Consider the following 72,089-nt stretch of genomic DNA (forward strand, 5'->3'; position numbering starts at 1 on the left):
GGAAGCAGAAGAGTATATAAGGTGCAGCAGGATATATAGGGGCAGCAGGGTATATAAGGGACAGCAGGGTATATAGGAGGCAGCAGGTTATATAAGGGGCAGCAGGTTATGTAACGGGCAGCAGGATATATAGGGGGCAGCAGTATATATAGGGGGCGGCAGGGTACATAAGGGCAGCAGGGTATATAGGGGCAGCAGGAAATATAGGGGCAGCAGGGTATATACGGGCAGCAGGGTATATAAGGGGCAGCAAGGTATACAAAGAGACATTAACACATGCAGACACACACACACACAGACACATACTGTATACCCACTACACACATACACATGCACACACACACACATACATAGAGACACATACTGTATACACTGTATACACAGACAGAGAGAGACACACACACTGTAACATATACACATACAAACACAGACACATACTGTATACATACATACATACACACACACACACACACACACACACACACACACACACACACACAGACACTTACCATCTCTCCATGCTGACAAGATCACAGGCTTCCTGCAGGACGGGCTGTGGGCGGAGCTTCCTCCTCTGCTCCTCGTCTCTTATTTACTCCGTGTGTGTAACTAAGAACAGAGCACAGAGTAGAGGCAGAGCCCAGTGGCGCCCCCTACATGCTTGGAGGAGGCAGCGCCCTGTGCTCCTCGCAAAGCTCGCACACCCCTAAGGCCGGTCCTACCTATTACCAGGCGTAACCGTAACAACCAGTTGTCAATTTATTCATTAATTTCCAGGAGGAATAACAGAGAAACAGCAGAACACAGAGTTCTAACAAAACACGCTCCAGAATTTTTATTGCATGGGGAATACAATATTTGCTTAAATGGGTATTCCAGATAGAGCAAGTTATCACTTATCCACTGGATAGATAATAACTGTTAGATCGGTGGGAGTCTGACTGCTGAACGGAGGTCCCGTGTCATCCACTTCTCCCATGTCCACCACCCTGCATTTTTCGTCACTGCCAAAGACTTTAATTGAAGCGTCAGGACACGTGCTCAACCACTGCCAATTCCTTCTGGCCACAGGCTTTCAGCTGGGGGGAACGTGGGACGCTACCACAGACCTTTCTTTTCTACATTTGTGGTTCTGTTACATGCAAACTGCATGCAGGTGTTGTCCTTGGTTGAATTTGAACAAAGGACCCCAGTGCTAACCACTGAGCCACCATTCTGATATCTAATACATAGCAATAGACTAACATAGTACAAATGAGGATACATATTTGTATATTTTATATCCAACTCTATACGGTAGTGCTGATACCTATACAGGCTTGTTTATGCCCGCCAATCATCACCACAATTCCCTAATTTCCGAGCAATCTTAGCAATAATTGGCCAATGTGAATGCAGGAAAAGATCAATGATAAACAATAAAACTACCGTTTATCGTTGATCTTGATTGATCGTGCACGATCTGTATATGTAAATGTCACTTGTAGCGCCATTTACAATAGGCATTGCTGCCTAGCGCATAGTTGTTGTGAGAGCTATCCCTAAACAGCAATGACAACCATAGCAACCAATCAAATTCCAGCTCTCATTTGCCTAAGACCCTTTGAAGAATGAGAGCCGCCACTTGGTTGGTTGCTATGGGCAACTGCTCCATTTTTCCCTTGCACTAGTTATGAGGTAGTTATCAATGTTGTGCAGTAGATAACAAGTAAATCCAGTCAGTTGGGACTCTGGTTATGTGTAAGGGTGTTGCTAGTATTCTATGATAATATAATATATATGGTTTTTTTGTTTATTACATTATATTGTCCTGGATACCAAACAGGACATTGTGTACAGACCTCGTTCCTGGAAAAGCTCCTATTTCCAGGACAGAGCTCTTCACATGGAATCACACTTTTCCTGTTTCATGCAGAATGCAGAAGCTTTCCTGGCACAAGATATGGTTAATCCCATATCAGGTCAGCAATCCCAATCCCAACCCCCACCCATGCTCGTACACTTTTATTTCAGCTTAGTGACAGAAGAAACGACTCTACAAACTACGACCCTCTTCACATAGCATTTATAAACTATATTTATCATCAGGAAAGCTCCCGAAGCACACGCTAAACGTGTCCATAGGGCTCCATTAGCCACTGGTCACAGGTATACGTTAAACGTATATGTCGGGATGCGCCAATGACATAACAGTCCATATATTGACAGCTATGTCACTGGAGCTTCCCCAGGGCCGCAGTTCACGGGCAGAGTGATTCTCGATGCTTCCTCTTCCCAGGGACAGCGGCTCTGGGGAAACTCATGAACTCACTGTCCATGTATGGACAGTGACTTCAGGAGCTACCCCACAGCCGGAGTCCCGTGGCAACGTATCCTACTGTATGCCATATATGGGATACGTTGCAGCCTTACATCGGGGCTATATGTCAGTAGTTCTCCTGACATATATTTGACGGAAGGCCAAAACACGATGTGAAGAGAGCCTAAGGGTATGTTCACACGCAGTGTTTTCAGACGTAATTCGGGCGTTTTACGCCTCGAATTACGCCTGAAAAAACGCCCCTAATACGCCTACAATCACCTGCCCATTGCTTTCAATGGGAATTACGATGTTCTGTTCCCACGAGCTTTTATTTTACGCGTCGCTGTCAAAATACGGCGCGTAAAATGGCGGCTAGTCAAAAGAACTGAAGGACACTTCTTGGGACGTTTTTGGAGGCGTTTTTCATTGACTCCATTGAAAAACAGGTCCAAAAACGGCCGTAAAAAATGCAGCGAAAAACGCGAGTTGTTCAAAAAACGTCTGAAAATCAGGAGCTGTTTTCGCCTGAAAACAGATCCATATTTTCAGACGTTTCTGATCACTGCGTGTGAACATGAAGTTTACAGACACATTGTTTTGCAACCTGTGACTCTCAGGACATGCTAGGAGTTGTAGTTTCAGAACAGCTGGACAGCCACAGTTTGCAGAGCACTGCTATAGCACTAAGGACGAGATGCACAAGAACGTATTACAACTCTATGCTCCATTGTTGCATGGAGCTGTAAGACATCGGTGCTTTTATTCTATTTTTATGCACTCTGATAAAATTTTATATCGCCATGCTCCATCAGATGCAGTATGGATGCCAAATTTCCCCATAGAAGTCAATGGATACAGAAAATTTTATCTCTGTGTACAGATCCGTGTAAATACCAACCAAGGTTGCAACCCTAATGCCCCATGCACACGAACGTGTTTTTGCGTCCACAATTCCCCCGAAAATCCACTGGAGAATTGCGGACCCATTAATTTCTATGGGCCCATACACACTATCCGTGTTTTCTCGGGTCCCTGCATGTCCGCAAATCCGTGCCGCACAAACTCAGGACATGTCTTATTACAGCCCGCAAATTCGATGCGGACATGCCCATAGAAGTCAATGGGCCCGTGGAAAATGCGGGTACACCTCTGTGTGTCAATCGCAGTTTGCGGATTTGCGGAAGTGTTGCTAGGCGACGACCGGGAATGAGTTCTGTCGTCATCCTGTTTTACCTAGGCTTTTTTTTTTTATCCGCATTTTGCGGATTACATACGGATGAACTGCGGAGGACATTTCACGGAACACGGTCCTGGAATTTGCGGACCAGAAAAACACTACGGTCGTGTGCATGAGGCCTTATTTTTACGGACTGTCCAGGAATTTACGGAGGGTTGGTAACCCTGATACCTACATATGGGTACAGTAGGTGTAAACTGCCAGCGAGGACTAATTTTGAAGCAAAAAATACATTGGAAATCATGCGGTACCCATATGGGACAGCATACAGATGTAGAGAAATCATATGGTACCTATATGGAACAGAATACAGAAACATACAGTCAAAAAAATTCTGTACCATACAGAACTTCACAAGTGAAGACAGCGCATCCGTGCCAATTGATTCCAATTTCTCATATGGTCGTGTGTGTGCCGTCTTGGTCTATCCTGTTAACTATGTATCAGCTGCTCCAGGGACTTGTTTGCTCATTTCAGGGCTGTTTGTCAGTTCCGGCTCGTCCCTGCACATACAGCACAGTATGTACATTCATACCCATCTTATTAGGGTATGTTCACACGACCTATTTTCAGACGTAAACGAGGCGTATTATGCCTCGTTTTACGTCTGAAAATAGGGCTACAATACGTCGGCAAACATCTGCCCATTCATTTGAATGGGTTTGCCGACGTACTGTGCAGACGACCTGTTATTTACGCGTCGTCGTTTGACAGCTGTCAAACGACGACGCGTAAATATACAGCCTCGTCAAAAGAAGTGCAGGACACTTCTTTGGACGTTTTTGGAGCTGTTTTCTCATAGACTCCAATGAAAACAGCTCAAAAAACGCAGCGAAAACGCCGCGAAAAATGCGAGTTGGTAAAAAAAACGTCTGAAAAGCAGGGTCTGTTTTCCCTTGAAAACAGCTCTGGATTTTCAGACGTTTTTGTTGACTACGTGTGAACATACCCTAACTGCGCTCAGGACACAATCTCCTGGGGTCGAATCCCCGCTCCCTTTAAGGTAAAAGTTTACATTCAAGTATAACATTGGTTCCAGAGGAAACCCATATAAGGAAGACCCCCTCCGTGCGCCTGGGGTTTCCTCTTCTGACATTTTGGTAATTTAGACACATTTCATGGAACTCGTTATATTTCTCTCTCGCTAGCACATCGATGTGACTCACCCAGCGGTAATTATAGAGCAAGATCTAAGCTTTAGTAAACAGTAGCTTGGGGGATGTAGAATAAGATATATTTGTCTATGTCAACAGTTTACATTGTGCAATTGTTTGGATCATTTCACGATTTTCCAAGTATGGACAAAGTAAAATCTGCATCTAAAGACATTGCTTCTCTATCAACAGCAAATGAGTCTCTAACTTCTCCATATCCACTCTTGAGTTACAGATGTAGCAGAGCTGAATTTGTCATTAGACTGTTTGGAGCATTCAGGAAAAAGGGCTACATTTGTGTAAAATATTATAGGATCTAATCTTACTAAAGCATATACTATGCTAGCCAAGTCTTTAAAAAAGAAAAAAAAATGATTTTAGCAAAAATCCAACATTCTTGAAGTCTAAAATTTAGGTCGCAGAACAGTCTTGTGATTTTATTGCAACTCATGGGTGCTGTGTCTTATTCTGCAGAATGAGGTACAAGTTGCCTAACAACAAATTAACTTTCATCTAGGTAATCATCATTTGAGTATATCTGGTAGCAGGTCCTGAAATGGTCACAGAAAGTCCTATTGCTGTACAATAGACTGCCTCTCCTTTCTGCACAGACTCCTCTCAGTCAGGCAACAGGAAGAATGAGAAGATTGCAGAGAAGAAATCATAGTGCTTTGAGATGAAACTGCAACATAGGGAGGGAAAAGCGCAGGATCAAGTGTGATTGTAAATTCTGAGCTTTCTGTGCTCTGATAGTGAAGCTCGGGGAGAAAACAGACATCAGATTTAAAGGGATTTTCCAGAACTATAATATTAATAGCCATTCCTTAGGACAGGCCATCAATATTTGATCTTTTGGGGTATTACCCCCAGCTTATCAGCTAAATGAAAGGGAATCCCACACTGATCACATGTTGATGGCCTATCCTAAGGAAAGACTATTAATATTATAGTCCTGGAAAATCCCTTTAACTTTGTTTTACTGTCTTGATAGCGAATAACCAATTTTCCCCAGTAATATATGTAGAAACAGTCAATATTTCATCCGTGGTTATATACTGTGGGGTGCTAAAGGAGTTTAGTTATTCACACCCTGAAAAATGCCAGTGGTTTTTATTCTTTTTTTTAGCTTTTACCACGAACTTTAATCAGAAAAGTATCAGGAGGTATTCCAGGAAATGGAACTTTCCAACATGATGATTTTAAAGGCTATGTACACATTTATTTATTTTTTAAATAAAAATGTCAATCAGTGTGTTCTGTGCAACTTTGTAATTACATTTTATTAAATATTATTTTTACTTTTTGAGATACAGCTGCTTTGTATACTGTATAGATGCGCTGAGACCTGAATCCGTCAGGTCAGCGGCACTGACGGGTTTAGTGTCAGCGGGTCCTGCGTGTCTCTCACACACGCAGGATCCCCCAGTAATCCATCACATCTATGTTATGAATTTAGATGTGATCAGTAACAGCTCGATCATGCATGTCAGAGACACGCAGGACCCACTGACACCGAACCCGTCAGTCCTGCGGACCTGACTGATACAGGTTTTAGCGCACCATGCAGCTGCCCTGTATACAGTATACAAAGAAGCTGTATCTCAAAAAGTAAAAATCATTTTTAATAAAATGTAATTACAAAGTTGCACAAAACACACTGATAGAGATTTATATATGTACGAAAAACTATTTCAAAGGTGTACATAGACGTTAAGCAGGCAAAGCTAAGCAAACACTCCTACTAAGCTCTCCACACTCTTATATTTCAGTTCTCATCTCTCATGCTCTTTACTCTTGCAATGACAACTCTAATCCTCCCTTATTACATTCTCTCACTCTCCGTCTTCCGGACTTTTCCCGCGCTGGAACATTTTTGTCTAAATCACTGCCCTGGACTATTTAACTTAAATAAACCAACATTCCCATCATTCTTGCAGCTTTATTTATATTTCATTTGCCAACACTCGGGGTTGATCCTCTGGACGATATTAGCATCAAGTACCTATTGTGTCACTCCTCAAATTTCATGTAGATTGTAAGATCTTATGTTATCTCTGTTCTTTTGCTCTTTTGGTAATTTTTTTTTTTTAAAATTACTTGCCATGTTACTTGTTTGTTAATTCCCCAATTGTAAGCCGCTGTGGTATATATTATATGTTGGCGCCATATAAATTAAGATTAATATGAGGCTTTGTTCATATTTGCGTTGTAGCTTCCATTCATAACAGAAGCCACAATGCTCTACCGTATTTGTCATAGGATAGATACCATCCAGTGCCGGATGAACCCCGTTGAGTCCCATTGACCCCAAAAGAGCTTTTGACGCAGATGTGAACGGATCGGTCATATTTTGTATACCAGCGGTCCCCGATAGACCCCATGGAGCCTCTGGCACAGATTTGAACAGATCTTACTAAAACAATTTCCTGCCACTATTCAAGTTTGATCCTTACATGACCCTTCATATGTGTCCTCTTATTCATGCAATTAAAAGGGGCTGTCTAAACTGGACAACCCCTTTAAGTCCGTCTTGTATAACTGATGTTTCCTTAGAGACCACACCGCCAGAATTCTTAGAATTATAAAAATAAAAGCACTAAATCTAAACATCTTTTTGCTGATGTGTCCTTCTTACAGGGATTTTTGTTGACCCATCATCCTTCCTACTTGTTCCCGTCACATTTTCCATCCACGTTTATAATTATGTAATGTGATTAATAATTTAAGTGACATCGCTGATGCCAGCTGCTAAAAAACATATTAGCATTTTATCCCATGGATACTGGAGGAGATCCAAAGGTCTGTCCTTGTAATGACTGCAGCAGAGGACATTGCTTCTCAGGCCACCCCTGAACATGTACCATAGTGGGAGGAAAATGCCCCGTATGTCTTCTAATGATGCCCCGTATGTCTTCTAAGTGGAAATGAAGGACATGAAAATAAAGTAGAAATGTAAAGTTATATGATGGAGTGTTACAGTATGTGAGCTACAGGCAAAAACAATAAAAAGCTAGTATATATTGGTAATAAGGCATCATATTAAAGGGTAACTAAACTTTCAAAAAACTTCTGCCATGTCATAGTGACATGTCAGTTTTGATCGGTGGGGTCTGAGCACTGAAACCCCCACCAATCGCTAAAACGAAGCAGCAGAAGCGCTCGGGTGAGCTTTGAGCCGCTTGTTTTTGATCGGAAATTCGAGCAATTGGTGTACGGGCTCAATAGAAAGTCTATGTGCCGGTACACCAACTGCTCGGCTTTCCAAGAAAAGTCAATCAATAATGAAGTGGTGTATATATGTGGTGTGTATATGTATGTATCTCTGTAGCTCGTATGTATATATATATATATATATATATATATATATATATGTGTGGTGTATTTGCATATGTAGTATGTGCACCTGTGGTGTATATATGTAGCGTGTGTATGTATGTATATATGTGTCACGATATGTGGGTATGTGGACAACAGTGTATCAAGTCTATACAAAGTCCAAGCACAAGGGTACCTGCAATAGTCCAGACAGTAGCGGAGGTTTAGGCACAGTTGGTACTTTGATGACAGGTGATGCAAAACGTGGCAGGAGGTCCCAGGCGTGGCAGATGACACCATAAGTGGTGTAAGACAGCAAGCATAGCAGACAGCACAACACAACTCCAACACTAGAGAGGGAACAGGAACAAATAACTAATAAAGGTAGCAGGGCACGGGAACACTGGGAACAGGATACGACTAAGGGACCATTAGCAAAACTAACATAGGAATAGAAACAACGCTCAGGCAAGGAGTGAAAGGGCAGAGCCCTTTTTATAGTCCATAGTGATTAGGTCTAATTAACAATATTTTACATGTGCGCACGCTGGCCCGGTTACGGGACACTGCAGAGCAGAGCGGAAGTGAGTGCTGGCGTATCCCAGGAAGAAGATGCCGGCCAGCACTCGCAAATCCATGGCCACGGCCGTCGGGGGGTGAGTAGGAACGATGGTCCGCGGCCGTTCCAGTATCCCCCCTCTTACGTCCCCTCTTCTTGGGACCAGAGCGAGAGAGGCATTTCTTATTGAGGGTAGGGGCATTGAGGTTCTCTTCTGGCTCCCAGGACCTCTCCTCTGGACCAATCCCCTTCAAATCCACTAAATAAAAAGTCCTCCCTCCTACTCTCTTGTAGTCCAGGATCCCCTTTACTTCGAACACATTGGAAGAACTGCTGGGGGCAACTGCAGGACTAGGAGCCTTACTGTAGCAGTTCAGAACCACAGGCTTCAGGAGGGACACATGAAAAGAGATGGGGATTTTGAGAGTAGGAGGCAGCCGAAGCCTATAGGCGACCGAGTTAATTTATTGCAGGATCTAAAAAGGTCTGAGGAACCTACAAGCAAATTTGTACAAAGGCACCTTCAGACGGATATTTCTTGAGGACAGCCAGACTTTGGTACCCGAAAGAAACTGAGTTGGCTCTCTTCTTCTTGTATCCGCTTTTCGCTTCATGCGATCAAATGCCAGCAGAATAGAGGACCGGTCTGCTGCCAGATTTGTAGAAAGTCCTCAAATGCAGAGTCAGCTGTGGGTACCTGAGATGTAGCCGAAATAGGAAGAGGGATTGTGACCGTAGACAATGTAGAACGGTGTGGAAGTAGTGGACTCACTTGTGTGCTTGTTATATGAGAATTCGGCCCATGGAAGAAGCTGTAACCAGTCATCATGCTGCATGGAAATGAAGTGACAAAGATAATTCTCCATGATCTGGTTAATCCTCTCGATTTGACCATTGGACTGGGGGCGGTAGGCTGAGGAAAAGTCCAATCTCATATCCAGGGGTTTACAGAGGGCTTTCCAGAATCTTGAGGTGAACTGAACCCCACGATCAGACAAGATATGGAGGGGCAAGCCATGCAAGCGGATGATGTGCTGGATGATGAGATTTGCCAGTCAAGGAGCAGAAGGTAGGCCAGTCAGTAGGATAAAGTGTGCCATCTTCAAGAACCGGTCCACCCCCACCCAGACAGTATTGCATCCTGCTGAGAGAGGAAGATCAGTGACAAAGTCCATTGGAATATGCTGCCAGGGAGCGTTGGGCACAGGCAGAGGTTGGAGTAGACCGGCAGGCTTGGAGTGAGCAACCTTGTTAGATGCACAGACAGTACAGGAAGAGTAAAAGTCCACAATATCTTTGGGCAGCGTGGGCCACCAGAAATGACGAGCAATCAGATCTCGATTTTTTACTTCCCCCTTCCCTTCCCTTGGTTGAACTTGATGGACATGTGTCTTTTTTCAACCGTACAAACTATGTAACTATGTAACTATGTAACTATGAGTCTTACGAACACCCGCGTGCCCCACCAGTTTGAGGCTGTGTCCCCAGCGAAGAATTATTTTCCTGTCTGCCAACCGTACAAGAGTCCTCCCCGGAGGGATGTCTCGAACTTGCAGAGGATTAGCAGAAACAATGCAGGATGGGTCAATGATAATATTGAGGGGTCTCCACAGTTTCCTGTTTCAAACGACCTGGACAGGGCATTGACCCTCACATTTTTGTCAGCGGGACAGCAGTAGAGCACAAACTTGAAATGCGGGAGAGAAAAGTCTAGAATAATAGCCATACACTGCTGTCTTTCCTTTGAGGCTGGGTTCACACGACCATGTTACGTCCGTAATGTACGGAACGTATTTCGGCCGGAACACCCGGACCGAACACAGTGCAGGGAGCCAGGCTCCAAGCATCATAGTGATGTACGATGCTAGGAGTCCCTGCCTCGCTGCAGGACAACTGTCCCGTACTGTAATCATGATTACAGTACGGGACAGTAGTTCCACGCAGAGGCAGGGACTCCTAGCATCGTACATCACTATGATGCTAGGAGCCCGGCTCCCTGCACTGTGTTCGGTCCGGGTCTTCCGGCCGAAATACGTTCCGTACATTACGGAAGTAACATGGTCGTGTGAACCCAGCCTAAAGCTTCTCTGGAACAGAAGTGCACCTGCACCAACAGAGGAAGCATCCACCTCCAATGAGATGAGAACTGTCGAGACACGTCAGGATAGTGGAGGCTCGAGGCTGAAATGAAGGCATTCTTGAGGCTATTAAACGCTGATTCTGCTTCTGGAGTCCACACTTTGGCGTTCATACCTTTCTTGGTAAGGGTAGAGATGGGCGCCATCAGTGATGACAAAATTTGGATAAACTGCTGGTAGAAGTTAGCGAATCCTAGAAAACGCGGTATGGACCGCAGACCCTGAGGACGTGGCCATTCTAGGACGGACTTGACTTTCTCAGGATTCATCTTGAGGCCCTGGTCCGAGATAAGGTAGCCCAGGAAGGGTAGGGAATTTTTTTTAAAAACACACTTCTCCAACTTGGCATACAGGTGATTCTCTCTTAGTCGCAACAGAACCTAACAGACATGCCTCCAATGTGTTGTCAGATCTGGGGAGAAGATCAAAATGTCATCGAGATAGACAAACACACAAACATAGAGGAGATCTTGGAAGATATCATTCACAAATTCTTGGAAGACTGCGGGAGCGTTACACAGGCTAGAGGGCATCACCAGGTATTCATAGTGCCCGTCTCGAGTGTTAAATGCCGTCTTCCACTCTTCACCTTGACGGATTTGGATCAATTTATAGGCCCCACGCAAGTCTAGTTTAGAGAAGATCCTGGCTTCTCGTATATGATCAAATAATTCAGAGATCAGTGGCAAAGGGTATTTATTTTTGACCGTGATCTGGTTGAGGCCACAGTAGTCAATGCAGGGTCGAAGACATCAGTATTTTTACGAAGAAGAAACCGGCTCCGGCCAGGGATGAGGATTTTTGAATGAAGCCCCTCTCCAGATCCTCCTTGATATAGGCCGACATGGACTGGGTCTCTGGCAAGCGCAGGGGATATACCCGTCCACCGGGAGGTGAAGCATTAGGAACTAGTTCAATCGGACAGTCGTACGCCCGGTGTGGGGGAAGCATCTTAGCCTCCTTCTTGTTCAAGAGGTCTGCAAACTGTGCAGAATAAGTGGGTAATCCCGTTAACGACTGAGTCATAGGAGGCAGGACAGGATGGATCTGTAACAGGCAGCGGTAGAGACATTTGGAGCCCCATTGGAGAACTTCTCCGGAATTCCAATCCAGGACTGGGGCATGAAACCGGAGCCGAGGCAGACCCAGCAACACAGGATTGACGACTATGGGCAAGATGAGGAATACAATATGCTCAGTATGAAGAGCTCCAACTTGGAGCTTCAGTGGCAGCGGACCCAGAGTCCAGGTAAGCAGAGACCCGATTTGTCTTCTCACCGGACACTATGGTCACGGTTATGGACAATTTGGGAGAGAGTTTACTATTTAGTCCTTTTCCACCTAGGGTTGTTTCTCCAACCAATCCTAGGCACTGGAGTTTTTGGCTTTTGGGGACACAGACGCACAAAATGGCCTCCGAGGCCGCAATACAGAGTCCCGAAGTGTGTCTGCGTTGTTTCTCCTGGACAGACAACGTGAGACGATCTACTTGCATAGGCTCCTCTGGTGGAACAGCTGATGAGGGCAGCAGGGGTTGATGAAATTAAGGAGCCAGCCTAGGAAATCTTCTGACCCAGCGAACCTCTGGAGACCATTCCTGGATCCTCATGTCAATCCAGGTGGCTATAAGAATGAAGTGATCTAGGGTAGAAGGCAGATCTCGAGCGGCAAGCTCGTCTTTAATATCGGAGGATAGACCCTGCCAGAATGTAGCCACCAAGGCTTCGTTTTTCCAGGTCAGCTCTGGCACCAGGGTACGGAAATGAATGGCGTACTCGTCCACGGTGGTGTCTCCCTGGCGAAGGGTCAGCAGGGATGCACCTGCAGAAGAGACTCCCCCAGGTTCCTCAAATACTGTGCGGAAAGTCTGTAGGAAACACTGTAAGTCACGGGTCTCTGTTCTCTGACGTTCCCAGATGGGGTTCGCCCCTGCCATGGCCTTGCCAGTAAAAAGAGAGACTGTGAAGGCGATCCTTGCATCATCAGAAGGAAATGCTCTGCAGGTTCTCACATCTCCGTCGTAGCGAGGAGGTAGTGGCAGAGAGAATCGGGAATCGGTACTGCCAGGAGGTGTAGTAGGAGGAACAGGTGCCGTGAAGGATGCAGCTTGCGTATCCAGCCGATGTGCAATAGCGTTCACTGCCTGGAAGAGTTGGTCCTGTCGTGACCGAAGGTCTCGCATATCCTCCTGCATGACTTGTGATGTCTGTCGTCAAGGGCTTGGGTTGACCAGCGGAGTCACAATCTGTAGGTATGTGGATCCACTAGGCTGCACCGCCGTAGTGGAGTAGCAGGTGGCCAAACAACAGCGTACCAAGTCTATACAAAGTCCAAGGGGGGGTGAGTAGGAACGATGATCCGCAGCCGTGGACTTTACAATATGTAGTGTGTGTGTGTGTGTGTGTGTGTGTGTGTGTGTGTGTGTGTGTGTGTGTGTGTGTGTGTGTGTGTGTGTGTGTGTGTGTGTGTGTGTGTGTGTGTGTGTGTGTGTGTGTGTGTGTGTGCAGCATATATGTGGTGTGTATAATGTGTGTATGTTTATATTTGTGGTGTATTTATATAATAAATGACAAAAGTATTGGGACACCAAAACATTTAAAAGCTACAGGAGTTTTTATGACATCCCATTCTAAATCCATAGCCATTAATATGGGGTTGGTCCCCCCTTTGCATCTAAAACAGCTTTGACATAAAATTCCTGTTCTATAACCAATATTTCTGATCTGTGTAAAACAATGACTGCACATGACACTGAATAATGTGTAAATAACATCACAAGTCTTTCCCACGCCAGTAATAACAATATAACATGTTACACTATCCCGACGAAAATGACTATTTATTCAGTGGAAGACATGAAGCATGAATATTCAGTCTGGTTTCTCGAAGCTGACCCCGGGCATTGTTAATCTTGCTGAATGTGCCAATCGGCTTCATGAGCATTGTTCACTTGTGCGATTTCCATTACTCAATTAGGGTCCATCTAATGAGTGCCGCCTGTCTATGGTCTATTGCAGTCTCATAAACGCATTATTATTGCCGCATTATGCAGCTTGCTTATTGTTCTATGCCTTCCTTTAACCATCTAATCTCTCACTCCTCTCAGGATCTGTAGATTTTGCTCAGATGCTAAGGAGAGAGGTTCGAGACTAGATCCTGCCATGATTTCTTAATGGAAATGTTGGGTAAATTAGGCCACAGTCCTGGTCTACTCAGAGATGATGAACCTTTACCTGACACAGAATTAGAGATGTAGCTATAGGTGATGCAGAGATAGCAGTAACACCCGGGCCTTAATGTCAGAGGGGCCCAAGGGACCCTCTGCCACCTAAGAAAAACACCAATATTTTCTGCTGCCCTTTTTTGCAGTGGAAAAAACGTAGCGTCCAGATATTACCTGAATATGAATGACATTTGTTGTTTTTTTTTTTTTAAAAGGTTTTATTTTGTAAGTTTATAACAGAACAAAAAAAAAAGAGAACATTTACAGGTCAGATCCACACACTCCGAATAAGCTATGTATCGGGAAAAAAAGGACAATAGAGAGTTACGGTGGCATATCAACGAGGAAAGAAGCATTTTTCAGGAATCTCAAGGGTACAACCTAATATCCGATGGGAGATACTGGAACAGTCAAGCGTGTTCTCAAAGGCTTTTTGATTTTTTTTGGTGGACACCCTTTTTATGACACCCTTAAAGGAAGAGTGTCGCGGAAAATACATTTTTTATATCAATTTGCTTTTAGTGTTTTATTAGAAAATGTTTTATTTATTTGTGTGTTTGTGTTTTACTTTTTTTATTTTTGCACTTTTTCTTGTCTATGGGGGCTGGCATTTTTTTTTTCATCTCTGTATGTGTCGATTAACGACACATACAGACATGGAATACGGCACATACAGCCCCATAGAGAATGCGAACGGGAGCCGTTCCATTCACTATAGCGTATGCCGTCTGTGTGGGAACGGCACATGCGCCGCTCCCACACAGTCCAAATGGAAGGTCTTCGGCCGAGCGACGTCCGGCGCCATTTTCTTGTGGACCGGAAGCCACGGCCGGACAGTAAGATGACTACTTCCGGACTGTGTTCTGAAGCAAGCACGAGGAGCGGAGGGAGCAGACGGAGCGGCGGCGGCAGGAGCAGGTAAGTTATTTCTGTGTATGTACATGTTTTAGTGTGTGATTACTACTGTATGTAAACCTACTACACTGTGTGTTAGCTCAAAAAATGGCGACACAGTGTAGGAGGGTTGACCGTTCAATCCCCTCCTTTCTCCTGGCACTAGCCAGGATAAGGGAGGGGGGATTCTGTGAGCTCACTAGAGCGAGTGTGTTTTCTCAAATTTTGCAGCATAAAGCAATGTGGTTGCTTTACCACATGCCAATGCTGCAATTTTGGGAATTGCTCCATCTAGTGACCAGCACTGGGAAATGTTATAAATTAGAATCTAATTTATAATATTTCCTGACTCGTGAAAAAATGACAACAATGTTTAATCATTTATACACTAACTGTTTAACTAAAAAAAAAAAAAAATTTTTTCTAGCGACACATAATGCTGTATTTATAACAGTGTCGGACTGGGAGCTTGAGCCCACCACAGGAATGATTCTGAGGGCCCACCATCATTGTACACACAGGACCTATCATCAATAAGGTATAAATCGATTATTTATGCATCATCTCATAAAGAAACAGACTAGTGGCCAGTGATGGGCTCCAAAGTCAGCCCCAAATGTGGTAGTCTTCTGCATGACCTTTGGTGCTCTGTTGTATTAAGGGCCCATTATTGTGTCAGAGTCTGGGTCCACCGGAGGATCTTCTGGTACTTTGGTGGGCCATTCCGACCTTGACCACATTTGTAATGTATTCTCCTGGACCTTTGGGGCCTATTATTGTGTCAAAACCCAGGCCACCGAAGGGTCTTCTTTTTCTCTGGTTGTCAATCCAATTCTAATTTATAGTGTCAATTTGAGCCTGTGCAATATATGTAAGGATATCCTTCATAAAACAAGCTAAAGTTACCTGTATATTTGTATATTCTGCTAGTACATGTATATTTGTATATTCCGTAATTCTTTGTGAGTCACTTCCACCATGCAAAGTAGTCTCTCTCTCTCTCTGTTATTTGCTTCCTGGATGTACAGCAATGCCTAGATATCCATCTAAATATCCAAAAACTTAGCGTAATGCTTTTGGCTCCCAGGTTAAAAGCTATATATTGGCCCACCGGCTAACAAGTGACAACATTTTCCACCATATGTGATAACATCTCGTGGTATAGTATCTACACACAAATATACAGATCTAGAATTTCTTTGTATAGGGAGATCTCACTGTATAGTATCATTTTATTTCTTATCCTCTTGAATATGCAGTGTTGAGTGCAGTTTTGGTCTCCACACTGTAAAAAGAGTATAAGAGCTTTTTCCGGTGGGCCGCTAGATTAATAGGTGGGATGTGTGGCTCTGGATTAAGCAGCTTGGTCTGAGAAAGATTGGACTTGAAGGAAATGTATCAAGCTAAATAACTGCACTTAGTTGCAATGGGCAACAAAGACACTTTTTCTAGGATCCATTTTTAATCTGAGGCTCATTTTGACAACTACACCAAAAATATTCCTTTTCCTGAATATCTGTTTAATTAAAGCCCTCCTCCAGTCAGGATTGTATGTCTGGTTTAGAAAACTCATTTTCAAATACCCTATAATGGCATTCTGAGATAATAGAGAGGCATCTCGCATTCAGGAACTTCATAAATTAGCCAGAGCACAAAGTGGCTACAAAGACCATCTCTTAAGGCCCTTTTACACCTGCCGATAAGCGGCCGATGCAGCGAGCGCCGATCAACAAGACATCATTGATCGGCGCTCATTTGCTCCAGTCACATGAAGCTATGGATGTGGATGAGCGGTCGTTGCTGATCGCTCGTCACCATACATCATCATGTAGGCAGCGCGTCTCCCTGTTTACACAGGGAGATACGCGAACGATAATATTTCACTTTTTTTAAAACGATACGACCAGCAGACGATCGAGCGTCTGTTCATTTATCTGCTAATTGTTCCCCTGTTTACACAGGGCAATTATCGGCAATGAATGTTCTATGGACGCTCATCTGTCCTGTGTAAAACCCCCTTTAATTTATGGAGGACCCAGGAGATCTGTGCATTACATGGACAGCCCATTGATTTCAATGGGCACCATGTAATGCTTCATTTCTCCTGTGGTGGCACTGCAGGGGAATTGAACACTTGCTGCCAGGCTTCCTCACGGATTAAAGATGATCGTTGTGGTCTAAGCCTGCGATCTACTTGTTTTCAGGGGACCTTTCTAATAAATAGGGACAACCGTAGTCAGAGTAACCTTAATGAAGCCTTTATTACATAAAGGGGAAAAAAAAATGTAATAAATACCGCATAAACATTTACAAATCAAACATACAAAGTGACAGACATTGAAAAAAAAAAAAAAGTTAACGCTGTCCAGTTTTAAGACCGATTCAACTTATCTTGGCTGTTATAATATTTAAATACAGAGAAAGCACTTGCTAGCTATTTTGTTGTAATACTGCCTAAAGCACGTAGTTGCGTTATTGAAAGCGTAATGTAGTGTTTAATATTGGAACCTTGCGGAGAAGGACGGGAGTGGGATCCATCTTTGGACATTCCAGTAGAGGCCTAACCTCTGGTAAAATGTCTGGAATTCAAGGTTTCTTCGTGCTGATGTACAGATGTGACACAGTGCTTGTCTACACATGAAACAAGAGTGTTTAATGGTCATAACACAGGTTTGTGCTTCAAATAATGAAGCCATTAATGGAGAAAATGCTTGCATTCAACAAGCAACAGTCGGCAAGATATGTAGTAGCTGAAATTTTTTTTTAGGAGACCAGACCTCCCAGAAAAAGCTTTGAAGGCTAAATTCCAACACGGCCGTTTCAATATTTTCATCTGCATCCCAAACGACTGAAGGGACTTGAGTTTAACCCTTTCCTTTAGCAGAACGCTCAAACATTATGGCTGGTAAGAATCTAATAAAAGCTCCTGGAATATTTGCAATAGTATATATATATATATATATATATATATATATATATATATATATATATATATATATATATTTTCCTATGTAAACAACAAATAAAAAAAATTGACAATTTTTGCAAAAATGTTTACAAAAATCAGACCCTAGTCAATGATGTCAGAAGTCAACTGCTAATACGTTAACTTCTAAAGATCGGAGCCTGCGATGCTTCAAGTCACCGGCCTACTAACTTATAAGTACATCTAGCACCTTCAAACTTCATTTTTACATAATTGAATTAACGCTGAAGGTTTAACGGGTTTCATTGCCTGGTTAACTCCCAGTTTAAATAACAGCTATTCATATCTTTTTTTTTTTTTTTTTTAGAAAAACAAAAAACTATGACTTTAAAAAGCTAGGTCATAAAAAGTACCATGAACTACCTAGGTCTACATAGCTGTGCAAGAAGATTATAGAGTTTGGGAAAAAGTCAGAAAGAAAAAAAAAAAAAAAAAAACTTTCCGAAACTTATTTTCTGTAGAACATCACAATCAATCCTTGTGGCATATGTCTACAGCTTCTCGTGTATAACTCTTATAAACCAGTTGATCAAAGGATCATTCTTTAAGAGTGCAAAGAGCGGCACTAAAGTCAACGGGAGTACTTAAAAAGAACTTTGAACTTTTTGGCTAAAGAATGTGAATAGATACAGGGAACTGAGATTGAGCGGCTTTGTTTTTTTAAGAGATGAAGATATATTTCCCCTTCATCCATCAACACATTTCAATTGCTTTATATTTTTTGGGTGTAACTTCTTTCAAATGAACGTTTTGCTGAAGTATCCAACTTTCTTCCTCCGTGCGGCCAACATGCTGCGTCCTTAAAGTACCAAATCGAATTTGAAGAAAATTCTTAACGGCTCTGGTTTACCAATAGTATCTAGTACTTTGGCAGTGACCTTCATCGAGTATTCAACCAAATCTTCATTTAACTCCATCACAAAGATCCCTCACATTATACTGCAACTCTTGGCTTTGTCCTTTCTCAAGTCTGTGGAAACTGCAGTCAGTTCCGGTCTGCTAGGCATGTGTGAAATTCTTTTTGTGGTTCTCTGTGTTTTATTCCGTTTGAGATTTTTGTTGGATTTATTTACACATGCCAGGGTTGCAACATGGAAAATGTCCCTTACGCTGTTCTCAGACTGTAGGGCTGAGCATTCTATATAAGTTGCGGCTCCGATTTGCTTGGCCATATTAGCACCCTGTGAAAACAAAAACAACAGGTGAGATAACAAGTCGAGCAAATATTTGCTAAGCCAATAAACGAGTAATAAAAACGTATCTCAGTCCATTGATAATGTTTGTAGACGATTTAACCTAGTTACTTCTAAAACTTTAAAGGGTTTGTCCACTTTGGAGAATCCTTACTCATTAGAAGTGATAAGAAGTAATAAGCTGATCAAAGTGTACCCCTATTGGGAACCCCAGCAATCAGCTGTAATCTGTGGAGAAACCTGGCAGCAAGTGATTAAATGTCCCTGCAGCTCCACCTCAGGGGAAATTAAGCATTACACAGTGCTCATTCAAATCAATGGGTTTCCTGTATAATGCAGGACAGAACTAGTCCTCCAGAGTGAGAAATCCTCTTTGCAGCCGCTCTCCACGACGGTCAAGAATTTGAGAATCCTGAACATATAACTCATTCAACTTTTATAGGGTATATTAAACTGGGTTTTCTAAACTGGACAACCACTTTAACAAAAAAAAAAATGTAAATATCAAGCTCCAACTTTTTGGATTGATTGGTTGAAAATACGGTTATGTAGGAACAGCAGGAGATTGTGACCATTTAGGAAAATTTCTCTACGATTGGGTCCCCCACGTCCAGGCGGTGCATAGGGGATTTCAGGATGGCCACATGTCTATATTCTAACCTACAGACAGTGGAAGAGGGGGCAAGTGGAATTAAAGAGGCTCTGTCACCAGATTTTGCAACCCCTATCTCCTATTGCAGCAGATCGGCGCTGCAATGTAGATTACAGTAACGTTTTTTTTTGTTTTTTTTAAAACGAGCATTTTTGGCCAAGTTATGACCATTTTTATATTTATGCAAATGAGGCTTTCTAAAGTACAACTGGGCGTGTTTAAAGTTAAAGTACAAGTGGGTGTGTATTGTGTATGTACATCTGGGTGTTTTTACTTCTTTTACTAGCTGGGCGTTGTGAATAGAAGTGTAGGATGCGGACGAATCAGCATCATCCACTTCTCTTCGTCAACACCCAGCTTCTGGCAGGGCACAGACACACAGCGTGTTCTCGAGAGATCACGCTGTGACGTCACTTTATGCCCCAGGTCCTGCATCGTGTCGGACGAGCGAGGACACATTGGCACCAGAGGCTACAGTTGATTCTGCAGCAGCATCGGCGTTTGCTGGTAAGTAGCTACATCGACTTACCTGCAAACGCTGATGCTGCTGCAGAATCAAATGTAGCCTCTGGTGCCGATGTGTCCTCGCTCGTCCGACACGATGCAGGACCTGGGGCAGGAAGTGAGTGACGTCACAGCGTGATCTCTCGAGAACACGCTGTGTGTCTGTGCCCTGCTAGAAGCTGGGTGTTGACGAAGAGAAGTGGATGATGCTGATTCGTCCGCATCATACACTCCCATTCACAGCGCCCAGCTAGTAAAAGAAGTAAAAACGCCCAGATGTTACACATAATACACGCCCACTTGTACTTTAACTTTAAACACGCCCAGTTGTACTTTAGAAAGCCTCATTTGCATAAATATAAAAATGGTCATAACTTGGCCAAAAATGCTCGTTTTAAAAAAAATAAATAAAAATGTTACTCTTATCTACATTGCAGCGCCGATCTGCTGCAATAGGAGATAAGGGTTGCAAAATATGGTGACAGAGCCTCTTTAAGTAACACAAGGCAATATAGGGTGGTATATACTTAGGTACTGTACAGTATTTTATTCTGGTAGTGTATGGTGGCGTTGGCGGCACTGTACGGAATGGTTATTTGGCCAATATGTGGCCCTGTATGGTGCTTTTAATAAGGCATTGTTGCAATGGTTATTTGTTCACCATTTGGTGCGTGGTGTGGTCGCCAACAGAAGGTACTGCACAGCGCACCATCCGACGTAAGACCGGTTCTGATCATGAACAAGTAAAAAGTATCAGAACACTGGTCGTCTATGTGGGGCAATTCTTCCCTATGGCCAGTTTCAGGCACTTCATTATAGACTACTCTCAACACCAGCTACAAGTGGAATCACTATTCATTCTAAAGTTATATGTTACTAGTGTGACATCAAAAGATTTGTCACTTGTGCATTATTTGTATTATATATGTTCATTTACTACAATATATTGCATAAAGTAATGTTCATATGAACTCTAATAAAAGGTTTTCTAAGTAAAATGACAATAAACACGCCTAGTCACCCTTAGTCATGGATGGTACTTATATAACTTGCCAGTTATATAACATCCACATGAGCAGAGGCCGCATTCCCGAGTCACATTCCAGATTTGTACATAGCTAAATTTGTGAATCCAGCCAGATGATAATTACACAGTAGAAGACCTTCATCAGGCTTGACTTATGTGAAGGCCTGATGGATTTAGAGAACATATTGTGATAAATCCTAACTACTATATACAGAAGGCAGAAAGCATGTAATTAGTTCAGATTGTATTATCTATAATTAGCTATCTCGTGGGAACAGCGAAACCAGGCTCCGTATAAAACAAAAATAAAAAAAATCATGTAAAGCCACAAGAAATAAAACATTAAAAAACATCAAATAATTAAAGAAAAAACAAAGTCATTAGACTTTGTATGAGATGTACCTGATCGTAAGATACAGGCGTTTGCCTGTGATTGGACAGTTCAACCAGTGTTGTGAGGTCTGTGCGCAGATCAGATTTGCATCCAACCAGCAGCATTTTGGTGTTGGGACAAAACTCCTGAATTTCACCTTTCCACTGCAAGAACAAGATGTATTGAAAATTAATATAACACATAGTAACATGACACCCCCCCCCCCCAAAAAAAATAATAATACAATAATAATAGAGGAAAGAAACAGAACAAAATAATAAAATACACACATATATATATATACACACACACACACACACACACACACACACACACATAAAAATATGGCTGTGCAGAAGCAGGCCTAACTAAACCATACAGAGTAGGGAAGTTCCCTTTAAAAGTGCAAGAATTGGGTAATAGGGAACATTTAGCAAAGTGTAGTTGTATAAAGTGCACTGTAAACAAGCTAAAACATACATCTCAGTCATGCATTCCAAGACACTGACAAGCTCAAGAACACATGACTAGAAGGAAGCGCAGAGTACATCAAGAACGCACTGTCAAAGTACAGATCAGACATCTATGGGACACCAAGACTGAGCGTTCATAATAAAATAAGACAAGGAGCCCATCGTACCCAGTCTCCCTCCAGTGCCGAGAGCTTTTGTTTATAATGGGAACTTCCTATTGCATATGGCAGGGGCTGTAGTCAGCGGAAAGCCTTTAAAAAAATCTTAGTAAACCCTTATTGTATTTAACATGTTTTTTTAAAGTGAACCCAAAAGTGCATTGGCAAGGATTTACTTTATTTTATCATTTCAGATTTTCGTTTTTAGGTTTTTCTTACACTGTATGTGAAGCATGAAAAAAGAGGCAATCCTCATTTTTCATGCCTGATGCTCAGTTATTTATGGGAATTTTTGTTTGGCTTCCCAGGTTAAGGCCCCATGCACACGAACGTAAAAACGCCCGTAATCACGGGCCCATAGACTTCTATTGGCCACGGGTACCTCCCCGTATGCTTACGGGAAGGTGCCCGTGCCGGTGAAAAATATAGAACATGTCCTATTTTAGGCCGTAATTACGTCACGGGCAGGCCCATAGAAGTCTATGGGGCTCCCGTAATTACGGGTGACTACGTGTGTGCACCCGTAATTATGGGAGCATTGCTAGGCGACGTCAGTGTATAGTCACTGTCCAGGGTGCTGAAAGAGTTAAACGATCGGCAGTAACTGTTTCAGCACCCTGGACAGTGGCTACCAATCACAATATAGATAAAGCTGTAAAAGAAGAAAAAAAAAAAAAAAAAAAAAAAAAAAGGACGTTCATACTTACCCAGAACTCGCTGCTTCTTCCTCCAGTCCGGACTCCTGGGATGCCATTACAGCCCATGTGACCACTACAGCCAATCACAGGACAATCACTGGCTGCAGCGGTCACATGGACTGCCGCGTCATCCAGGGAGGTCGGGCTGGATGTCAAGAGAGGGTCGTGTCACCAAGGCAACGGCCGGGTAAGTATGAATTTCTTTTACTTTTATTACGGAAAGGGCTGCCCCTTCTCTCTATCCTGCACTGATAGAGAGAAGGGCTACCGATTACTGCAGTGTAATTTTGCAGCGAAAACGTGCCCGTAAATACTGGTGCAATACGGGTCGAATACGCGTGACCAAGGACCCGTATTTACGCCAGTATTTACGGGTGGACAAAAATACGGTCGTGTGCATGGGGCCTAATCAATTAAAGGATAATATCTGGAGAGTGGAGGAGGATGGAATAAACTTCTTGGTGGGAAGGACCCAACTCTCAAGTGGTTCCTTTTTGTCTCCTCAGGCATGCGGATAGTAGAACAGATGGCGCTACGGACTGGTCTACTTGTCTTGTTTACTTCTTCCAAGTGGGTCTTTAGTTTAGCATTTCGGCTATTAGTGTTTAGAAGATTTATGTTATGAAGACTCAGAATTTGGCATGCTATTTTTTTTACTGAATGAAAATGGACAATTAACATGTCGAAAAATTATGAATTCCAAATGAGGGTTTTTTCGATTCTGCTGGCAGACAACATGCTCAGCAAAAAGCACCCTTACCTTCTTAAGAACGCTATCAAGTGTCTCCGGACGGCTGATGTCAAAACATATCAAGACTGCATCAGAATCTGGATACGAAAGTGGACGGACGTTGTCATAATAAGGGGAACCTACGAAAAGGAAAAATAGTGATGTTACTACAACAGGTTATTAAAAAAAGAAGAAGAAAGGCTCCATAATTATGCTTTCAATTTATTTTTACAAGTCGTCAAAATTGTCAAATTCCTTTAAAAAGAGGGCCAAACATTTAAAAAAAATAATAATAATTCAAGCAAAGAAAAGCAAAAATAATAATAATTCAAGCAAAGAAAAGCAAAAATAATAATAATAGATACGGTATATATAATGTTTTAAAATTCTTTTTTAGCTTACAATGTTGGTATCAAAGTTCAGGCCATGTTTGGGGCAAAATGAACCGGTGGTACATGTGAAAATTAAATGCCCCTTCCCCCCAAAAATCGACTGGACTAATAATACATTTTGTTGTTGAATTCTTACTCAAATATGTTTGAATAATTTCGAAAACTTGAGGAATTTTTTATAAATGTTAACATTTCCCAACAATTATACTGTGCCAACAAGATGGGTGGTTGTAAGTTTTCTGAGGGGCATGTAATAAAGCAGTGAATATGTACAAGCACACGTAAGCGCCTGTCCTTGAAATACTACTTTGTGTCGACAGACGGAAAACATGAAGCCGCTTCAGGAAAGCGTAGAGAAGACTCTGGTGATCTCACCCTGGAACATTCCACACATGTTTGCTCTGTTCTGTTTCAAATTACATTAAACAAGTGAGGGCAGAAGCCTTATTTTTGGAACTGTAACAATTATTTTAAAAACTGTTATACATGATGTTCCAGGCACTTCAGTATATAAGTTCTCCCCCCCCCCAAAATATTATTACACAATGTTTGGCGATTGTGGAATTTTATATATAAAAGGCTTGGACATCGTGGGCTCTCCTGCTGTTGTGAAATACCCGTCTTCGCACGCTCTATTAGCAATGATATGTCCTTCAATAATTAAATTTTTTCATGGCTCATTTATTTAGCTACAACTTTTGTAAAAGCCGTGCTATTGAAGGAGACGCTCTGGCCATGATATCATTCAAGCTGCCGAGACAACTCTTACTAAATGTAGACGCATAGTTCGAATTGTTGAGTAGACCAAACCGTGGAACAGTGGTCTCCAACTTGCTGGGAGTTATAGTTTGGTCACGGCTGCAGAGCCACAGGATAGGGAAGCTCTGGAGGAGCACAAACCAGAATATCTAAGTAGTCACAAATTATTTTCTTCCCAATTCAGGTAGAGCAACTCTACAATCAAAGACCTAACTTGTGCTGCATGGTAGAATAGTTTTAGTGGTTGGCACGGTTGATTTCTAGCACTGGGATCGGGACTTCCAATTCATCCAACAACTGTATGAAGTCTGTAGGTTTTCCCCAGGTTTGTGGAAGACTAAGGGGAGATTCACACGAGCGTTGCGTTTTTGCGCGCGCAAACAACGCGGCGTTTTGCGAGCGCAAAAACCATTTGACAGCTGCGTGTGTCATGCGTGTCTGATGCGCGGCTGCGTGATTTTCGCGCAGCCGGCATCATAGAGATGAGGCTTGTCGACGCCCGTCACTGTCCAAGGTGCTGAAAGAGCTAACTCTTTCAGCACCCTCGACAGTGAATGCCGAACACAACAGCGAAAAACCTGTAAAAAAAAAAAGATAAAGTTCCTACTTACCGAGAACTTCCCGGCCGTTGCCTTGGTGACGCGTCCTTGGTGACGCGTCCTTGGTGACGCGCCTCTCTTGACATCGGGCCCCACCTCCCTGGATGACGCGGCAGTCCAAGTGACCGCTGCAGCCTGTGATTGGCTGCAGCCTGTGCTTGGCCTGTGATTGGCTGGAGCGGTCACTTGAACTGAAGTGTCATCCCGGGAGGTCGGACTGCAGGAAGGAGACAGGAGTAATCGGTAAGTTAGAACTTCGTTTTTTTACAGGTTCATGTATTTTGGGATCGCAAGTCACTGTCCATGGTGCTGAAACGAGTTTGGCCGAACCCGGTGAAGTTTGCCTCGGTTGTCGGGGTTCGCTCCTCGCAAAGACACTCCGTTTGGATGCTTGGAAACAGAAAAGCACGTGGTGCTTTTCTGTTTTCATTCATCCTTTTCACTGCTGTTGCGCGAATCACGCTCGTCCCACGGAAGTGCTTCCGTGTGGTGCGCGTGATTTTCACGCACCCATTGACTTCAATGGGTGCGTGATGCGCGAAATACGCAGAGTTATTGAACCTGTCGCGCTTTTTGCGCAGCAGACAAACGCTGCGCAAAAAGCACGGACTGTCTGTACTGCCCCATAGACTTGTATTGGTCCATGCGTGCCGCGTGAAAACCACGCAGCCCGCACGGACCGAATACACGCTCGTGTGAATCCCCCCTAAACCTGTGGACTCTGGTTTCCTCTCACCCTCCTAAAACATACTAACCTCTTAAAAGGGGTTGTCCTATTAGGGCCTAAGGGCGAGTCTACTGCACAGAAATATTCTCTTCTTAACCAGAGTCACCCCAAAGATCAGCTCCCGCTCTGTTGGACTCTGTGTAATCATGATTCTCATGCAGTACCACATTATACCTGCAGTGGCCACTGCAGGAGCAATCAAAGCTGATAGTCAGGATTTTTTGCTGCCGAATCTACGGCGACCAGCTAATAGGTCCGCCTAAGGAAGTAGTTGTTCAGAGATGAGGAAATTAGCCCCAAAAATATTTCAAGCAAACTGTTCCTTTAAGACACATTGATCAATTTCTGCTCACATCTGGTCCCGCATTTGTTGATGGGACATATTTATGGACACTGGTAGATTTCTGAGAAAAATCGCCAGGGATAATGGAGTCTTCTGCAGCTCATTTAAAGAGATGAAGCGCGTCTATTCAATGTAATGGTTGTCATATGAACAAACCTGGAAAACTGCATTCATGGCTGCCAGATACGGACATGTGAGCAGCTTAGTAATGAAAAGGCAGCGAAATCTGAAACTATTTACTGGTAATCAAGTTAATCCCGGCTTTCACTTCAAAGGAATCAATGCAAGACGGCTGCTCACCTTGTAAGGATTGCGCAACAAGCTCATCATTAAAATATGAATGCCATGTCGGATTTTCTCAAACCTCGCCCATAGGCAGCAACTCCTCGCTCACATACCTGCCCTCTGAAATCACCGCAGTCACATTCTATACACCATATATGTCCATAGACGGTGGTGGCATAAACCAGTCCATTTGTCACGCTGATCACTGAGCATTCACTGAGCTCTTAAATAGCTATTATGACGGCGGTTGAGGGTTTGCAGGTTATATACATACTCCAGGGTTTTATAGGAAGGATATGAGACACCCACGCTGACCTATGGTGGTTCTCCGAGCATCATTAGAGAAGAATAGTGGGATTACTAGCTGCTCGTAAGTAGTAACAGTCTAGAGAGATTTCTTTTTATTACGCTTATAAAATGCCAGTTTTAGGTCACATCATTAAATGGCTTGTATTAATACATAATAACGCAGACGTGGCAACTTTCCTCATTTAAGATTGTCTGGGGCTTTTTTTGGGCCTTCAAAAACTTAAAATCTTCTAAATGAAGATTTAGAATGAGAAGAGTTTGAGAATATTATACACAATCATTGTCATGATAAACACAATCAAACAGGACCTAGGTTTGCACAACACTGCGTAAAATCTAGGCTACACAATGACACATGGAGCCCTTATATGATCATCACTGCCCGTTGCAACCGATCCAATCGCATTAATATTGATGTGCATATTGGTCATAGAAAAATTGAAGTTGACCATAATATCATGGACAGCACAACAGGTTGTTAGGGACAATGGGCTGTGTGGTAGTGGCAATCATACCACCTTTGGTAAGGGCAAGTATTTATTTATTACGGTTAATTGTATAGCGCCAACCTATTCCACAGCGCTGTACAAAGGCCCTCACTTACTGTCCCCTTTGGGGCTCACAATCTAAATTCCCTATCAGTATGTTTTTGGGGTGTGAGAGGAAACCCACATACAAACTCCATGCAGATGTTGTCCTCAGGAACCCCAGCACTGCAAGGCAATAGTGCTAACCACTGAGCCACCGTTGAGCATAGCCCTAAGTGGCCGTAATGCAGCATCTAAAAACAGCAAGGTCCATATGTTTGGCTGTGTCTGCTCTTGGAAGGTACGGATTCTCCTTGTGGGGATCAAGCTGGTAGGAAGAAGGGCAATGCTCCCTGGGGAAAAAAGTATGCAAAATAGCTCTTTTCCAGAAGGAAGAAAATGGTCTCTCTAGTGCCACCTATAGGCGATTACCCTGTAAATTATCGTCTAAATAAACCTTTATAGAGCCTTTTTTTACTCGGATTAAAGAGGCTCTGTCACCAGATTATAAGTGCCCTATCTCCTACATAATCTGATCGGCGCTGGAATGTAGATTACAATAGTGGTTTTTATTTTAAAAAATGATCATTTTTGACCAAGTTATGAGCAATTTTAGATTTATGCTAATTTGTTTCTTAATAGACAACTGGGCGTGTTTTTACTTTTGCCCAACTGGGCGTTGTACGGAGGAGTGTATGACGCTGATCAATCAGTGACCAATCAGTGTCCTACACTTCTCATTGTTCCAGCCCATTGTTGAAGTGTGATTGTGCAGTGTCGCTCCTTATCAGTACAGAGTAGGGTTCTGGTTGGCAGAATAAGAGGTCTTTGAAGGTACTGATTCTGGTACGGCAGCTCAGCCGGTTCACTTGAACAGGCCATACTGCAGTAACAGACACAGCCGCATGTGTATGGCCATCAACACAAAATCTCAGAAAACCCCTTTAAGCATGATGTCCGACTAACCTACCATCAAAAAAAGCGACAACCCAATGCAATGGTTAGATGTCCCATGACTGCTGATACTTTAGGACATTACATGACAGGTGTCACTGTGCAGCGCTAACCCAGCAGAGCCCTTTACAGTGACCATAGCTATGGATGATGCTCAGTTACATTGTGTATTATCACTCTTCTTAGTGACTGCAGATGGAAGGACAATTAATCCCATATAATAATTAAACCCTAATCAAAATATCCTGTATATCTATTCAAATTCAATGTAAATCTAGAGCAGAGTCTATGCTTCTCTAGAGACTTGAAACGCATTTTCACATCCCCTGTTCATAATCTGTAACAGCACGTACGATTAATGTGACTGGTGCTAGGACCCTGAAGGATCTTTCCATGCACCCTGTAGGTATGGCAAGGAAAGATTTGCAGCCCATCAATCATCCTGCCTGAGCGATTATCTTGTAAGGCCTGAATTTTATTAGGAAATAGGGCTGTTAAAGCCACTGGCAAGATGAAGGAAAGCACAAAAGACCATACAAATTATGCAATAAAAATAAAATTATTGACATCGTTCCTCTATATATGGTACAAAAAGTTTGTGAACCATTTAGAAAAGATAGGTCAAATTTAGGTAAGATTCAGGAAAAAAAATTCTAATAAAAAAATATAGACACCTTAATACAGAACACACAAAAAGAGTTCATACTTATTCAGGGGCATCAGACTACAGGATGACAATAAGGTGGAGGGGAGGTGGACCTTGCCCCTTTCCAGATTGAAAACCTTCACTACCTACGTACATTGGTTTTCACCAAACATCTAACTTGAATTCATGGGTCCCCATAGAGTAGACAAGAATGGGTCAAAACTTTGTTGACAAACGAAACTGTAGTAATGCAAACAGCAGCTCAACTACTTAAGTAGCAACCAGGGGGTGGGGGTCCCTCATTTAGGACATCCATCAATTAACTGGAGTGGAGAGAAGCCACAAAGAGCACCTGTCTCAGAAAGACAAAGCAAGTCTGCACATTACATTGATAGCCCATGGATTTAATAAAAAAAAAATAAAAAAAAATAAGGAAACCTGTAATACTTAATTTCCCCTGTAGAGGCGCTGCAGAGAAATTGAACACTTACTGACAAGCTTCTCTTGATTACAACTGATCGCTGGGGGTCTCTAGAGCAGTGACCACCTTATTTTTGGGGGAACCTCAACCTTCTAACAAATATGGATTGTCCAAAGCGGACATCCTTATTAATGTATATGGCATATGGCTCGTCCATAGAGGAAATAAATGTAAAGACGAAAATGTATATACATAGTACGACATAAGCTGCCTGTGCAGCATCGGTCAAAGAAGTCTCAATCCAGGGACAAAAAAAAAAAAAAAAAAAAACGATTAAAAAAAAATTAATAAAAAATTGTTATTTTTTTTAAAGAGCTCACTTAAAATTGAATGCAATAAATACGAAAATGTTTACCCCATAAAATACAGTGAAAGTTAAGATAAACAATAAAAATACTAAAAATTGTTCTACTGTTCGGACCCCAGCGATCAGCTGTAATCTGTTGGGAGACCTAGAAGTGTTCAATTTCCCTGCACCACCTCCACAGGAGAAATTAAGCATTACAGAGTGTCAATTTAAAATCAATGGGTTGACTGTGTAATGCAGGACAGGACAGGTCCTCCAGACGGAGAGATGAACTTTGCAACCACTCTCCACTCTGGCCAAGAGATGAGAATCCGGAACAGAAGACCCCCCACTCCTAATAGGGAATATGACAACAGGTTTTCTAAACTGCACAACGCCTTTGAGAGAAGGCACAAGACACGTTTGCATACTAGCACATCTCATTCTACTGGCAGATTTCCAGAGACAATAATAAATGTTCTTACAATAGTTTACAAATATAGTAGTAAAACACACAAAATATGACAAATATATCACTTATATAAGTTTACATGGCACAATTATCACAACCAGATACACTGCCAGGCGGCGGGGACCAACCAGCCATAGAAATGCCTGGCAGATAACAAAGGGTTTATTACAAATAATATCACCGGCTCGGAGGTGGTGACATGGAAAGCCACGTATTACATTTCAGGGTATAAGATGCTTAGAGCATGAGCAGAAGACTATATGATTGGATATTAAGTCATGGAGTCAGTGGCATCAAATAAGCAGATTTCGAACGTTCGATTATTAAAATTAGACTTGGCAAGAAAGACGTGTGTGTGTGTGTGGTCAGCATTAGCTCCTGTTCTAAACTCCTAGGTTACCTGAAGTAAGACCTGTCAGGTATGTAAATACCTGTATTCCCCATGAGAGAACAATGTAAGATCATGCGTTGTACCTTTCCTCTATTATTCCTCCTGGAAATGTATGAATAAATTGACAACTGGACATTTCCATTTCCCTTGTCAATAGAGTGTATTCCAATTTGGACAGTATAGGTAGTAGCATCTTTCACAGGAGAAATGGTAACACCCAGATGTCAACTTATTCATACATTTCCAGGAAGAATAACAGAGGAACGACAATGCAGTTCTAAGATAAGATGCCCCATCATTGTTATTTCATGTGGAATACAAGTATTTACTAAACAGACATATCAGGAGAGATCAAAAGGTGCTCTTTAAGACAATCATTTTTTTGTGGATGTTGTCTGGAGTGCTACTATACCAGCCGCTGCCAAACATAATGGCCCATTTACATTAGATAGTTTGGTCATACCTACAACCAATGATCATGATATGATGTTGGTTCATAACTCTGCCTTACAAAAAAAAAAAAAAAAAAAAAAAAAAGCAGGAATTTTTTTGCAATAAAATACTATTTTTTTTTACCATTGGAGGCAAACAAGACACCTCCATTGTGACAAAATGGGGGTCCCTGGCTGACAAAGGTCTATATTATAGGAGCACGGCATGTAACATTGTCAACCAATATTTCTAAAGGTTCGCAATCATTGGATTTACTTGGGTGAATTACGTTACAAGCGCTTAATATTGGGCACAATAACCAGTCTATATAAAATGGGTCTTGTACACGTGAATGAATGCTTTTTGTAAGGTTTATAAAAGCAAAAACACAAAACACTTTTGATGTCCTATTAGGGTATGTTCACACGGCAACGCCAATTACGTCTGAAATTACGGAGCTGTTTTCAGGCGAAAACAGCTCCTGAATTTCAGACGTTTTTACAAGTGCACGCGTTTTTCGCGGCGTCTTTTACGGACGTAATTGGAGCTGTTTTTCCATTGGAGTCAATGAAAAACGGCTCCAATTACATCCCAAGAAGTGACATGCACTTCTTTGAGGCGGCCGTCTTTTTACGCGCCGTCTTTTGACACCGACGCGTAAAAAAAAGCCCGTCTGCACAGAACACCGTAAGACCCGTTGAATTCAATGGGCAGATGTTTGCAGACGGTTTGGAACTGTTTTTTCGGGCGTAATTCGAGGCGTAAAACGCCTGAATTACGTCCGTAAATAGGGCGTGTGAACATACCCTTATACTCAGGATAGGCCAATAATAGCTGATCGGTAGAGATCCGACTTTCAGGACCCCCACCGATCAACTGTTTTGAAGGGGCCGCAGCGCTCACACGAGCGCTACTTCCCCTTCATTTCTTCTTGCTCACTGTGAGTCGTCGCCGCACACATAGCAGCGATTCACAGGTTTTGCAGCCTTTTCTCCCATTCACTGTAATACCGATGAATTGCCGCTAAATGCGTGTCGACGACTCACAGTGAGCAAGAAGAACTAAAGGGGAAGCATCGCTCGTACGAGCGCTGTAGCCCCTTCAAAACAGCCGATCGTCAGGGGTCCCGAAAGTCGGACCCTGACCCATCAGCTATTGATGGCCTATCCAGAGGATAAGCCATCACACATTAGTGGCTGGAAAACCCCTTTAACATGAGTTAGCACTAAAAGAAAACCAGTTTCTGGTGAAATGTTGACTTTTTCCCCACTTTTCAGCATCTCTAAAACAAAAAATGAAAATGAAATGCCCCCCCCCCCCCCCACAGCACCGTCACACTAGAGACAGCGACTTCAACGCAAGCAGTGCATTAATAAAGGCTGCTGTGTGGATGCGATAGTTGAAAGAATCGTGCAGCCGGGGTCCTGAGATCTCAGCATGGCGATCAAACTGCTACCACATGTAAACTGCACAGTGACAGCTTTTTGTGAACCACTTTTAAACTACCTAAATGTCTGCAGTTTATTCATAAGACTTTACAAATAATCCAAGTCCAATAATCCAATTCCAGTGGGCAACGTCTTGTCCTCATTTATAGGAAGAGCAGCTCCGGAGGACAAACTTCTGCTCTAACAAATGAAACACTGTGCAGAAGAGAGCAGGAACATTGATATGCCGATAGAAACTTTTCATTTTCGGCCAGAGAGGCGATTATCATTTAACTCTAAATCTATGCTGTAGATTGGGAGCTTATCAGAAAATCTAGATATATTAAGAAATGAAATCAGCACAGAATTTTGAACCTTAAAAAAAATTAAATTAAATTAAAAAAACAAAAAACAACACTATATGAAATGAAATAGTATTCACGGGTGGACATTTCCTTTAAGGATAGAAAAAAACAAAAAACAAAAAACACAACTAAAACTGGATAAACTTCTTTCGTAAAACAAAAATTCCCTTTGGCAAATATAAGGCATCAGACCCTCCTAAGCGGTTTGATATTTATATCGCAGGTTCTTGAATTCCCACGTTAAAAATCTATTATAAAAGGAAACTCTGAGAACCCTGGCAAACACTGCAGCTTTCTTAGAAAAGTCTAAACTTCTATACTCTGCATTCCTGCCGGTATAAATTCAGTGCATATGTTCCATAGAACTCATTGTTATTGGCTTACGTGGGAACGGCCTCTTGGATTCCAGCCATTGTGTAAGGGAATCTTTAGAAGTGGAATTTTTGGGTAATGTCCCCCGTTTGGTTAATATCACTAACAGGCAGGAGCGCAGGGCTTTGATGTAGAAGGGCAGATTCTCCCGATTACTGATGAGTGAGGCGGCTGTAGATAGTGACACAGAGAATCTAGAGTTTCCACAGAGCAATGACGATAAATAGATTTCCACTCACAGAATCTGACATTTGTCTTCTTTCCAGCCTTATTGAATATCCTCTCTAATCTTCAATGCTTGAGTGAGACGGCCCAGCAAGGAGAGTCAAAATATTTCCAATATGACAGAACTTCTACTTTTCCAGTCTTCTCTGCACTTGAAAATTCAAATTGTGCCAAAATCGTGTTGTACATTTAGGGAAAACTCCAACTCTGAAGGCATTCGAGCGCTCGCAACCCCCCCCCCCCGGTTGCGAGCGCTCGAATGCCTTCAGAGTTGGAGTTTTCCCTAAATGTACAACACGATTTTGGCGGGTCCTCATTGTAAAATTTGGAATTGGCCCAGCTACATTAGGCCAGGAAAGGCTTCGGATTATTTTGATTTCTGTTTGAGGGCAAGAAGACTAGTGGGGACCCCTAGGCAAAATATGTATGTGGTCCCCTCCCACATTTGGTTTAGGTGAAAATAAAAGCCGAACTTCCCTAAAACTTTCCAAATAATTATGCTTTATTTTAAGTAAGACAAAGGGTATGTTCACACGAGGTCATTAGGGACTCCTAGCATCGTACATAACTATGATGCTAGGAGCCCGGCTCCCTGCACTGTGTTCGGTCCGGTGCTTGCGGCCGAAATACGTCCGTCTATTACGGACGTAATGACCTCGTGTGAACATACCCTAATGCTGCGTATGCAACGGAAATTTACTGCCATGTATGTCAAACATATCCACCCCCATTCACCTGACGGTGTCCTTTTGCCCTCCATAAGGCTGGTATACATTGGTTTTCCTTTTTTTTTTTTTAATGGTCTGCTACGCGAATTCAATAAAAATGTTTTGTTTTTTTTGGTTTTTTTATATTGGCGTCTATGGGTGATGGATGCCACTGTATGCCTATATAGTGGCATTTGTTGGAGGTGTACTTAGGCTCCATGCGCACGAACGTGCTTTTGCGGTCGCAATTCTCCCGAAAATCCACGGCAGAATTGCGACCCCCATTCATTCCTATGGGGCCATGCACATGACCGTGGTTTCCACGGTCCGTGCATGGCCCAGGACCCCGGACCGCAGAAAGAACGGGCATGTCTTATTACGGCCGTGTTCTGTGGTCCAGGCTCATAGAAAATAATGGCCGCGGCCATGTGCACGGCCCACAGTTTGAGGGCGGCTCGCAGGTGACACTCCGCTGCCGGCCGACCCAAAAATCACGGCCGTTGACATGGCTACAGTCGTGTGCATGAGGCCTTAGGGAAATACTCCCGATGTATACCTCCAACCTACACTTCAAACAGTGTGAATAAACCCTAAAAACAGCACCTTTAAGTACAACAAATACAGTGCCTACATAATAATGCCAAACAGCAAACAAATAGCAGTGCCACATAGTACCCAAATAATACCACACACAGAACATTTACTTCATTTTGAGATTACCTGTGGGAAATAATTTTGAGTATACCGCATGAGGTGGTGGAGGACCCAGGGCAACTGCCCCTTTTTGCCCATGCTAAAATCTTGCCCGGGTCAGTATGGCTGCCATTACAAACCTCACGGAGGTTGTCATTTAGCTTTTTCCAGACTCTAATGAGCAGATGGACTGTCGAGTCCTCCCTGTGGGAGCTGGAATGGCAGCCATATTGATTGTCTCTCAAACAGATACATATTATTTTCAAAGGGAAACTGCAAAATGCAGAAGACGGTGCAGGATACATTAACATTCCGGGAGGAATTGCGTTCTAAAAGCGTAGACAAACGACAGATCGATATATGGTAATAACGCAGAGTTTTAATAAAGACCAGATTTTTTAGATCATCTTTCTCGGAAGAAGTTGTAAGATCCTTGCCCGGGCCACACAAACTGTAGGGCTTATTTAAGAGTCAGGAAGCGATTTGTCTGGAATGTCAGATAAACAATCCCGTAGAATATACATCCTATATTGTTGCTGAACATTAGCTAACCCCTTTCTTGACGGAGGCCCATAACATGTCCTAGCAGGGACAGGTTGCACAATCGAGACTTGGACGCTGTCCAGATATACTGGGAGCCGAACATTTTTGGCAGATCTTTTTAATCATTTTCATGCTTTGCTCGAAAGTTCCATCCCGAGTACAAAAGAGCTCGAGCACAACTGGGAGATAGCAAACATTTTTAATTAAAACGTAATATCCTTCCACATATAAATTGCATCAGATTCTTTACACAAAAATTGGAAAGTACAAAGCCTCGCTAACTCTCCGCAAAGAAATTGGAAGACGAATAATCAAATGTTTACTGAGCCTTTGAAGGCAAATGGTTTAAAAACAGTTTCTCAAACAACCGGGAGAACACACGTCTGGAATCCGCCATTTCACACGGATTCTGTATTCTTGGGTCTGGACGATGAGATTTGCAAACGTTTAACACAAATTCTGAGACTCTAATAAGCACCTGGCTGATACTTTCTATGGTAGTCCAGTGAGGACATAATGGAAAAGGCTTCTTTATATGATCCGGTTGCTACATGATCAGCCTAGGACATCCCTAGTCCATGGTTTGTGGAACTAAAAATGTGACAACCATTCCAGATAACATTTTGTGCCTACAGTAGTAGTTGTCACTTCCCTTCCCCCACACAACAGTGAAGATGAATGGAGCTCCTACCCAGCCCAGGAAAGGTTTGAACTTCATCATGACTCGGTATACAATTCATTTACATTGCTCATCAAACTGGTTACAATAAAGATTCACCTTCGAATATGTCATAAATGCATTACAAAACAGTTGCTGGAGGGGACGGAAGATCTGGTAAAAGTGACCTCATCTGACAAGTGAGAGCTAATCAGAAACCTAGAATATGATGATGACAGAAGTGGACTGACCGGTTCCTTGCCCCCGCGAGCTGGGATTAGTAGCATCATCAATGTACCAAGTATCAATAGTCATCAGTGCAAAGTAATCGGCACCATGACCGCTTCAGATGTAGACCAATTATTGGTTTCGTGCCATCTTTATAAAAAGGAACTATGACTTGTCGAACCTCCGAGCACAACCAAATGATGAGCATTTGTCTAGTTGTTCAGAAAGTAAAAGGCCTTATACAGACATTAGGGTGCCAATATTATTGCAATTAGAATATATGGTCCTTAAACGAAATACTAAAGATAGAATGTGTTCCATATAATAACCTGAATGCCCAAAAAGAATATTATAGGTATTTGGTGAGCACCGGAGCCCATTCTGGAACGTGTGGTTGGTCTTTGGCTAGATAACCTTGTGCGATCTACCATAGACTGACCCAGTTGATTCGATTCAATGGTCACATTGCTGGTTTTTCTTGGGCCTCAGCACCCCTACTTTTACAGTAAAATGGGACATGTACCTATTGGTCATTGCAACGGTATCTGGTAACAATATCAGAGAGATTAAGCATAATATGGCACAGATTACTGAGACATCTGCAGCAATGCTGAGCTAATGGCGTCATATTGGGCGTGCATAGTACAGCCGCTCTGATGCTTGATAAGAACCCAGGAAATTGCTTAGATTGTGATCAGACATGTTGGTAAATGGACTCGCTTCAGGTCTGTGTGATGTCAGTTGTGATAGCACTAATAGGCCGCAGGGGAGATGTCGATTATTCCCTGTGCGTTGCATTGAGGACTTTTGTCAAGTAAATCTATTAGGATCAAAATGGATGTAAGTCCCGTCCGATTGACCAATCTTGGTACATCTTAAAGGGCCCCTGCCAACAGAAGAGGTCCCTTTAGGTCACAACATATAATGGGTCCAATTGCACCTACTAAACATCTCTCCAAAGTGAGAAATGGAGTACAAGGAAAAAAAATAAAATTGGACCAGGTCTGGTAATGAGCAAAAGTAACAGGTTTCTTCTGAAAACCCACGTCGCCCATTAGGCAATGCCAAGTCTGGAAGCTTCCACTGAAGCAGGACCCTGCCAGTTATTAGGTTATTGGGGCAATAATGCGATTTTCCAGTGGACCTTAGGCAGTATAATTGTCTGATCAGTGGTAAGTTGGAATTTTTCATGGTAAAAAGTCCCCTTTAATATAATAAACATTATAGAAGGTACAAATAAAAGAAAAATTCTAGTGGAGGGAGATGGGGGGGTCATAGCAATAGAGGATATTTTCCCTCGCCCGACATGTCCGAATTAGTAAATACTTGTATTACCCATAAAACACCAATTCTAGAAAAAAAAAAATTCTTAGAACTTTGTATTGTGCCTCTGTTGTTCTTCCTGGAAATGTTTCTAATTAACAACTGTTTGTTACTATCCCTAAAGTGTCGAGACACAGCCTGACACGGACAGCGCTGATGGGACAGCTTCAGAGTTTGCAGGGACACGTCCCAGTAAAAGAGAAAAGCCAATACCCAATTGTTAATTTATATTTCCAGGAGGAATAACAGAGGAATGGCACAACACAGAGTTACGAAAAGTTGCTCCAGAATTGTTATTTTATGGGGAATACAAGTATTTACTAAACAGACATGTCAGGAGAGGGGACAGGTCCTCTTTAAAGACCTAATATGCAGTGGTTTACAATCTGTGGCTCGCTATTTGCTGTCAGGGCATGCTGGGAATGGCAGTTTTGCAACAGCTGGAGAGCCACAGGTTGGAGACCACTGACGTACCCTATGGTAAGAAGCAGTAGTTATCATTATATTTCTTTTTTATTATACACAGCTCCAGATATTACAGTTGTGCCAACTAAGTGCGGTAGCAGCTGCTGGACGTCAGATAATAATGCGCCTGGCACAGTCATGTAAACTTTCCAGCTCAGGCCTTGGCACTAGGATAGATGCTGCAGGTTACAACTACAGAAATGCTCTGAATTTACTGCGGTTTTCATGCATTTGCCAGGAACACGACTGCTGGACAAGGTGACTGCGGTTAGTCACGACCTAATCCGATTATGTAACAATTCTGATGCATTTTTTTAAAACATTTTTTTTTACAGAAAGGAAGTTATTCTGTGCCGCTAACAATACATACAAGAAAAGGATAGGTACTGAGCATTATAGCCAGAGAAGTGGTACCGTGCACAAGTCCACGCAACAAAGCTGAAAGAAGAAATACTGCGGAATAAGAAGGGGAGGATCATTTACTGTGAACTCAGGAAAGAACAAAAAATTACCAATAGACCACCATCGAAAAGTTGTGTTGTGTAATGAATGGTCACAATGGAAACCAAAGAACGACATTCAAGATTACATATATTTCCTTTTAGGAATGTATTCACACAGTACAGCTCCAAGGACAGGCTAATTTTACCCCCAAGGTCTCAGAGCAATAAAGGCTTAACATATATCATACAACGTAGGCCTTAGGGTATGTTCACACGGCCTATTTTCGGCTGTTTACGCCCGAAAAACCGGAAGCAGAACGCCTCCAAACACCTGCCCATTGGTTTCAATGGAAAAACAGCGTTCTGTTCCGACTAAGCGTTTTTCGCTGCGTTTTTTTGCGCGTAAAAAGACGGCCGCGAAAAAGAAGAAGTGCAGGACACTTCTTGGGATGTTTTTGGAGCCGTTTTCCATAGACTGTTGAAAAAAGCTCTAAAACCGGCCGTTAAAAAAACGCTGTGAAAATCGCGACTGGCACAAAAAAACGTCTGAAAATCAGGAGCGGTTTTCTCTTGAAAACAGCTCCGTATTTTGAGACGTTTTTGACTCTCCATGTGAACATACCCTTACGCACAGAATTTGGTGCACAAAATCCGCAGGTAAAACCACACCTTAAGCCCCATGCACACGTTTGTATTTTTTATCAGTAAATACAGACCCATTCAATTTTCCGTATTTACACTTTTCCGTAAAAACGATCCGTAAAACATAGAACATGTCCTATTCTTGTACGTAATTACAGCACAGACTCCCAAAGAAGTCCATGGGCGCTTCAGTAATTATGGACGGCTACAGAGTTGCACCCGTAGCCATCCGTAATTACGCCAGGTTTGCAGATGTTGTATATTATTTGTAGTTTTCTTCTTTTTGTGGATCCATAAATACGGATGCACTACGGACAGTATTTGCTGATGCCGTTCCGTATAGGCGGATGAGTTACGGATGACTATAAAATGACTACGGATCCGTATTTCCAGAGAGAATTTACGGATGGATGAAATCTAAAGTTGTATGCATGGGGCCGTGCCCGTAATCACGGACTGCGATTGCGGGCACGGCCAGCCGCCGATGGCCGCAGACAGATGCCTGCATTTTTGGCCCGTGCTCCCATACGAGGTATAGGAGCATGGACATGAAAAAGCAAAAGATAGCACGTACTATCTTTTTCGCTACACTTCTACGGCACAGACACCTTACCGTAAATAAACAGGAAGGTGTCCGTGGACAATAGAATTGAATGAATCCGCAATTGCGGACCATAATTGTGGCACGCAATTACGGATGATTTTTACGGTCGTGTCCATGGGGCCTTATAGTGCATTTTTTTATGAATATTTAGGTGCGGTTTGTATGTTTTGGTGCAGAAATAGGTATTTTTATGCTGCAGATTTTGGTGCGGTTTCTTTAAATCTAGTCAGATTCAATTCGCAAGCAGCAACGCAAGATAAATTGACATGCTGTGGATTTTAAAATACGCACCGCAAGTCAATTTACGTGCAGAAAAAAACGCAACGTGATGAGATTTCTTGAAATCTCATTTACTCTGCTGGTACTGTACGACGCTGTGGATTTGCCGCACACAAATACGCGTGGCAAATCTGCATCGAGTAAATTTGGCCTTGTGTTGTGCCCTAGATGGCCACCATGTTCTCCCACAGCTTGTCCTGGCCCCAATCCTCAACCAGGTCGGCACAATTCTGTGTGGTTAAAGATCTGGAACAGTATTAAACCCCACAAGCAGGGGCAGATTGACCATTTACACATTAGGGCGGTGCCCACCGGTCCATGGCTCCTTAGGGGTCCCAAAACCTTTTATTCCTGGGGGGGCTCAGATCACTTTCAATCCTTACACCACAAGTTATACGGAATGTTTTAAAGCACAGAGAGAAGATTATTTCTCTATCTCAATAATGATGTTCATCTACCAAGAAAGAAGACCTCCAAGACCCTAGGAGAACCTCTACACCAACAATAAATAGTTTATCTATAAACTTACCAGTCTACTATTTGAGAAAGCATTCCTAACAGACTAATACATTCATTATACATTATCCCTAGGAGGTTGTCACAGACCCACCCCTTAGCAGGCTAAGCCCCACCCCTAAAAAAAAAAAGCCATCAGAACACAGAAATTAGGGAAATAAATTGACTTTTATTCTGTTATCGTAATATATACACAACTAAGTCCAAATTTTTGGGTGGAGACAAATTTTAACAAGGAAACGATGCCAAGAAAGTTGCTTTAAATGTGGTTGAGTAAATTTTATACAGGGCGCTCCAAATTAAAAAAAGAAAAAAACTAATCCGGAAGATCTTAACTTCTATGTATGTGGCCTAATCAATGCCATACATGTATAATTGTTAACACAATCCTTGGCAGAAAGATAAATACACAGTAACCACAAGAGAAATCCGGCTCTAAAAGGCTACAATGGGTAAAAACTGGTTTGGGCGGTTGCTTGGCAGAAGGTGCAGCAGTTCCAAGGCAGACATGCTCCAGTGAAGACCTACAGTCACTATATTACAGAAGGACCGATGGTGGCGTATATTGATGATCTGCACCAGCCGAAGAAGATGCCAACACTGGCATAAGGACCTCTAGGGGAGGACTGACAGGAAACTTTTTGTTTCCCTGATTTTAGTTAGAATATTCATAATCCAGCAAATCTGATAATCCGGCAATATAATGTGGAATTTCACAAAACCAGATGCAGAAGACGGAGTATAGTGAACCAGTTAGAAAATTCCTGAATTTTTGATTTGGGCTTTGTTGCTAATGTTTTTTTGTTTTAGGCTGGGTTCACACGACCATGTTACGTCCGTAATGTACGGAACGTATTTTGGCCGGAAGACCCGGACCGAACACACTGCAGGGGGCCGGGCTCCTAGCATCATAGTGATGTACGACGCTAGGAGTCCCTGCCTCTGCGTGGAACTACTGTCCCGTACTGTAATCATGATTACAGTACGGGCCAGTTGTCCTGCAGCGAGGCAGGGACTCCTAGCATCGTACATCACTATGATGCTAGGAGCCCGGCCCCCTGCACTGTGTTTGGTCCGGGTCTTCCGGCCGAAATACGTTCCGTACATTACGGACGTAACATGGTCGTGTGAACCCAGCCTTATACGTTTCTAGATCTGTCCAATAATCCAGCATATTTTATAATAATACAGCACCTATTCGGTCCCATTGATGCCAGATTATAGGGATTTTACAGCATAATCTAATAGGAACACAGATAAAATATCAAGACAAGGAGGCGAGAGAAGCCACAAGTCAGAACATGAGGGATTTTCCCAATTCCACTTCCTCCCCATGGTCTTTTGCCTGGGATCAGCTTTCAAGAGCCTGGACGGAGACTCAGGAACTTCCCCACCCCCTCTATCCCCTGAGGTCAGTTTACAAGGGCTGCACAGGAAACCCTTATGTCCTTGATGCTGCAGACCCCCTCCCTTTTCCCTACAATGTGCCTAGCAGGTCATCAAAGGTCATCCCCCATTTGTCATCATCGTTCTTCTTGTAACCCATCTACTTTACGGCGCTGGAATGCTCAAACACTGTGGAAAGGTGATATCTATATTCTGGTCTGAGTGATGGTTAAATAAAAAACAAAAATATTCATATATGGGAAAATTCCTTTAAAATTCTGTGGGACAGATGCCGGATTATAAAGAATTGCGCATTAACAGATGGACAAATAAATTAATAGAAATTACTTTACAATGGAATTTCAATTTTATTTGTGAAAATAAAAGGTTTGTTATTTAAAGGGGTTTTCCGAGATCGTAAAAAAATCTTGCCAGGGTGGAGGAAAGGCTATAAAACAACACTCAAAAGAGCCATTACTCACCTGATAAACCTGGCGTTCCAACGCAGCCGCTCTGGTGCTGCCCGCCACTCTTTATCTACAGTCCTGCAGCGATGATGTGCCTGTATAACCACGTGATCGCTTCAGCCAATCACAGGATATGGCATGAGAGCACTGATTGGCGGGGCACAGCACTACGGCGCTACAACGCCGGGGGATTTATCAGGTTTTGTTTTATGGCATTTTTCTCTCTTGGCCAGATTTTTGCCAATGATGATTGAAAAGGGCCTAAACTACCAAATTCAAAGGGACCTTGGCAGCAAATCCTTCATCACGAGGGACCGATATATGGTGTTTGTCACAAGTTTAGCACCGGTTAAAATTAAAGCATACAGCCGGATGTGGGAATAACTAGTCAACCCTAAAATTGAATGGTAAACATCAGGTCACACTGTACCAGCATATCTCCAACCTCACAGTCAGCAGACCAGAGGCCTGAAATCTAAGGAATTTCAACTATTTCCATAGGAGCTGCTACATTCCTCCTACCTACAGCAGCTAGTATGGGACACACGACTGTATGGTATGGACTATAGGGTTTACGTGCAGAGCAATGGGGTAAGAAATATACAAAACCCAAAAAAGAGAAAAAGAAAAAAAAGGAGCTCATGTGTGTGGAGGCTTTACCACCGGTAACACGTAAATTCTGTCCAGGTTGTACAATATATCTAGTAGGTAAAACTAGGACGTCTACAGGCAGTACAACATTCAGCCACTAATGTAGACCACCCAGTAGACTATGGGCCATTTTGGACAACCTCTTCTCATATGGTGGGACTGCATGCCAGAAGCTGATCTAGCAAAAAAAAAAAAAAAACTATGCTTTGATCTTATGAGATTTGGGCCAAGTTTGGAAAATATCTATGTGATCAATCTGATCCTTCTCTTTCCTCATGAAAGAGGACAGGTTCTGGATGGTGGACACTGCCAGGCTTTCCTTCACCCATAGGACAAAGGTTCAGTCCCCTGCCCCCATCCCTGTATCTAAATATAATGACCTAGGCATAGTGGCTTGTTGGCACCCACCTGGCACCTGGAGCACATGCCCCGTAGCCCCTGCTTAGCTCATGCTCCAGTGTATATAGATGGTTGGATGCCTCACTGACCATCAGTATTAGACATCTGCCCGTCCGTGGCCACATTGAACAATATTGGCACACGTCTGTTGTCCCAATGACTCTACCATCTATCTGCCTTGACCAACATCGGTCGGATCGAGCAGATGTCGATTGGAAATGGACACCTTCTTAAACCAATACATGCCATCAACTCGTAAACAGCTGGTACAATCACGTAAATAGCAGCTTGTGTGGGCAATCTTACAGAAACTGAGAAAACGCACACATACACACACATATGGCACGTGTTAGGTTCTTGACAATATACGTTACAGTTTCTTGATACTATATTAGTGTTAATATTACAAGGAGCGCAGTCGTAGTAAGATTTTCCCTATCTATTCCAGTCTCCATTGTACTGTATCTTCCGGTTCCATTGCTAGGATAGGCTCAATTTATCTTCCTTAGAAGAAAGCGCTACGGAATGTATTTATGCTACCTAAAGGAGGACAATAAATCATTTGGCTGGATATCAAATAAAGATCATAAACGTAAACATAAAAGAGTAGCACAACAACAATATGAAAACCCAAAATCATGACAAAAAAGACCCCATTATTCTGCAGTGCTGGTCAATGGGACGTAAAATAAGGCTGCACTGATAACTTTATGATACCGCAGCAGACATGATGAATGGCTATGACAATGGTCATTAGTTTGATGTGTCCGGCAGCTGCCTAGATGGCATTTTAAGACGGTCTGATGAACCTGCTTAGACGCCTATATAATCAAATTACAGGCCCATTATAACTCAATGTCACCTTTAAAGATCGGCTACTCCGGACTGGGGAAACTTTCATCCTACAAACGCGTTACAGTAACGGTATCAGAGGAAAGACGATCTGTGTGAAATATTTGAGGTCGGGAGTCAGAGCGTACCACCTTCTCGTTACTCCCGGGCACGATCACAAAAACGAAACGGGCATTTTATATGTGATATATAACAGTCCAGCATATTACGGCGCCGAAGCACGCAAGTAATATTATACGTTATATCGTAACATATTGGCCGATAATGGTCACTGGAGGCCTCGGTTTCCTATATTGACACGGTAAGATTTTATACAATCGCCGAGCAGTGATTATACAGAATAGACCGAGGCAAATCAGCCCGGGTATATGGAATAGACATAGAGAAAGCACTGCACCAGTTGATTTGGAAAAATGCCCGCCTGGCACCAGAGAAACTGACAGCCGGATGAAGACAGAGCGGTGTGACTCTCAGAGGCAATTGTCCCCAGCGGAGTTGCGACTTTAATTATATGACCCTAGCGGGGGAGGCTATTCTGTCATCACCGGAGTCGAGGAGTACTGCAGGGAAAGGACGGGCAATCACGCCAGCTCCACATGAGATTCTACTCCTGCTTCTTGTAGGATGGGACCCCACGTTGGGCCTCGTGATCTGTATCCCCATTTTGAGGACAGTCTTATAGATGGCTAAGGAGCCTCCTCCTCCCTCAATAATCAAATCCTGAAATATATGTTCCTTTACAACACGGTGGGCATAAAGGATTCCCCCCGAACTGCACAGTTACATGAAACGAAGTCGTCCCCCCTCCGGTTCTATAGCAACCACCCAATGAACATCGCATAAAGCCGTACGTTGAACATTAAATGAAGGTTTTCTTACCGGATGTATCCCATAGACTCAGTTCTATCCTCTGGGTGTCAATTTCAAAACTGGCCGTGTAATTCTCAAATACGGTGGGAACGTAATTCTAAACGGAAAGACAAAAATGAGGTTATCTCTATGGTCATATATAGATGGCGGTAACGTTACGTAGCGTACACAAACTTAAAAACGGAACTACATAGAGGAAAACGATCGAAACCTTAACATTGCAGCCATATAAACCGCAACCGATTCCCTATATAAATGATACATAATAAATAGTTCGATAAAACAGAAAAAAAATAATTGCATAAACGGATGCAGAAAAGTGAAACTTGCAACTAAATGCGTCTTTCTAACCCACAGAGCTTGCAATCTTTATGCAATAATCGCGGTAACTAATATTCTCAGGTCCGGCAAGAGAATTGCAGTAATAATATACCCCTGAGAACAGATGGGTGTGAGAGATTAGTGCTTAGTGGGGGCTTGTTAACCCCTGAGTAGCTGGATAAGCCGTGCTATGCTGATGCAGGGACTTACCTCAGGGAAGGAGTCCTTTGCAAAGACATGCAATAAAGCGGTTTTCCCACACTGGCTGTCTCCCACTACCACAATTTTGCATTTAACATTTTGGTTGGGATCCATCATAGATTTGCTAGACAGTTTCTGGCTGCTTCTTCTCTCCTTCATTGATGTGAACTTATTCCTCTTTTGCAGATACAATAGAAGTTATGCAGATAGGGGCAGCTTGTTCCTAGCAATCCCCTCCAGCTGTTGTATCCTCCCAGAGCAGAGCTGTGTTACCACATCCAATAGAGAGGTGACTGAGCTTTGTTTCACTACTCCTGGCTGTTTTATGTGTCCAGCCTCCTGCACTATCCTTATGTCACAGATCCACCCTCTTCCATTGTAGGAAGCCTGCTGTATGAACACTGTGCTGCAGCCTCCCACTACTGCCTTGTATCCAGCGCGCCATCTAGTGGTCAGCAATGTAAGGACATGATGGGAGAGTTGTAAAGAGTCCTCTTGGACGTTCATTTTCTTGTAGCTATGGCTACTTTACAGCAATAGGCGAGTGAATAAACCAAAATGAGTAGAAACCAATGAAAGAGGGTCAAGCATAGAGAATACAGCTTAAAAAGAGATATTTTCTGGAACAATTTGATGTGTAGAGCAGTGGCGTAACTACCGCTATAGAAGCCGTAGTGGCTGCTACGGGGCCCGCAGCATGAGGGGGCCCGTGCCACCCACCGGCACGGACCCCCCCATGGCCGGAGGCTCCGCTAGCAGCCGCTATGGCTGCTACAGCGCGACGCCACTGAAGGGGTTGTTCCTACAAAACACATGCATCCCCTATCCACAGGAGAGGAGACACATGTGTGATCGCTGGGACGCTCAGCGATAAGGAGAACGGGGGACCGAAAGTCCCCCCGAAGTTCTCCAAGACAAACCTCGGACTTCCGGGGTCTGTGTCGGCAGCTCCATAGAAATGAATTGTGCACTTGTCGCGCTTGTGCGCATGCGTAACCAGCGCACCTTTCATTTTTATTGAACTGCGCAGACGCCGGAAGTCCGAGGTTTGTCATGGAGAACTTCGGGTGACTTTTGGTCCCCGTTCTCTTTATTGCTGCCAGCGAACACACATGTATCCCTGGGGGGGGGGGGTCTGTATGGCGTTATCTACAGGGGGGGGTTCACTATGGTGTACTCTACAAGGGGGTCTGTATGGCTTTATCTACAGGGGGGTCTGTATGGCTTTATCTACAGGGGGGTCTGTATGGCGTTATCTACAGGGGGGTTCACTATGGTGTAATCTACAGGGGGGGTCTGTACGGCGTTATCTACAGGGGGGTCCGTATTGCGTTGTCTACAGGGGGGTCCGTATTGCGTTATCTACAGGGGGGTCTGTATGGCGTTATCTACAGGGGGGTCCGTATGGCGTTATCTACAGGGGGGCTGTAAGCTGTTATCTACAGGGGAGCTGTACGGCATTATCTACAGGGGGATTTGGGGCTGTAAGAGATTATCTACAGGGGGGCTGTATGGCGTTATCTACAGGGGGGCTGTATGGCGTTATCTACAGGGGGGATTTGGGGCTATAAGACATTATCTACAGGGGGCCTGTAAGGCGTTATCTACAGGGGGCTGTGTATGGCGCTATCTACAGGGGGCTGTGTATGGTGCTATCTACAGGGGGCTGTGTATGGTGCTATCTATAGGGGGGCGCTGTGGTGGAATCTATAGGGAGGCACTATCTACAAGGGGGGGTTGTGTCTTACCCAGTGGAGGGGGGCCCCAGTCAAAAGTTTGCTATGGGGCCCAGTCTTTCCTAGTTACGCCCCTGGTGTAGAGTAATGGCTGATTATGGGATATAGCATGGGCAAAAAAGTCCTGAACCAGTTTCCTCCTCCCCCATCACACATGGCTTAGGCCTCATGCCCACTTCAGTTTTTTCCTTCAGCGTGCTATCCGTTTTTGTCACGGATAGCACCCTGACCCATTCATTTCAATGGACCCATGCACACTTCCGTTATTTTGACGGATCCGTTGTTCCATTCCATCAAAAGTAGAGCATGTCCTACTTTTGTCAGTGATTCCGTGACCATGGGACCCATAGAAGTCAATGGGTCCGTGAAAAAAACGGACGGCACACGGGGAGGCTTCCGTGTGCCGTCCGTTTTTGATGGATCCGTTGCCCTAGCAATGGCAGGGCGTGCCAAAGTTCACAGACTGGGACATGGGTAAGTTCAAATAAAGTTCAATACCATACGCTTTTTTAACGGAAAAACGGAAGCACAACGTCCGTTTGAAACGGAAACACGGAATGGACACGGAGTACACACGGAAACCACACGGATACCATAACGGACACACGGATCCGTGAGAAACGGCCGTGAAAACGGTGATGGAAGTGTGCATGAGGCCTTAAGGTCCTATTACACAGCCCAATATGAGCTGTGAAAATTAGTACCGATCAACCGGCGCCCATTTGCTCCTTTCACAAGGAGCTGATTGGTTATGTATGGGGACAAGTGGTTGTTACTACGATTGCTCGTCCCCATGCATTTCCATCTTGTCAGCAGCACATCTCCCTATTTACACATGCCGACAATGATAATATTTCTTGCTGCATGAACGATACGATCAGCCGATCAGAGTAATGATCGGGAATAAAGGTTCATATGAGCGCTCGTTTGCCCAATCATTGGCCCGTGTAAAAGGGCCCTAAAGGTTGTATTATACGGTCCGATACAGGGAGATGTGCTGACGACAACAATGATTTTTAATGCTGCAAAAACGAGCAGATCAGCTGATGGACGAGCGTTTTCTCATTCATCGACCTGATCATTTCCCTGTTTACACAGAGCAATAATCGGGAATAAGGGTTCATATAAGCGCTCGTTTGCCCGATCATTGGCCCGTGTAATTGGGCCTTTAGAGTCCTGCCTTGTGTACAGCTCTAAAATGCAAACAGCGCAAAGGGGGAGATTTATTAAAACTTGTGCAAGCAAAAGTGGAGTAGTTGTCCATAGCAACCAATCAGATTCCACCATTCATTTCTCAAAGGCCCTTTTGGAAAATGAAAGCAGCAGCCTGATTGGTTGCTATGTGCAACTCTATAAATCTCCCCATAGGAATTAATTATTGCATAGTCCTTCACTGGATGGACTGCGCTGATCATTTGTGTACTGAGGACTGTATAGATCAGGCGTGTAGCAATGGGGACTACAGGGGGACTATGCGGTCACAATTGCCTCTATAAGGTAGTGAGGGGGCATGATGATACATGGTAACAGACAGACTTTATCTCAATATAGAGTAGTAGCTGGACATAACCTTCACCCAGGGCAAAGACTCAGTTAGCTGTTCCTAGTCTTGTTGGCGCCCCCTCGGCACCTGGCACCCAAGCGGAGGTACATGCCCTGCCTGCCTGACCCCAGCTACGCCCCTTCATTATAGTAGTGAATGCTTTATTTGGGTGTGTGAGCGTACCATAGAGGAAGACCCTTATGCAGGGTCTGTAAATAAAGGAGTCTTGGCTCTGTTCGCCCTATTCCCAATAGGGACGTGACCTGGCCTATACAACTCCTTTAAAGGGGTTGTCCGGTTTCAGCAAATTAATGTTATTTTTTGTATAATCTAAAGTTATATCATTTTCCGATATACTTTCTGTATTAATTCTTAACACTTTTCAAGATCTCTGCTTGTTGTTATTCAGTAGGAACATTTATTGTTTACTTCCAGTAAATAGTCATGTGATGGACACACAGGTGCTGGGATCGTTACAGTTACAGTATGTGTATCAGAGCTGTGTCTTCTAATGATCCCAGCACCTGCGTGTCCGTCACATGACCATGGACAGGTTTTTATCCACTGGGAGGAAACAATGAATGTTCCTACTGAATAACAGCAAGCAGAGATCTTGAAAACCATGAGGAATGAATACAGAAAGTATATTGAAAAATTGTATAAATTTAATTATACAAAAAAATAAAATTTATTTTCTGAAACCGGACAAACCCTTTAAATTCTCACAATTGAGACGAGGGAAATAGGTCAAGAGAATCCCTTATATGTTATTATCACTTTGTCTTTGAATCAGAAGGGATTTATTAGGGTGCCCGTACACACAGCGGCTGTGATACAGTACTGAGTTGCCCAATCAAATTGGCACGGTTTATCTACACCGCATAGTCCGTGGTAAAAACGTGCACGTGGCACAGTCACGTGGCACAGAGTTGCAGCAAGCCACATCGTGGACAAACACTTTAAATAGCTATAACTGCTTAGACTTTTGCAGTTATTATCTTGCTTTTGTCTGAAAAAAACATAGTAGATATAGTAGATTAGATTATTAGCTTTTCTAGATGATCAGAATTATTATAAGTATTTTTCTCCCGGGTATCTCACTTAGAATCTCACCCGACAGCCAATTATTTCAATTCACTGACAGTCAGATGCAAAAATCAATCGTCAGTCTCATCCTAAATACAATTATACAGAACATCAATACCTACAAATAAAAAATATTGAATCAGGTTTACAGGTATTGACTAAAGATTCATTTTTTTGTATTACATTTCTGTTTGATTAATGATTAAAAGAAGCCCTCAAGGTAACGGCAAAAACGATAGTAATAATATATACAAGCAGACCACCGTCATTTGGGCATTTCCCCGAAAACCAATCCAATCACCAACCTCGAGTTCTTAAAGAGGCTCTGTCACCACATTATAAGTGCCCTATGTCTTACATAAGGAGATCAGCGCTATAATGTAGGTGACAGCAGTGCTTTTTATTTTAAAAAAAACGATCTGTTTTCACCACTTTATTAGCGATTTTAGCTTTATGCTAATGAGTTTCTCAATGAACAACTGGGCGTGTTTTACTATTGACCAAGTGGGCGTTGTACAGGGGAGTGTATGATGCTGACCAATCAGTGACCAATCAGCATCATGCACTCCTCTCCATTCATTTACTCAGCGCATAGGGATCCTGCTAGATCCTTATGTGCTGTCTTATACTAACACATTAACGATACTGAAGTGTTTAGACAGTGAATAGACATTCCACGGGATGTCTATTTTACAATCTCTGCACTTCGTTAATGTTTCTGTGGTAGTTACAGCAGAGCAAGCGTAATCTCGCGAGATTACGCTGTAAATGACATGACCTGCCTAAGTAGAGTCGTGTGTTAACCTTAGACCATACTATCCCATCACCCCCACTTTAGTAAAGACACATGACACCGAGGTTGGATGTGAAATGGCCACAGCAGCCGTTTATTAATTTCACAGTTTTATAAAAACAATTTAAATCCGAAACATTCGGATAACTAGTTAGGAATCCACCAGAGAATTCCTCCTAATAATTCACATGACCCAACATGGGTCAGAATCGTAAATAACAATTTAACGTTAACATTAACCCGAGCAGAGGAAGTCCTTGAAGCCCCTTCAGATATTCCTTTTTTAAGAACACACCGAATTAGCCATCTGCAAACCACCAATTACCTCCAGCCGTAAACCAGCTCGGAAGCACCGTTCACCTCTGCAGATGGCTCCAACCACTAGAAGTCCACTTCAAGGGGATAACACCCGATGAAGCCCTCAAGTGATATACCGACCACTAGAAGTCCACTTCAAAGGGATAACACCCGATGAAGCCTTCAAGTGATATACCTTCTACCAGAAGACCACTTCAAAGGGATAACACCCGATGAAGTCTTCAACCATGTACCTTTTTTGGGGGACGCATACCCCCGATGCGACCCCCCCACCATTTTGTACTGACTGGCCTCAAGGACTCCCCCCGCCAGCTGCCATGACAACAGAACCTACTCTGGAAAAAAGAAAAACATGTTAAATAAGCACACAAATAAAAACACAACGCTCATAGACGGACGTACATAAGACCCACAGGAGTAACAAACCAAGGGCGGGAGGGTGGGAGCTTACTTTTTCCGTGTTACTCCTCCCGCTGCTTCCGGCTCAATGCCGAAAAACAGCGGGAAGCTCAGTAACGGCCCCCGTCCCCCCTAACTCCTCCCCGTCCCCCCTCCAACTCCCTCACCTAATTAACCCTTTCCCTACCAGGACGGTCATGTCGGCTTTCCCTTAAGCCCTGCAGGCTGCGTCCAGCCTCTTCTTGACCTGCCTAAGTAGAGTCGTGTGTTAACCTTAGACCATACTATCCCACCACCCCCACTTTAGTAAAGACACATGACACCGAGGTTGGATGTGAAATGGCCACAGCAGCCGTTTATTAATTTCACAGTTTTATAAAAACAATTTAAATCCGAAACATTCGGATAACTAGTTAGGAATCCACCAGAGAATTCCTCCTAATAATTCACATGACCCAACATGGGTCAGAATCGTAAATAACAATTTAACGTTAACATTAACCCGAGCAGAGGAAGTCCTTGAAGCCCCTTCAGATATTCCTTTTTTAAGAACACACCGAATTAGCCATCTGCAAACCACCAATTACCTCCAGCCGTAAACCAGCTCGGAAGCACCGTTCACCTCTGCAGATGGCTCCAACCACTAGAAGTCCACTTCAAGGGGATAACACCCGATGAAGCCCTCAAGTGATATACCGACCACTAGAAGTCCACTTCAAAGGGATAACACCCGATGAAGCCTTCAAGTGATATACCTTCTACCAGAAGACCACTTCAAAGGGATAACACCCGATGAAGTCTTCAACCATGTACCTTTTTTGGGGGACGCATACCCCCGATGCGACCCCCCCACCATTTTGTACTGACTGGCCTCAAGGACTCCCCCCGCCACAGCGAAACAGGCCTTGACCACCTTAAGCCTGTGAGTTCCTCCACACCACCACCGCCCTTTCTATGCCTTCTGCTATCGCCAAGCTCCAAATATCAATGCCAACCTCGGTCAGATGAACCCCATCACTCCTCCAGAAGTTCCCCACTCCTGACTCCAAATCCCTGTGCCGCACACAAATGTCCCCGCTTTTTGCCACAAAACGGGACACCGCCCGATTAACTTTAATGCGAGCCTTATTGACTCTCTCCACAGATCTAGCTAACCGCCAATGTTTCCTTGGGACTATGTCCGACCACACTATCACCAACTTGGGATAAGAAACCCACAAACACAACATATCGTGTTTGATATCCCGCACCAACTCACGAAAGGGGCGGACTCCTAAGTCATTCCCACCCACGTGCAGCACTAAAACCTCCGGAACCCTATCAAGCCGAGCATATGTCTGAAATTCCGCCAACACACTGTTCCACGACATACCTCTAAAACCCAGCCAATGCACAACCGCATCCTGTCGCGAAATGCGCAACTGGCGACCATCCGGACGGACGTCTGCCCTCAAAGCCCCCCAGTGCATGTAAGAATGACCCATCAACCACACCAAACACGGAGGCGAATCTGAAACGGAAAAAACAATTAGGCACCACCATATAACATTTTAAAGCGTTAACAACAAACCTCATAACATATGGGGGCGAACATAGGACTTAAACCTGTTGGACTCCCAACGACCAATACGCCGCACCCCCTCATCATCCAACCCCCAGCGCCCCGCTTCAGTTGCTGCGCCAATCCTGAAGGAATGAGATGAATATGAGCCTGCCGCAACACCAACCGCCGTCAAACATTTCTTAAATACAGCTCCAAACTGAAACCTGGACAAAAACGACCCGTCCACATGACGTAACAAAGGCAAATCTGGAGACCCCCTTTTTGGCGTAAAACCCCGCATGCACTCTACTGGGCACATAACCGACCCCGGGAGGGCGAACAAAACTATCAGCTTACCCTTCCCTACTTGGTCAGTTTTTGACCGACGCAACCATACCTCCAGCCGATCTGCGAATAGGCTCACCTCCCCAGATCTCAGCCCCCCTGCCTGTTTAGTACTTGGCGACACCAACTCACCTATTCTAAATGCCCCAAAGAATGCTAACGAAAAAGCTAACCGAAACAAATCCATTTCGTCTGCAGAACGACAGACCGATGCTAATGAACCGCCCAACGAGCTAAGCAAAGCAAACGACACAGGCCTTCTACTATCCGCCTCCACCCTACCTCGGCGCAACCCCTTCAAAGCCTGCGACACCAGAAATTCCTTCGATACATCCTGAAAACCCCGCAACTTAAACCCAAACGCCACCGCAGATATGAACCGGTTCACCTTTGCCACTGAAAACCCCGCCTCCCAGGCGTCCCCTAACCAGTACAAAAGTGCCACCAACCTGTCTCTATCCGTATTGACGTCACCCAAAACTCTTACCCACTCCTCCCACTGCCTCCAACAAGCAGCATAAGCACTCCACGTCGTGCGCGCCAAAGACCTTTGTAACAGTTGTTCTACGGGACCGATACCAGATCCCAAAGATGTTCCGGACAAGCCAAACCGAGACGTTCCGCTCCCGGTGCCAATTGCCGAAACCGGTCCCACTGCGAGCGAGAAAGAGCATCAGCGATAGAATTCCGTACTCCCGGGACATGCACCGCCACCACCCACGCGTTCAACGACAAACACACCAGCACTAAATGTCGCAACAATTGAACTGCCGGAGGAGAGGACGCCGTGATATTATTAATGGCCAGCACCACCCCCATGTTATCGCAGTAAAAACGGACCTTCTTATCCCTGAGCCTGTCCCCCCAAATGGTAGCCGCCACCACGATGGGAAACAGCTCGAGCAGGGCCAGATTCCGCGTGAGTCCACTGGACACCCAACTAGCCGGCCATTGACCTGCGCACCACGGACCTCCCCCGTAAGCTCCAAAACCGCCCGCCCCAGCCGCATCCGTAAAAATATTCAAATCACTCGTATCCTGCGCTGGGGCCATCCATAGCGAGCGACCATTGTACTGGCCCAAGAAGTCATCCCAAACCTGAAGATCAGCTCGGTGCTCCTCCTTGAGTCGCACAAAATGATGCGGCGCATGCACTCCCGCCGTTGCCGCCGCCAACCTCCTACCAAACACCCTCCCCATCGGCATAATCCGGCAGGCGAAATTCAACTTCCCCAGCAACGACTGAAGCTCCCGCAGCGTCATTTTCTTCAGTCTACAAGCCCGCCGTACCTCCAGCCTCAAAGCACCCAACTTATCCGCAGGGAGACGACACTCCATTGCCACCGAGTCTATTTCAATTCCCAAAAAACAAATGGTCACTACCGGGCCCTCCGTTTTTTCTGACGCCAAAGGAATCCCAAAATCCCTCGCCACCTTCTGTAGTGCATGAAGCAAATTACCGCAAACCGGCGAACCCCCCGGGCCAACGCACAAAAAATCATCTAAGTAATGGATCAACGAGTCGACCCCGGATACTCCCCTCGTTACCCATTCTACGAAGCTACTAAACGCCTCGAAGTATGCACAAGAAAGGGAACACCCCATCGGAAGGCACCGATCCACGTAAAAAGCCCCATCCCAAAAACAACCCAACAGCCGTTGGCTTTCTGGATGAACTGGCAACAACCTGAACGCCGCCTCGATGTCAGTTTTTGCTAGCAGCGCACCTGGACCCGCAGCCCGCACTAAACCCACCGCCTTATCGAATGAGGTATAGACTACGGAGCACAACTCGTGATCAATCCCGTCATTTACCGAGGAACCCTTGGGATATGATAAATGTTGAATCAAACGAAATTTTCCGGGCTCGCGTTTAGGGACAACACCCAACGGGGACACAACTAAATCTTTTACAGGCGACTCAACAAACGGCCCCGACATGCGGCCCAACGAAACTTCTTTTAACAACTTTTCCGACACGACTTTTGCATGCAAGTAAGCCGATTTTAAATTCCTCCGCGTCACCGGAACCTCATAAGGAGGCGGAGGAATAACAAAACCAACACGAAACCCTTCGGAAAGCAACTTAGCCGCCGCCCTATCCGGATACTCATTTAGATAAGGGGCCATCTTTTCCACCCTCACCGGCGACACCCCCTTTACCAGCCGCGGAGGGCTGGTTCCCTGACCTCTTTTTTCGCAGACATTTTGCCGCCCCGTGTGACGCACCATTACACTCGGAACACACGTGCTTGAACTTGCACGTGGCCCCGAACTTGCACTGGCCTTCATTAAATTGCCAGCAAAACCCCGCCTTTCCCCCGCCGCTTTGTCCAACCTGACTAGACTGGCCTCCCTGGCCGGCGCTCCCGGGAAAGGACTGCTTAACCGGAGCCGTAACCCGTAACCAGAGAGCAATATCCTTCTGGTCCCACCGAATCGCCGGCCGAACCGCCTTCCGCTGACGGAATTGCTCATCGTATCGCAGCCACGCCTGACCCCCATACGCCCTATGAGCCTCCCCAATGGCATCAAAATAACAAAACAACGCCGAACAATTTTCCGGCGCCTTTTCCCCTATCACACTAGCCAATATGGCGAACGCCTGCGACCAATTAACGAACGTCTGCGGGATAAGCCTATACCGCCGCCGTTCCTCCTCGTCCTTTTTACTCTCGTCCCGCTTGCTCTTATCCAAATTAAATTTAGCGAGCGGCAAGAGAGAAAAAATCTCAACATATTCGTCCTTCCAGATCCGCTCGCGCACCTCCTGCTTTAAATGCGCCCCCAATGGACCTTCAAAACAAACGTACACCTCCCCCCGAGCACGATCATCAATACGCACCCGATTGCCATCCTTTTGTGCCTCGGCCTGTACCGACACCGCGACCGCCTCTCTAACCGCCGTCACGGGCCGCGCCTGTAACGATCCCACGTCCCTGGGGCCTTCCCAAACTACCGCAGGGGACACTTCCGTGACTACCGGCGCCGCGGGCCTATCTAGGCGCCCGACCAGCTCCCGTAAGCAACCCACTAAGTCCGCCAGACCCGCTCCGTCGCGTCCGCCCGCGCCACTACCGGCCACCGATGCAATGCTAGCAGCCCCCCCGCCGACACCCGACATAAAAATCGCTGGATAAGACAATGATGGAGTTATACACTCACCGGGCTGCACAGGCGCTGTGTTCCCGTCAGCCGGACCATCCTGACCTCGACGATACACGTCCAGTTCACCTTCCTCCAGCTCTTCTCTCGCCGACGACTGTCCATCCCAACGACATCTTCGGAACGGGGATGAAGACGCGCTGACCGATGGGCCGGCAACCTGCCGCCCGACCGCCGGGACCCAGGCTTCCGACCGGACCTGTTGCCTCGACGTCGCTGCAGATCTAGGCGTCCGTCTAGACGATCCTGACGAAGCCTGCCCCCTGGCCGGAACGTCACCAGGCGGGGCGGCCGTACCTTGTCCTCCAAATCTTCCATCTGATGGGGGAGGGGTGACAGGGAGCCCAGCCTGCGACTCCCTGCTTACCGCCGGACCCCGTCGCGGCCTGGGATTCCTGCCAGGACGCAGGGCCTGGGAAGGGGCGGTCCTCCCAGCTGCCTGGCCTGCAGCGTCCGGGATCGGGCTCCCTCTGCGACGCCGTGTCCGCGGGACTGCCTCCGGACTGAGGCGCTCTGGAGGTCGGGACCGCCGAGAGGGACGGGTCGACCCGGCCTGAGTCGCCGTCACCCCCGGCAACGCTCTCTGCCTGCTCTGAGCAGGAGCGGTTGTTGCCGACTCCCCCCCCGCCGCCATAGCCATGCTTGTAAGGGGGCCGGGGGAGGGGAGCCTGTCACCTGCAACAGACCCCGAACGCCGGGCCTGACGTGGCGAAACGGCGTCCGGGATCCTCGTTATTGCAGCCACGGTCTCCTCTAGCCATCCGGGACCGTGGTGCACAGCAGCGGCACGCAGCCGCTCTAACATCACTGCCTCTGACATGCTGAGTAGCGCGGGCAACGGGGAGCTTACTTTTTCCGTGTTACTCCTCCCGCTGCTTCCAGCTCAATGCCGAAAAACAGTGGGAAGCTCAGTAACGGCCCCCGTCCCCCCTAACTCCTCCCCGTCCCCCCTCCAACTCCCTCCAACTCTCCCTCACCTAATTAACCCTTTCCCTACCAGGACGGTCATGTCGGCTTTCCCTTAAGCCCTGCAGGCTGCGTCCAGCCTCTTCTGGTTACAGCGAGATTACGCTTGCTCTGCTGTAACTACCACAGAAACATAAACGAAGTGCAGAGATTGTGAATAGACATCCCGTGGAATGTCTATTCACTGTCTAAACACTTCAGTATCGATAATATGTTAGTATAAGACAGCACATACTGATCTAAAAGGATCCCTATGCGCTGACTAAATGAATGGAGAGAAGTGTATGATGCTGATTGGTCACTGATTGGTCAGCGTCATACACTCCTCTGTACAACGCCAACTTGGTCAATAGTAAAACACGCCCAGTTGTCCATTGAGAAACTCATTAGCATAAAGCTAAAAACGCTAAAAACATGGTGAAAATAGATAGTTTTTTTTAAATAAAAGCATTACTGTCACCTACATTATAGCGCCGATCTCCTTATGTAGGAGATAGGACACTTATAATGTGGTGACAAAGTCTCTTTAAGTTGACCTCTTCTGTCATGATATGCAAGATTGCAGAGCTAGTTCCCAAGTACTATATATCAATTTCTTGGAACGCTGCATACCGCCCAACAGTCCTGTGAAAGGGGTGGGGCGAATTAAAATGTACATAAAAAGAAGAATTGGGTGGAATGGGGGTGGGGCTTAAAATTCCCCATGATTTGGGACTCAAATATTGAGTGCAGTGGCGTAACTACCGCCGCTGCAGCCGTAGCGGCTGCTACGGGGCCCGCGGCATGAGGGGACCCGTGTCGCCCGCCGGCACGGGCCCCCACCATGGCCGGAGGCTCCGCTAGCAGCCGCTATGGCTACTACAGCGCGACGCCACTGAACACTACGGCAGAGGAGGGAGGTATCTCCCCGCTCTGCCATTAACAAAAGACATGTATCCCCTATCCACAGGATAGGGGATACATGTGTGATCGCTGGCATTGATAGGGAGAACGGGGGACCGAAAGTCCCCTGAAGTTCTCCATCACAAACCTCGGACTTCCGGGGTCTGTGTCGGCAGCTCCGTAGAAATGAATGGAGCGCCGGTCGCGCTTGTGCGCATGCGTGACCAGCGCTCCTTTCATTCCTATTGAGCTGCGCAGACTCCGGAAGTCAGAGGTTAGTCATGGAGAACTTCGGGGGGAATTTCGGTCCCCTGTTCTCCCTATTGCTGCCAGCGATCACACATGCATCCCCTATCCTGTGGATAGGGGATACATGTCTTTTGTAGGACACACTATAGGTCGGCTTTTACAGGGGGTTACCTACAGGGGGGGCTGTATAGCGTTACCTACAGGGGGGGCTGTATAGCGTTACCTACAGGGGGGGCTGTATAGCGTTACCTACAAGGGGGGCTGTATAGCGTTACCTACAGGGGGGCTGTATAGCGTTACCTACAGGGGGGCTGTATAGCGTTACCTACAGGGGGGGCTGTATAGCGTTACCTACAGGGGGCTGTATAGCGTTACCTACAGGGGGCTGTATAGCGTTACCTACAGGGGGGACTCTGTATGGCGTTATCTACAGGGGGGACTCTGTATGGCGTTCTCTACAGTGGGGGCTGTATGGCGTTAGCGCCATACAGCCCCCTCTGTAGATAACGCCATACAGCCCCCTCTGTAGAGAACGCCATACAGCCCCCACTGTAGAGAACGCCATACAGCCCCCACTGTAGAGAACGCCATACAGCCCCCACTGTAGAGAACGCCCTACAGCCCCCACTGTAGAGAACGCCATACAGCCCCCACTGTAGAGAACGCCATACAGCCCCCACTGTAGAGAACGCCATACAGCCCCCACTGTAGAGAACGCCATACAGCCCCCACCGTAGAGAACGCCATACAGCCCCCACTGTAGATAACGCCATACAGCCCCCTCTGTAGATATCTACAAAGGGGGCTGTATGGCGTTATCTACAGGGGGTCTGTATGACGTTATCTACAGGGGGAGGGCTGTATGGCGCTATCCACAGAGGGGGCTGTATGGCGTTATCTACAGGGGGATGTATGGCGTTATCTACAGGGAGGGCTGTAAAAAAGGCACTATCTACAAGGGGAAGTTGTGTGACACCCAGTGGAAGGGGGGCCCCAGTCAAAAGTTTGCTATGGGGCCCAGTCATTCCTAGTTATGCCCCTGATTGAGTGGTATGAAATAGGGCATCATTAGATCTACCCACAGGGGTTGTCACCCAGCGTTTCCAAATCCTTGAATAACAAATTGGTCTACTTAAACAATTAGATATCCATGTTTTTATTGCCACTTTATACCTAGGTGGATTTACCTTTCAGGAGTCTGGGAAAGCTGGAGGACAATTCCTGTGTGTGATGGGATGTGAACCTAAGCTGTCACTCAGTTTTCCCAGAAACATTTGTATAAATTAAAAACCTTATAGCTGCAAACTAAATCACAACGGTCATATAATGACGACACAATAGTGCCACACAGTACCCAAATAACAGTGCCCAAATAGTACTACAACCGTCAAACTAATATAATATGGAAATGACCATCCAGGGAGGACATTTAGAGTAGCTTGCATAATGGAATGAAGTTGTGCAGACCCCTTAATGATGGAGGCCCAAGGCCCAAGGACATCTGCCCCACAGAGCAAGCAGTGGTACATTAGCATTCAACCTACCCAAACGATAAGGATAGAGATGTATGGACAGGCTTGTGTAATTCCGACCAGATCATTACATAAAGATAGCACTCAACAGGAGAAGAGGTTACTAAATGGTAGTGGGGGGGGGGGGGCTTTTTTCAGTTTTGCCCCTGAGGACCCTTTAAACATGCACATGGATCTTGTGACACAGAACATCATTTTTGGGTAGAGTTCCCTTTTAAATGAGGAGGCCTAAGCAGACACTGCAGTCATGATCGTACTTATATTGCTATATATGAAACTATATACTTGTGGCCTGCGATGCCATTCTGTGCGGCCCCCAGCCATCAAGACAGACATGTTTATCTGTGTCCTGATGTTTTTTGACAGCCAGATCCTACTGATGGCCCCATTATTGGAGATACTGTGTGTCTGGCACTGTTGGAGGAACTGTGGGGGTGTATGAGCTCTATATGAGGCCGCGTAGCGACAATGGAGATGCATGCATGTGCGGCCACCCCGTCTCCTCTTCTCTGCAACACCCACATACATGTATACTGTAGATATGCCATAAATGCATCATATATGAGTACCCCTTTACGTTTTATGGTGGCCCTTGGGAGTGGTATAATATGACAATGTGGCCCTCGGACCAAAAAAGATTGTGCACCCCTGTTCTGGAGGATGTGATTAATTTATAAAGCTCTGCCCAGTACAGTAGCACTTACCATCCACCCAGTACTTTGGAACTGTTTCAGTATAATGATGCAAAGCCAGGAATGCAGTTTGAGATGATGTCATGGGGTGTGGAAGACGTTGTGGTTATAAAAAGCTGGATATGTATATCAGTCAGGTCTTCTCGCGACTCACGTGATTGAGGCGTTTCTTTCCCAGGAGTATAAAGTGAAATGTTGCTCTTGTTTCTCTTTCCATATATTAATATATTTTAGGTTTCTATAGGCTCCGTATATGATAGAAATAATCTAAATTGTAAGACTTTGTTCACATCTGTGTTTTTCGTTATTCTATTCCACATAGGAACAGAAAAACGAGAAAAAAATGTTTCCATCAAAGTAGCCATTCATTGTAATGTTTGTTTTTTTGCCTCAGTTGTGCTCAGTTCTGTCAGGTTTCTGTCTTTTTGCTGAAGACAATAGCGTAGTGCTGCAATCTTTTTTCCATCCAAAATGACAAAAACTTGACTGAAAGGAGCTTTATGTTTTTTTTTTTAATATCGAAATCAATGGATGACAGATACAAAGAAGATCCGTTTATTCTACTGCGCATGCACATCTCTTCCCACATCCTAAAAATAAATAAATACAGAAAAGAAACAAAGTATAACGGATACCAAAAGGAAACAATCGCAAGATAAAGTTTCCGTTTTTTTTATTGAGCCAGCTAACAGCATGGTGTCGGTTTCCATTAAATTTGACAGATACGGAAGAGCCAATGCAGATGTCAATAGAGTCTCAGGCACTGTTCACACTTGCATCAGAGTTTCTGTTAGGAGTCTCTATCGTAGTACCGGTAAAAAAAAATCTGCTTTTTTTTCCTGGTAAAATGTCGGACACCCTCACAGAAACCCGACACGAAACCATTCAAGTGAATGGGTTCCGTCTGGCTCTATTAGTTTCCATGATGAAATGGATCCGGTACTTTAGTTTTTTTCCTTTTTCTTTTCGAATGACGGAACAGAAGAACGGAAAAACTTAGCGCAGATGTGAACGAAGCCTCACTCAAATCCTCAAATTCCATAATGAGGACCGCTCATACAATGGCAACAACCCCCGCCACAATACTGACCCTATTAAAACCCTGGTCATTTTTAGTATGATGGGTGGACCAATGCATGTAAACACAGTGAAATCCATCTGAAGCAAATTACCCCCAAAATACTAAATTCCCATATTAGAAGGTGTATGTGATATGAGTTTTATTTCAGGACATAAGCTGGTCAATGCATTTGCATGGCAACCAAGTCCTCCACCTAGGGGACTAAATGATGTCAATGAGAACTGTGTAATGCTTTATTGTCCCTGTGGTGGCGCTGCAGGGAAATTGAACACTTGCAGTTGGCTATCCCCTCATATTACAGCTGATCGCTGGGGGTTCCTACAGAGGTTCAACCTGTGATCAGCTTATCGACATGATTCCCTTCTAACAAATACGGATTGTCCAAGGCGAACAGCCCCTTTAAGGACCCTGAAATATTTCGAACTATCAGAAGTGTTGAGAAGTCACATGTCAGCTCCTTGCCCTGCACAGACCCTAATGAAGTAATAGTCAGAGGGCCCTTTAGTTGGTACAGGTACGCCCCCTGGCTTCATTTTATTATAGATACCCCCAATTAAAGTGTCTGTCTGGTGAACAGTGGATACAGGACACACAAAGCATTTATAATCAAATTTAGTGATCACATATAAACTCTCTCCGTCATCATTGAACCACATGTTGATTGCCACATTAACCTTGTATTTCTGAATAAATGGAATAATTTCCGTCTTATTTTTACAATGCACGCCTATATAATATCAATGAACTACTAGGATACTGGTTAGTATTATTTCTGTACATATCACGTAATAGAAAAACCTTGTATATCTGCTTCTGTATATAGAATATTTTCTAACAATAGATGTTAAATATCCCTTAATATATGTATCCCCTGTGACACCTCTTACCATCCGTCAGCACAGATGAGCTGTAATGATTTTGCCTCCATCGCTCGGCCTTGGGGCTTAGTGCGTTGTAGTTGCCATAGAGATGACTGTAACGGAGCCCGTGAAGAGAGATGACATTTTCTGTCCTGGCTTCAATCCCATGTCATCAATTTCTACTTAAGACTGGGGAGGGGGAGTTAAGAGGAAGGTGTGGAGGAAGGGGGTGTCAGTACTTCTGCAATGTGTATTTTACTCTTTATTTCAGACCGAGCGTTTGACTAATTAAGTGAAAACCACAGGAATTCCCAATGTTAACACATTAGGCTGTGGTAACACATTATGGTAAATTCACTTATATTTATGTTTACGGTAGGACTGGTGTCCACCAGTTACATATTGAGTAATTCGTGACTGGCAGTAGGAATGGGCTGGGCTCACGGAGGACGGAGGTCTTTTTTTAGTTGGTCTTCTGTAACAAAAGGGTTGTCTCATGAAATCAACCCCTTGTCCATATGCCCTATTACAGCACACAAATGTGATAGGATGGTCGCCGCTCGCGACTCAACCTCTACACCAGAACGGAGAGCCAATCTATAAGAGCGGGTTCCCATTCTAATGGATTAGAGCCCTCTATGTATTGCACAGAAGGCATTCATTTGAATGGCCACCATGTAATACTACATTTTCTCTGTAGATGGCCAAAGATACGGCTGCAATCTAAAAGGGGTTGTCTCCCCCCTTTGAAGGGGTTTCCCCACTTTAGATATCTACTGGCCTGTCAGGAGCACAAGGGTTTCCTGGCCTCATATGCAAGATGAGAAAGCCAAATGCAGTGTTTAGATGGGTCAGAAAAACATTTTATATGTGGCTCAGTAGATGCAGTTTAATGTAGAAACAATTCAAGTGGCCTTTCCTGTTTGGAGTAGATTATCATTCAATTTTGAGCTATTTCAAGCAATCACAATGATAATTGTGCCATGTGCATAAGCAAATGAATGAATGATAAACTGGCCAAGGATGTAGCTATAGTGGGTGAAGAGGTATCAGTTGCGCCCAGGCCCAAAAACCCCTCTGCCACATAAGAAGACACCATCCATGATTATAAATGGCACCTAGTAGGTGGGGGACCCTGTTACAGATTTTTCATTAGATTTTGCATTGGGGCCTAGGAGCTTCACAACTGTTATAGTTAATCTCCTTACGGTGGACCGCCCTCTTCCCCCTGGATCTCGCCGGAGAGGGTTGTTTTTGTATTTTTATTTTTTTTATGGTATATGTTGTTGATTCACAGCCGATGTTAGAGATGTATGAAACTGCAAAATAGGGCCTCCGAGAATGAACGTGCTATTTGGTCATTGGCTGTGGATATACAATGCTGGTGGCAGTTTTTCCTTTTGGTTAAATAGTTATTCCCATCTTATAAAGTGATGGCATGTTCCTAGGATATGCCATCACTTTATGATTGGTGGGATCCAACCTCTGGGATCCAGAGAATTAAGTGTTCCCTGTACAGTGATGATCCCAGCCACCTGGATGTGCAGGGAACTGCAGCCGGTTCCTTCATTTTCGGGATCGGCGGGTGTCCCAGAAGTCATCACTTTATAAGACGGAAATGCCCCTTTAATAACTAATTAAGAAGAAACTGTGTCCGTGTGGGCCTGGTTTTGGTGGGTAACAAGGTTTTATTTTCCCCACACTCTGCATATTAGTTGTAAACAGAATGGAACAAGGTTGCTATTCCATTATTGCGTAGCAGAGACTGCCTCACATAACTGGGCCTTAAGGCTGTGTTCACACTGAGTTTTTTGCAGGAGGAAAATTCCTCCTGCAAAAACTGCTCCAGACGTTTTTTGCACAGTGGTTTGACAAAATCTCGTCAAAACACTCGTCGAGATGTTTTTTTTTACCCTTTCTGACTGATTGAAATGGGGTTTTGGAGGTGTAAACCGCCTCAAGATGGGTCATGCGACGCGGTTTTTTTGCTTGCGGTAAAAAAAACTTGTCCAACTCCCATTGAAATCAATGGGAGGCATTTTCGGGCGTTTTTTGACGAGTTTTGCGGAGCGGCATTCCGCGCCAAAAAACTCGTCAAAAAACTCAGTGTGAACAGGGCCTTAGGCTATGTTCACACGGAGTTTTTTGACTAGTTTTTGACGCGGAAAACGCGCCGCAAAACTCGTCAAAAACGTCCCGAAAATGCCTCCCATTGATTTCAATGGGAGGTGGAGGCGTCTTTTTCCCGCGAGCAGTAAAACCGTCTCGCGGGAGAAAGAAGGGACATGCCCTATCTTCGGGCGTTTACGCCTCTGACTTCCCATTGATATTAATGGGAGGCAGAGAAAGCGTATTTCGAGGCGGTTTATGCCCACGGCGCTCAAAGGACGCGGGCGAAAAACGCTGCGGAAATCGGCGTGCAGGGAGAAGAAAATCTGCCTCAAACTTCCAAACGGAATTTTGAGGCAGAATTTCCGCCTGCAAAAAACTTTGTGTGAACATAGCCTAAAAGGGTTGTCCAGTTTGGCCCCATATGATGAGCTGCTTGGTGTTATTGCAGGAGGAAGACCCCAGCCCATCTAATTGCCCTAAAATTGTTGCCGGAGGAACGCTGAATTACTCCACGCCCATTATAGACGTACCAACATTTGTATAGCAAATCGCGGGACATTTGCAAGTCCTGTCAACTGTCTACCTGAAAACTCCCCCCCCCCCAAAAAAAAATACAAACACCCCTTTTAATGCACATTTACATAATCCCCACCCCTGAGCAGTCCGGTTTGCAGGACATGGAAGATGGGTCCTCCAGAAGGACTGCAACTCTTTGCAATGGATGCCAAATTTGCTAGTGTGGGAAAAACATGTCATGGAGTTAAGAGCCTCATACTGCTTCTGTGTAGAAACAGTACTGTAAGGGTATGTTCACACACACTAATTACGGACGTAATTCGGGCGTTTTTGCCCCGAATTACGTCCGAAAAATGCGGCTTGAAAGCGTTGACAAACATCTGCCCATTGAAAGCAATGGGCTGACGTTTGTCTGTTCACACGAGGCGTATATTTACGCGCCGCTGTCAAATGACGGTGCGTAAATAGACGCCCGCGTCAAAGAAGTGACCTGTCACTTCTTGGGGTGTAATTGTAGCCGTTATTCATTGACTCCAATGAAAAGCAGCGCCAATTACGTTCGTAATGGACACGGCGTTCAAGCGCCTGCACATGCCGTTACGGCTGAAATTACGGGGATGTTTTCTCCTGAAAACATCCCCGTAATTTCGGCCGTTACGGACGCTGCCGTGTGAACATACCCTAACAGTGGACACGGAGCATAAACTTTTTACAAGGTGTAGTTAGAAAATACATACACATTCTATGTGAGAGCTGATTTTCCATCCTTGACTGGAGTTTTCCTCAGCTCTCAGTACTCAGGAAGCTGAGTCACCTGCTAATTGTATACAGTGAAGAAAGTGTTAACCACATTGCCATAAAGAAAGCCTGTACTTATAGTTTATGCAGAATTAGATTGACTGTGAATGGGTTTAACTGCCCTCAGCCCATTTTATTTTCCTCACACCTGTTAGTGCAAATACCTGAGCCGCTCACTCCGCCCTGTAACACCGATTTTCTTGTGCAATTCCTAGTGAGAGTGCAGAGGTAATTGAAAATACCTAGTAATAAACTTTTATAGCAGAAGACAAGACTCAGTTTAATTTATTCCGTAACATAGACTATTAATAGTCCTGGCATAATGAAAGGGGGTGCGCTCGCCATGTAATTGCCACTATTTTTATTTCAAAAAGATTACCGTAAGAGAAGATAGAAATTAGATACCAAACCTTTTATTTAGGATCAGCTGATCTCCAGAATAATTACCAGTCCCTGCATCATACAAGAAAAGATACTTGCAGATCAAGAAATATATTCTTGCTATGATGTCTAGCAGAGCGTTCTGCATATGGACAGGGGTTGTCATCCTAAAGGGATATTCCATTCAAAACTGATAAACTGTGTTACGCTTGTGCAGGGCCTCAGGGGTGGAGCATAAAGAGATTCCGTATTTGGTGTTTTTTGTCCACCGCTCCCTTAGGCCCTGCATTAGACATTACACAGCGTATCAGTTCTGACCGGCGTGTTCTTTTAAGACTCTCTGGGTCAGTGGCACATGCAGTCGTCTGCAAACTCCCCTGCAACCAGGAATGGGAGGCCCTCACATACAATTGACATCGCTGACAAGGCAAGAGAACTATCAGTTCCCTTCCCCACCATTTGCCGTTTTTCTTGTGATGCAGGCAGCGTGATGACGTCCGAAGAGACCTGGCCTGCATCGCTGGAGGACGTGTAGGAATGGGGACAGGTGAGTGTGCTTGTTATGGCGTGGGGCACAACTACAGTGGGCACTGTGTGTGGCACTATCTACAGGTGGCACTGTGGCACTATCTACAGGGGAACTATGGCCCTATCTACAGAGAGCACTGCAGCATTATCTACAGGAGACAGTGTGTGGCATTTTCTACATGGGATGTGTGTGGCAGTATCTACTGGGGCAGTGTGTGGCACTATCTACTGAGGGGCAGTGTGTGGCGCTATCTACAGAGGGGCAGTGTGTGGCACAATCTACAGGGGCACTATCTACAGGGGGTACTGAGTGGGGCACTATCTACGCTGGTTTTCAGGCTATGAATCAGCACATACCCACTAGCCAGCCCTTTATATTTGAGATGACAGGACTAGGCTGATGGATACGTGCAGGCCAATACTCGTAGCGCTAAAACCAGAGAATAGCAGGAGCTTAGTGAAAATAACGTGGTTTAAAAAGTATGCATTCGCGAGTCCCCCTTTAAAATTCCTACGTCTACCCCTGTGGGTCACCCAGTTATAGAAATGTACAGCCCCATGGGAATAATATGGCTGGCATTGATGATTCTGCCACTGGAAATCTGCCACAAAATTCTTAAAACATATCTTTATGCTTAAAAGGTTGCATCAGATTTCTGGGCACATAAGTCTCTGAGCAGTGTCAAAGGAGTCTAAAGAAATACTCCAAGCAAAATTGATACATTATGTTATGCCTAGTATAAGGCCTTGGGGGCAGTGCATGACACAGGGTTTCTCTCTTCTTCAGTGTTCTTTGAGTCATGGTCATTAGTGGCTATGCAGACATGCAGTGTAAAACATGGGTGGAGGGACACAGCAACAACCAGAGGTTTAGTTGAAACAAGAGGTGGATTTCAAACTCAGCATCTCTTTAGATAATGCCGTTAAGGTTATATCACAGTTATAATGAATTTTATCAGCACAACTGAACTTAAAAAACAGCGATATAAACAGGGCTCCAGATGGCGACTTACAATTTTTTTACTGGTTAAAGGGAATGTCTCATCAGAAAGTGACCTATCAAGTTTTTATGATTAACATATTATTTTAATATTTTAATATTTTAATATTTTTGGTATTTTTTTTTTATTATTATTATTTTCTATGTCATTATTTATTTTAAAAAATAATCTTAAAATCTTGCAGTTTTCCCTCTGGCCACTGAGCATCACAATAGACTGACCTTTTTTGTTCTGTAGAGATCACTTCTCAACAGTCATCTCATTATCATCACAGGCAGGATTACACTGACATGTAACACCTCTATACAGATAACACAGGATCCACCATTCATAATAGACTGACCCTTCCTGTTCTGTAGAGATCACGTCTCAGCAGTTATCTCATTGTCATCACAGGCAGGATTACACTGACCGGTAACAGCTCTATATAGATAACATAGGATCCACCATTCATAATAGACTGACCCTTCCTGTTCTGTAGAGATCACTTCTCAGCATCATCTCATTATCATAACAGGCAGGATTACAATGAAAGGTGACACCTTTATATAGATAACACAGGGTCCACCATTAACAAAAGGTGATGGACACAGCTCCCCTCTTCCCCCTCCCTGCACAATGACCTCGGCACAGGTCACAGAGTATGCCAAGAAAACACCCCCCTAGAAGTCAATGGGTCCCCTCCTGTTCACTGGTTCCTATGTCCATGTGGCTGCTGTAAAGCATATCTCTAAATACTGTTAGCAGCCGCTCAGGCAAGATGGCTGCCCCCACAATCATGTACAGAAAATGACAATAAAAAAATCTACAATCAAAATATATATAAATTCCCTTTAAGTCTGCCAGACTGAGTCACACTTGTGGCTCATAGAGTGGGGTCCCGAGCGGGGACCCCCTCTATGACGTCCATATGTCCCTATAGGGCAAATGGATAGGGTTTGTCCTGATGAGAAAACTCCTTTAATTACAGGAACAAATGGCAGGGATTCGTAAGTTGGGATGGTTCTTTTATAGTTTACATTCAAAGTTTAAATATTGGAAAGTGGTGAATGAGATAAAACAAAACAGGTTCCCGCTTTCCAATTTCTTATGAATCATGAGGTAAAATCTCTCGTCAGTGTTCCTTGGGCTGTAACCTCAAGCAGCACTTATTAAATTATAGTTTTTGTTCCTATTTCCATATAGGTTGTTGCCGACATAAAGCAAATCACAGTGGCAGGTGGAACATTCATTTAAGAATTTTACTCATTAAATAGCAATTCATCATCGAGTAGACTGTCATTTATTTTAACTAGAAATATTTAAGTGTACCCATCGCCTACACACAAAATGCTTTTAGTCCAGAGACTTTAACATATTTATTATAAAACAATATCCTTAAAGATTATTTTATACTTAATATTAGCAGGGTGACATTCTCAGGTAGCGGTGGCGCAGCAGGGAGCTTCTCAATAACTGCATCTAATAAAAAAAATACATGTTAATATAGATTCAGTATTGTTATATATTTCCTATAATTGGCAGCGACATTTAGTCTTGGGTACTGCAGTTAAACACTGAGATTGTTTTTTTTTTCTTTCTTACATCTACCCAAGACCCATTTTGTTGAAGACTATGACCACCTTTCTGACCACATTTTGTTTTTTTTATTGCTCAAATGCATCTAAAATAGTCTACCGTTTTCTGTATACAGCGCCTATAGAGACCTATGCATCTCCATGGTTACAGACTACAAACCTCAACCTGTAGTCATATTGTCATCTATCTGTACTTGTCAGGGCATGCTGGGAGCTGTAGTTACACAACAGCTGGAGTGTGGAAGTTTGCTGACTCCTGTCATATACCATATTATGACAGGTGTACACAGGGCCGGCCTTAGAGGTGTGCGACCTGTGCCATTGCACATGGCGCATCACTCCAGCAGGTGGAAGGGGCTCTGCACTGGCTCCCTTCCCCTGCTTGGGTGACTCAGCAACTGCCTTTCCGTCTGGGCGCTTCTTCTCTCAGTGGCGTTGCTACTGCTGTAGCAACCATAGCGGCTGACCGCATGAGGGTGCCCGTGCTGCCCGTCGGGATGGCCGTGTGTTGGAGGGATAAACCCTCGTTGCTCTGCAGCGCAGGGACATGTGCCGGTGGCCGGGAGGAAGGGTTCACGATTGCGGCTCCCGTACTGACGGAAGTGCTGGTGTTGTCATGACGATGACACTCTCAGTGTCAAGTGTCATGACCCAGTCACTTCCTGTACAGAGCGACGGAGGAAGTCTCCGTCGACTCTGTAAGGAGGGGGAAGGCGTGCCGAAGTGACGGGGTTGTCATGACGTCATGCGGGGGGGAGGAGTCGAGGGAGAGCGCGAAAATGAGAGAGAGAGGAGAGGGACAGGACGCCATTGAAGAGGGAGAGGAAAGTTTATACAGGGATCGTAGCCAGAGAACGGAAGGCTGCAGGGCTACACAGCCTGAGACTGTATGTACAACTACCCTGAGCTGTACATTTTGTGTAGTCAGTGGAGTACTGACTTGAATGCATCTTCCCTCACTCAGTGTGGCTACCTAAGGCCGATGTCCCTGGGCTGCAGATAAGTGATACAAACTTGTGACAGTGCTAGGGCATGTGATGTGATTTCAAAGAATTATTGCAATTGTTAATTACAAAGTAAAGTTGGATAGTGTGTGAAGAAGACAGTGCAAACAACAAGGACTAAACTGTGATTATACTAATGTACGCTTGAAGAAGGTGTCATATTGAGATTCAAGATTATTGTCGTTATTGGACTGGCTTAGCTTTCAGGTGAGGCCATAGCAAGGGCCCACCGGCTTAGGGAGGGAGAAGGATACTGTGAAAAGTAGCGGTTTGCACCATAATGACCCACGGTGGCGCCCGGAGTTCCGGTTAGTCCATCTGACACTCACAGCATAACCAGCAGCCAAGAGTGTGACTCTTACTGCTGGTATTCCGCTCAGTAGTGGGCAGCTACCACGGTGACTGGCGAAGACGCTTCCATCGCCACCTTCGGGCAACGTGAGTTCAGGCGCGACCTCTCCCAGGGGAACTCCAGCGGGATCGATGTCCCCACCCTTAGTTCTACTGTCTGTTTCACACTGAAGAGGATTATTGTCGTTGTATTCAAGTAAACGGTTATTGCAAGAATCTGTGTCGACTCTTCCCTTTTGAACCCAAGAAATTGTACCCTACGCTAGCGACGCCACATTCAATAGTATCTGCGTCCTTAGTATCTGCGTCCTGAAGGAGCGAAATTCCCATTTGGCTGGCATTCCGCTCCTGGACGGAGCGCTTGATGTCTCTGTCCATATATGGACAGTGACATCAGGGGCAACTCCTGAATCGGAATCCCCGTCCACAGCGTTGCCGACGCTGTGACCGGGGATTCCACTCCAGGAGAAGCCCCTGACGTCACTGTCCATAAATGTTTTTCATGTCTGAGTTTTACCCTTACTGGTCCCGTTTTCATGGATCCCCATAGACTTGAGTCTATGGTGGGATCCGTGAAAACTGAAGAAAATAGGACATGTTCTATTTCTCAACGGACCCTTCACATGGTCAGTTAAAACAACGGCTGTGTGAATGGCCCCATTGAAATACATGCATCCATGTGACAGCCGTTGTACCGTAAGTATAATTGGGGCAGAATATGCATTTGGCTTTTTAGCTTAGTGTTCCGGTGCCATTATAGGCAGGGTGCTCATAT

The 72,089-nt window shown here is 44.5% G+C and overlaps 1 protein-coding gene across 1 annotated transcript; it reads right to left on the reverse strand.

Annotated features, from left to right (window-relative positions):
* Positions 1 to 17,077: 17,077 nt before the first annotated feature.
* RND3 (Rho family GTPase 3) lies at positions 17,078 to 46,259 on the reverse strand. Its single transcript, XM_075829272.1, has 5 exons — positions 45,866 to 46,259; positions 45,344 to 45,431; positions 23,647 to 23,756; positions 21,587 to 21,721; positions 17,078 to 18,989 (listed from the first exon to the last, which is right to left on the reverse strand). Exons 1-5 carry the CDS (start codon positions 46,013 to 46,015, stop codon positions 18,738 to 18,740), a joined length of 735 nt encoding a protein of 244 aa, XP_075685387.1. The 5' UTR covers positions 46,016 to 46,259; the 3' UTR covers positions 17,078 to 18,737.
* Positions 46,260 to 72,089: the final 25,830 nt, after the last annotated feature.

Source organism: Rhinoderma darwinii, chromosome 6 (genome assembly GCF_050947455.1).
Source record: "Rhinoderma darwinii isolate aRhiDar2 chromosome 6, aRhiDar2.hap1, whole genome shotgun sequence".
NCBI classification, from domain to species: domain Eukaryota; kingdom Metazoa; phylum Chordata; class Amphibia; order Anura; family Rhinodermatidae; genus Rhinoderma; species Rhinoderma darwinii.

Excerpts from the sequence above, each read along its gene's own strand:
- RND3 (XM_075829272.1), bottom strand. The coding sequence starts at position 46,015 with ATGAAGGAGAGAAGAAGCAGCCAGAAACTGTCTAGCAAATCTATGATG. Across the intron at positions 23,757-45,343 it reads GAGTCTATGGGATACATCCG|GTTCCCCTTATTATGACAAC; the intron begins GTAAGAAAACCT and ends TCCTTTTCGTAG. Across the intron at positions 18,990-21,586 it reads CGCCTGTATCTTACGATCAG|GGTGCTAATATGGCCAAGCA; the intron begins GTACATCTCATA and ends TTGTTTTCACAG.